Source organism: Hippoglossus hippoglossus, chromosome 7 (genome assembly GCF_009819705.1).
Source record: "Hippoglossus hippoglossus isolate fHipHip1 chromosome 7, fHipHip1.pri, whole genome shotgun sequence".
Classification (NCBI taxonomy): Eukaryota; Metazoa; Chordata; class Actinopteri; order Pleuronectiformes; family Pleuronectidae; genus Hippoglossus; species Hippoglossus hippoglossus.
In genome coordinates this window covers 23,498,187-23,554,542 of record NC_047157.1, presented here as the reverse complement: position 1 = coordinate 23,554,542, position 56,356 = coordinate 23,498,187, and the positions used below count along the sequence as shown (strand labels likewise).

Sequence of the window (56,356 nt, the reverse complement as noted above, 5' to 3'; positions counted from 1 at the left end):
GAATTAATTTAGCATCTTTTGAAAGTAACGGCAAAAAAAAAACACAGGTAAAATCAGGTAAGTACGTTTTAAGAGATGACCGACAGTGATGTGTCTAGTCTGATACGGGGAGAACATACAATCTCCAGCCCAACCAAATCTATTATTCTATTATAATACTATATTTATAAATCCATAGAACGCAATCATCCCTTTGTGTATGTGAGGATTTTATCTCTGGTCCTCAGTAAAGTTGACTGGCAGACATAGTGGGAGAGAAACTACAGGGATCAGCTGTTGGACTCTGTTAAAACAGAATAATGAAGCTTTGATCAGATCATTACGTAATGTACGGTGCATCGGGAGCAGCAGCACATCCCCGTGTGAATAAACATGAATAAACTACAAGCTCAATTAAAGGAGAGATATCGTCACATCTGAGTCATCCATCCATCTGAGTCATCCATCCATCTATCCATCCATTTATCCATTCATCCATTCATCCATCTATCCACTCATCCATATAATCATCCATACATTATATATTTTATATTGTTTATGTTATCATCTCTTTTGTTTTTACATGTTTGGCCTGAAGCTCAGTCACCGTGTGGCACTGAACTGACAGAGATGTAGAACTGAGGGAAACTGTGCAACTATATTTGAGTAAATGTGTTTTTAAAAAGTTCAGTACTGATTCTGATCCTCTCTGGATACCTGTGTTTAGTTGTTATTGTGACATGTGATGTGTAGGTCGGTGTTCACTGGATTTAATTATATTGAATTAACTCACAATCTAATAATTAACCTGTCAATCATAACTTCTGTTTACAACAATGACTAAAGGCAGGAAGGTTTTGTTTGAGTAACACTGACACGCACTCACTCCACAGTTCATCAGATGACTTTCACAGTTGTGCACACACACACGAGCCTCTCGGCTGAGTGAACTGAAGGAGAAAGGTGAGGTAACAGGTGAGTTCACCCCTCCCTCGGTGAGTCAGGTGAGCTGCCTGCTGCTCACACAACACCCCACAGTGACCACAGCTGCAGAGCCGGACCTCTCATGTTACCGCTGTGTGTGTCTGTGTGTCTGTGTGTGTGTGTGTGTGTGTGTGTGTGTGTGTGTGTGTGTGTGTGTGTGTGTGTGTGTGGCACCATGTGATCTAAAAGTTAAACAGGAACCACTTTAGCAGATTACTAGTTCACATGGATACGGTTCACATGGCAGGTGCAGGTATTTTCAGCTCAGCACTGAGTTCACATCACACATCACAGAAATGCTTTACATAGATTCATCCACCAAGCAAAGAACGTGAGATGGAGACTGAAGCAGACTGGGTTTATTAAACTGAATGTTTCATTAAAAAGAGGTAATAAGGAGCCTGAATGTGTTGATGCTGTTAACAATGTAAAGAACTGTTGTAAAAGTTTTTAGGCAGTAAAAATAAAGTGAGGAGGCTTTGAAAAATAAATAGTAGAGATAAAAACAAATCAATCGAATCACCAACTCTTTAGATACAGTTTTACAAGGTGAAGATACTTGGTTCCAAACATCTTAGAGAACTTTGTCTGTCTTAGTGTGGTAATACTTATAATAAAGAGAAAGAATCGGTTATCATCAATAGTTTATAGTAGAAGTTTGGCACAGACCAGGACAAAGAGGCAGATGCAGGAATATTTAATCACTTTTCTTTAACATTGCTGTTATTTGTATTATTTTTGTTGAAGCTGGAGCAGCTCATGACATGTTATGGTTTTGGTTATGAAAAGTAGAACAGCTGCAGTGAGAACCGTTGTTTGGCAGGTGACTCTTTTTTTTTTCTTGTGGTGTTTGAAGTTGGATCCAGAAACATGAATCCTCCCCGTGTGAGTTAATAAGATGCTCTAGTTCTTGTTTGTTCACTTTGGCGCGGAGAGATGGGATTTTGTTTTTTTTCAGTATATAACCGAGAGACACAGTCGGAACAGTGTGATCAGATCTCAAGGTTGTGTTTGTTTGTTTGTTTGTTTGTTTGTTTGCATCAGATCTGTGCAACAGTTGTAGGTAATGAAGATATTTAGATTCTAAACCATCACTCTGCACCATCTGATGGATCTGATATTATTCTGCAGCAGGACAACAGCATCAAGCAGACAGAGAGTTAAAGAAGAGAAGAGGGGGATTTTAGGTCTGAATTCACCTTGAACTTTTTAAAACCTTTTAAGGTTTTACCGAATAAAGATCTGGTCGTCTGTCTATCTATCTATCTATCTATCTATCTATCTATCTATCTATCTATCTATCTATCTATCTATCTATCTATCCATCTATCTATCCATCTATCTATCCTTCTATCCTTCTATCTATCTATCTATCCTTCTATCCTTCTATCTATCTATCTATCCTTCTATCCTTCTATCCTTCTATCTATCTATCTATCTATCTATCTATCCTTCTATCCTTCTATCCTTCTATCTATCCTTCTATCCTTCTATCCTTCAATCCTTCAATCCTTCTATCTATCTATCTATCCTTCTATCTATCCTTCTATCCTTCAATCCTTCTATCCTTCTATCTATCCTTCTATCCTTCTATCCTTCTATCCTTCAATCCTTCTATCTATCTATCTATCTATCTATCTATCTATCTATCTATCTATCTATCTATCTATCCTTCTATCCTTCTATCCTTCAATCCTTCTATCTATCTATCTATCCATCTATCTATCCATCTATCTATCCTTCTATCCTTCTATCTATCTATCTATCCTTCTATCCTTCTATCTATCCTTCTATCCTTCTATCTATCCTTCTATCCTTCTATCCTTCAATCCTTCTATCCTTCTATCTATCCTTCTATCCTTCTATCTATCTATCCTTCTATCCTTCAATCCTTCTATCCTTCTATCTATCTATCCATCTATCTATCCTTCTATCCTTCTATCCTTCAATCTATCCTTCTATCTATCTATCTATCTATATATCTATCTTTCTATCCTTCTATCTATCTATCTATCTATCTATCTATCTATCTATCTATCTATCTATCTATCTATCTATCCTTCTATCTATCTATCTATCTATCTATCTATCCATCATCTTTTAATAAAACCACGTAGAGTTCGATGCTGAATAACAGAATAAAGTAAAGTTCGTACTCTCACCTGTGAGGCTGTGATTGGCTGACCCTGGTCCAATCACCGGCGGCCGTTGTCCGGTCTCTTCCGTACATTCTCAGAGGGATCGAGCTCGCACACACAGCGGAGCACGGTGAGTGTTTCCTCGGGCTTCTCGCTGCACTAAACCCCCTCGGTGTCGGTCACGTCTCCGGCCTGTGCCTCCACCACCTCGGCCTTTAGCTCCGGGACACTTTTGTGCCTCCGACGAGACACTTCCACGGTCCTCCGGCTCCCGGGGGGGGGGGGGGGCTCGCTGAAATATCCTCTCGGGTGAAATAGCTTAGCATCCCGGGCTACATGGGCAGCTAACGCAGGCTAACGACCAACTAACGAAAACTCGGTTTGTGTCTCAAAACGCGTCGATCTCCTGTTTGTGTGTCACTTCTCCGCAGACGTGTTGTTGTTCTCCCGCGTGCGAAAACTACTTTAAACCGAAAGTGTGAAGAATTTAAAAATAACATTTTCAGAGAGTTCCGCCTGGTGCTAACTTGCTAGCTAACGTATTAGCTCCCCTGGTGTTCGCTAAATCACTGACAACAACTTGAAACCCTGAGTTCTGCAGGAATTAAAGTTTACCTGTGAGTTCAGCTGTGTTTTCCTAAATACTTTATATCTGTTAACCTTTTTAAAAACTTGTTTGTGAACAACTCGTTTCTCTGCTGCGTGAACACTGATGGACGCTAGCTAGCATTTACCCCAAAACGTAGCTGCTAGCGGAATGCTAACGGTAGAGTTTAACAACCTACTTTTTATTTTTTTTTTATTTGCGTCCACCTCCACGAACTGAAAGCGGATAAAAGTTTATTGTGGTTCGGTTCGATAGCAGCAGGGGGACTTTGACTCCCTTTTTACCGGGTGAACAGCCGCCGTCTGTCGCATTGGGAAACTAATAACCACACCCTTCCTTTCGAAACCAACTGCGCGTCAAGTTGCCACGAAAATAAGTTGATGTTCATGTCGTGTATCAGGACGAAAAACAAGACGATGGAAGCAGATAAACTCACACGAGACACTTTGACTGACTTTTTACTAAACTTTTAACCTAAATTCAATTGTTGGATTTTAATCTATTCGCTCGTTTTCTCTTCGAAACATTGATTTTTTTTCTGTTTGTTGACTTGAAACTGAAGAGTCGCTCTGAACCTGCACAACAACCATCAACTCGTGTGATTAATAGTTTAAACCAAAGATGTGTTTTTTATCATTGTTTTGTGTGTTGATCAGCAACAGGTCGTTAGTGGAGTAAACAGAGTTGTTTATGTAACACGTGACAACTCACCTCCTGACTCCATAAAGCAGATCCCCGCAGCGCCGCAGCCATATAAAGTCTTTATTAACTCGTCCTGTGGTTGTGCACACATGTTTCTCATGTAACTCTGTAACATGCACTGAACTCATGTATTCCCTTGGTTCGGTTTAGGACCAGTTTCCTGTCTGAACAGTTTGGTTGCAGCCTCGCTCTCTTGGCTTCCCGACCAGCCCCTCTGCACCGGCCCGCTGACATCGGTGTACCCGAGGATCTGCTGGCCCCCTTCCCCTCCCCAGATGTGGAGGGAGTTGACATCTGCAGCAGCCGTGTACACAGTAGGTTGAGCCGCTCTCGTTTCACCGTACAGATTTTTTTTGTGCACTTAAGCGAGAGGGGATTTGTGAACTGGGGCGAGAATTTGTTCATATTTTACTACTCTGTCGTAAATGTGCCATGAAAGTGTTTATACGCTGTTTGCACTGCAGTCACCAGCTGACACACCGGCAGCAGAAAGTAATGAGTGGGTTTAGTGAAGGTTTCAGGTCGAGGGCTTGATACTTGAAGTGTTTGAGTTTGGCCTCGTATCTTATCAGCGGAAGCTTTATCTTATCGAACGTGTTTTGTGACACCCACATAAATTCAAACTTTAAACACAGCACAATTTTCCATTGCATACACTGTGAGTCTTGCAAATGCATGCGGCGCACCGCACGCTGACGTCCCCCCCCCCCCGCAAGGTGAACCCCCGTGCACTGGTAATGATTTCAGCGCAGTGGTCATGCATGCAGCCTCTGATTCCTGTTTGTTTGGTGTGCTCGAGTAGAGGACGGTCATTACAATGGCTCTTTGTCGAGGGCCTCGTGTGCCCGTCGCACACTGTGGGTTTCTGGTGGTGCTTCATACGTCGTAGTTAGAATTGCAAATGCCGGTCGAGTGTGTGACAGAGTGGTTTTTGTATTGTTCGCCTCAGCGTTTGACAAAGGTCCCACAGATGTTGTCTGATTAGTGGATTCAAAGAGATTCTCAAATGAGATCTTACTATGCGTCCACCCCTCTTTGACATTTGTACATCAAATGAAGATGACATTTGCATTTCAGAGTAGCGTTCAAAACATAGTTCATTGAAAAGCACAGCTTTAAAAACTTTTTACAACATGCGCCTTTGTACATATTTCAACGATATTGTCTTGTGGTCATCAGCTGCCTCACTTTAGTGATAAGAAGTCTCAAACTTCACACCTCAATTCAGTCTCTCACTACTTAGCAAATTAGGAAGATCAACTCAAGTTGTATCTGACACAATCTGAAATGTCACATATGAAACCACAACAGACGATTTTAGTTTGAGGTTGTTGCTTCCCGGCAATTATTGCTGCGCACATTTTTAGCATTCACAAGTAAAGGAAATAAAATAAAAATGTACGTGGAAACTTAAATCACAGAAGAAAAGTGTTGTCACTTTATACACACCGGGTAATTCTTGGGTGTTTAGATGATCACATTCTCATTCCTGTGACTGTTCTTTTTACTGCCTGTATTTTCTAGGCCACGTACGCCGTCTAAACTGTGTCAGGCCGATGCAGTGCATGACGGGTCACTCTCCACGGCCTTTCTCCTCCATTTTACAATGAGATTAACTTATTTGTGGCACTGGAACTCGTACCTGCCAGCTGCACTCCCGTTTTCAGGATCTACTGCACTTATACGACTCCACAGTGAATCATAACGTGTTTATTATGGATTCACTTACTTATAAACAACTGATGTGAATTTCTAAACTTCAAGCGTCAGGCTATAGTTTCAGCTCTTGTTTTGTATTTTTTTTTGTTGTTAGGTTTTTGTTGGTGGATTTTTTTTTTTAAGAGGCAACACCCCTATCACCATGACAGATGCAGTCCCATGGTAGTGGGTGGGACAGATAGCTCATTTTTTGGCAGCAACATAACATTTTGATCTGCTGATGTCAGCAGGGATGTTTTCATTGTTGTAGATACTGTAAAACAGGGCGTTCACACTGTCAACAGCTTATTTAATAGCCTCACTATTTCCAGTGTACATTCAGATGGAAGCTGGTTTCAGATTTTAGTTACAGCAGCAGCAGAAAAAGTCCTGTGTTACAAACAGGCCGCTCCAATGAGTTATTGATCGTGACAGAGATTTTACACAAAAAAATTCTTATGAACCAATCGATTCAAATGGGGAAATTGTCATAATGAATTATGGATGGGATATTTTCCTAGGCACAGGGTAATTTAAATTAAAGTTGAGCTAAACAACTTGTTTAAAGGTTTGAACTTAGATGTTTTCTGTTGCTGAAAATGTCCCAGTTACGTTTTGTCCTCATCCTCCTTCCTCTGTACTTTCACAGACTCTTGTGCGGTTCAGTGAAGTTGCCCACCATGCGTGAGTACAAGCTAGTGGTGCTGGGATCCGGAGGTGTGGGAAAATCAGCACTGGTGAGTGACGGCTGCAGCATCAATGCGTTTGTGTGTTTTTAAAGGAGACGTCAGTTATATTCTAAAACAAACATATTCTGACAGTTTGAGTTAGTGCTACAAAAACAATTTGGGCTTTTCAATGCAATGATTTACTTTAGCGCTGAGAATTATTTACACAGGGCATCAAAAGGTCTTAACTATAAATGTATTTACAAAGGTCATTTATATAACTTCAAAACACTGTGATTTAAGAAAATAAATGACTGTAAAACCTTAAATACTATTGTTCCAGACCTTTAATATAATGTAAAATTTATGTGGACCTTCCATTAATGGATTATTTTTGAATTCCTTAAGCCTCCCAACAGTTTATCCAGGTTTAGTTATTATTGATGATTTTATCAGCAGTTATTGTGACGGGTGATAAAATGTCATACACATGTAAATAAATAACCCTAAGCCTATAAACAGCTAAGAGATATCAAGACAGGAATAGTTTAAGGAACACAATGATGCTTATAAAGAAACTCGGTTGAACTGGTCTGATGCTGTATTAATAATTAATAACTGCTGTTACACTAAGCTACAGCACACGGTCATTTACATGTGTCACAGTAATAATGTGTTGTTTCCCTCTGCTTCATTTGTCCACTACAGACAGTCCAGTTTGTGCAGGGCATTTTTGTCGAGAAGTATGACCCCACAATAGAAGACTCCTACAGAAAGGTAAGATCATAAACTCTTACAGCAATAGAAATGAATTTAACATTTTCAAAGCAGTTCAACGATTGACTGTGTGAAATCTTTGTTTTATCTCCAACAGCAAGTTGAGGTGGACGGGCAGCAATGTATGCTCGAAATCTTGGACACGGCTGGAACAGTAAGTCGAGACAGACGCAGTTTTCACAGACGTGATCTCATGAGATTCGGTGCAAACAGACTCCTGATGGTCTGGTCCATCTCTGATTGTTCTGTAGGAGCAGTTCACAGCCATGAGGGACCTGTACATGAAGAACGGCCAAGGCTTTGCTTTGGTTTACTCCATTACAGCGCAGTCGACGTTTAATGACCTACAGGACCTCCGGGAACAGATCCTGCGAGTAAAAGATACTGAGGACGTAAGTGTTGCTCCCTTTTAAAAAGTGTTCTAAGCATTATTTTATAATAATGCATTTATTTTTAGAATTCAGAGGGTTTTTATTTAGCCAAAAATGTGGAAGTACTAATTTTCTCTTCCTGCTACTGATACCGTGACGTATTGGCCAAAACCGAGTATCAATCCGATACCAGTGCATGAAAAACAACGATATAACACATTTTAACACCTGCAGGCTCCTAACCCTATATGGAAGTATGTAAATCTAGGAATACACAAACTATGAACTCAACAAGTTTGTCAGTTATCTTTCTTGCTTTGCGGCTGTCTTTGTTTAGTTTATCGTGTCATCTGAGTGCGTTTTCCAAAGTTTGCTGCTGCAGTTCGTCCTTTTTTCCGTTCGCCTTGAAAAACTCCTGCTCTTTCACGTGATGGTTCTTGACTGCTGAGTTGTTGAGCTCCTCGAACTATAAAATATCTCTGAAAGAAACATCATGATGAGTTTGCTTTCTCAGGGCTTGGGTTCTTAATTCACTTAATTCACCGGTGCCATATAAAGATTATTATTACAATTTGAGATACATAGTTTGATAATGTTTCAGTAGATGACGCTGTATGAATCAGTATTAAATGGCTCCAGTTTTCAGTGTCACTCAGCCCTGCAGTGCTCCAAGACACCGAGGAGAACGTTCTCCTCCCTCAGTAATAACCTTTGGTTTTTCTCTGTATAATCTGCCTGTGTCACCTCAGACTCATCACTCCCTCATTAGAGTCGGCTCTGTGGGAGAGAGGGCAGAGTGAGCGGTGGGGGGGGGGGGGGCAGGAACTTTGTGACATGGTGGAAATGTCAGAGCCGCTGTGAGATGCTCTCTGCCACTTACGCTCTTGGTCTCGGCATGTCTTTTTTTAGAATGGGGATATACAACATGCTGAGTGGGCTTTATTTATTCATAGCAAATTGACGACTGGTCTTCGTGTCTTGGTCGAGGCCTCGCTTTGTTTAAAAGTAAAGCTACAGCCAGCATCATGTGACTGGACGACTGGAAAATCCCTGTACATTTGCAAACTGTCTCTGAAGCATCTACAAAAAGTCCAGAATGTGAATGGACTCAGACAGAAACTGAATTAATTGGTTACATCATGAACATGGGGAGAATCTTCACAGATACTCTTCTCTAAAATCTTTAGCAATGGCCACACTACAGGGTTAAAGAATAAAAGCACCTCACACACTTTGGGATATTATTAAGATTCTTGCTCCAGAGGCAACGACGCACCACCTCACATCTCATGTGACCTCACGGGGGAAGCAGATGTGCACAAAGTGGAGAGCGGCCTGGAGCGACAACTTGCTCTAATGTTAATAAAAAGCAGAAGGATGAACGAGTCTGGATGATGAAAATGTTCGTAGCGACACGGTGAACACAGGTTATCTGTTCTCCAGGTGAGATGTTGTTTGTCAGTTATATCTGTCAACAGTAGCATGCTAGCTGATGTTAGCCGGAGTGTTAACCATCACCTGGCAGCACCGTCAGCTGATAAGGTCTCTGTGTCTCTAATTGGCCGATGTAATCATCCCGATTTAAAATCCTAAATATCAAACATGATTGCTAATTATCGGGGCGACCCAGATGAGGGCCCGTACATTAACCGGGCAGTTTGGGAGGTTTAAGAATGTTCTGTAATAAAAACATTGTATTGTAGTAATAAATTATTTCATTAGTTAAGAATCTTTGTACAAGCTTGAAACTTTTTCACGTTTCTATTCAATCAGGTTCCCATGATCCTGGTGGGGAACAAGTGCGACCTGGAGGATGAGCGTGTGGTCGGCAAGGAGCAGGGTCAGAACTTGGCCCGTCAGTGGAACAACTGTGCCTTTTTAGAGACTTCAGCCAAATCAAAGATCAACGTTAATGAGGTATGTTCCTATTGTACATAAAGACTGTGACATATTTAATTTAATGTTTGTTTATATGGTGTAGGGCAGGAATAGCTTGATTTTACTGAATTGAAATCAAGCTATTACAATTTGCGCTAAAAGTTAACGTGTAATAAAAGTAGATGATTAGCTGTTGTTAGTAACGACCGTGCTACAGTCACTGTTGTGACTCCAGGTGTGAAGCTGCCTCTGGCCGTCACATTGTTAACTAACAAACGATTCTGGACACTGATCTGCAGTTTCTCTCGGCTTGTGTTTGGTAACGAGGTAAATAAGACGACACAGGCAACTGAGCAGAGATTCTACTTTGTCCCTCCCTCACTCCCAAGAGCAGGGACAAACACTAACTCTCTGCAGACACTGGGTTGGTGTTCAGTTCCAGGAGCAGATGAACTATTAGGGATTCCTGCTCATCTGAGCTGCACTTTAATTGTAAAAATATAAGGTTTCACATACATTGTATATCCACGTTATTGAAACGTGACTTCAATAGCTGCAAGTCTTTCTATATATCTCTTAATGTGCTCCACCTCCATTTCAGGAGGAAGTGACTAAAATCGCATCAGTGACTATTCACTGGAGGATGTTCGCTCTGTGCTTCAGTAAAATGTCGTGACCACTGACCTTTCTCTGTCGTAGATTTTCTATGATCTGGTGCGACAGATCAACAGAAAAACGCCGATGGAAAAGAAGAAGACAAAAAAGAAGTCGAGCTGCACGCTGCTCTAAAACGCCCTCCCACTGTCGCTCAAGGCCAGGTGAGTGGGTGTAAACAGCGTTTATTCCAGACATGTGCAGAGCTGCTGCTGCTCCCAGAACATTCAGACAGCTACATTTGCATTTTATTAATTTGGTTCGTGCTTGTCTTTGGTTTGAATGATCATAATTTGGTGGCAAATTGAATATTATCCAAGCTTTTAGTCTTTTTGTGCCAATTAATGGCAGAATCCTTCATTTTGAGATGTGCTAATAAAGGTTGGAGAATATTTTTTGTCAGACTCTGACCCACTGTCCAGTATCATCCAAATTATTCTAACCTGCGTGAGTGAGAATCTATTTTACCGATTCATCTTTTAATCTAATCAAAGTTAGTTTGAATGTTTCATATGAATTTTTGATGTTGGAGCCTTTCGGGAATGCTCCTGCTGCTTCTGAGCCTCGTAGCAGTATTTGTAATTTGAACCTCCGCCGGTGTTGCTGCGTGTTCCGGCTCATTTACTTTAAATAATGTACTGCACTGATGTACTGTACTTTCAACATTAGCAGTCGGTGTTTACCAAAGCGTCCTGTGTTGTGTAGATGTGAGTCGTCTGTTTACATTCTTCTCACTTTGACATGAAAGTCCGCCTCCGGAGACTTGAAGCTTGGTCGAGTATTTAATTCAAGGTTTTTAGCTAAGCTGCAGAGAACTGTAACACTATCATCAAATAGGAGACATAATCATTTTCATTTTTATTAAAAGGGATCTTTTAATGAACACTAAGGGTTATAACACCAAGCACAACCTGTTTTTTAATGTTCCTACATTGCACTTTATACTAATTTATCTATATTAGCTTGTTTTAATCTGCATGGTTTGATGTGTCCAGTGTGCATATTTTCACTTTTATGCACCAAACAGGAGTAACACTTGTTTATTTTTGTACAATACAATGATTATTTCCCTTCTAACAAGCTAATCCCGGCCTTTCTTTCCCGTCTTGTCACTTTCCAACCTGCTCAGTGGGCGTATTATATCCTTATGTCTCGTAAACGCAGTGATGACTGAAGCTCTTGGCAGTTTCCAAGTGACACAGTCAGGACAGAACCACTTTGAGATTAAGACTTCTGCTCTAACAGTTTGTGTCCGACACAATTTATGATGATATGTATTGACTTTTCCCTTTTTTCTTTCCTCCCTTACTTGCAGAAACCGTAATGATTAAGTGTTTCCCAGTGGATGGTGCCAGCATTCCAAGTCCTCTCCAGAACATTTGAAACAGGCTGACAGAGATACACTCGCAAAAATGGCAGGAGACGGCACATACTGTCAAGATCTTGTTCTCTGCTTTTTAATGGCAAAGAAATCTGACTCTTTTTTTTTTTCTTTTTTTTTTTGTATTGTCAGCCTGATGACAACTGTTTTTGCCTTTTCTTTTTTTTGTGTCTTTTCTTCTCCAAGGTGTCTTTCCTTTGGAAATATCAGTTTAAAAGAAGAGACCGTGGGTTTAAAATCCATATATGGGAACTAAAAATGTTTTTATTAAAAGTAACAACAGTCTTTGGCATATTGTGACAATACGTCTGCAGAAGAAATCATGTGAAACGCCTTCTCGTACATTTCTGCACTAACGGTGTCAACAAAGATGCGGCATTGTCCATGAGTTACTCGCTCCTACTCACAGGGATGTGTATTGATGAGATAACATCTTTCCTAAGTGACTTTGTTTTATATTGAGAGCTGTAAGCCTTCCATATTTCCCATAATATATTCTACTTCCATTTTTGCATAATAAAACTAAGGAAATTAGTATTTTATAGACTGATGGGGGGGGGGAAATGGTTTGTTCTGATTTGTGTCTTGAGGCTGAAATTATATTGTACTAAACCAACTCTAATATTGCTTCTTGTGTTACCCTGTCACAGATGATTTTCCAGCTTTTATGAATGATTAAATTTTAGTACATTTTCATTAGTTCTCGTCTTGGTTTTTTTCCTCAACTCATTTAAATTGTTGCTGAATGTTTCAAATGTTCATTTATCTTCCGGTGTTTTATGCAGAGAGATAAATCAACATGTTATCGTGTAGCTCCGTATGTTCCTCTTGTCAGGTTTCATTTTGTTACTGCAGCAGAACCTGTTTTTAAATGAAACTTCACAATTATCTTATCAGGGAGTGAAGTGATGACTTGACATATTCGGGTTTCATGACAGAAATATTACTTCAGGTAACTGATAACAGCGCCTGCAAAACTTGAACTTTCAGGTTTTGTAGGTGCTGTTATCTCCTGATGACTAGTTTATGTTGTGAATCATAATTATGAAATGTACTCTTACATATTTGAAACTTGTGATTTTCTCAAAGTACGAAGGCTGAACTGAAAGATGTTCTTAACACTTCAGTCATCAGTCAGTCAAGTTCTCTCCTCTGCAAACGGTAGCTGAAGCAGATAATGTGCTGCTGAACTTCCTGTTGTTGCAGAGGACACCGATGTGAGAGGATCAATATCTCCTAAAGAGCCTCGACGAGCTAAACCCGTAACTGGAGTGTTTTCCTGTCGGCAGAATCGACAGCCTGAGCCCGAGTCACCAGAGTTTTAGCAGAGGAGATGGATCAGTTGATGTGCGGCGGGGAAAGGGGAAGTGAGACTCCAGACACTCGGCTGCAAAGGAAGTGAAGCGAAGTGAAGGAGAAAAAAGCAGAATAGAAAATGGTCAGGTGGTGGGTTTGGTGAGTGAAGGACGCCAACTCAGCTGCCCCACCTCTGATGATGAGAAAAGGGGCCTCTTTACAGTGTGATAACGTTAACGCGGCAGAAATAACTTTTGTGTGTGTCAATATAAAAGTGTTCTGCTACAAATGTAATATCTATAGATCCTCTATTTTTGCAAACAGTGAAACATCTCCATCTGTTGTTTCTCTGTGATGGTTTCAGGGTTTTCAGGAGGAACCATCAATTTATTTTAAACTTTTTGTTCTACGAGTTTCTAACAAATTTGTGTTTATCAAGCAGACATAAATTACGTGAAGTACATCTGGGGCTTTTGAGGCCTCTCAGCAGTTTCTGGTGATCCAGCCTTAATCTCTAATTGCCTCTGCGGTGAGTCAGACTGGGTTTTCTTCCAAATGTGTCAAGGCTGTGAAAGGGAGCTGGAAGAAACTTCTGTGAATAACAAAAAGTTGATGAATAAATTGTGGAATCCAAACATTCTGGCTTGTGGCCCCTTAACAAAAAGCATCATCTACTTTGGGCCCCTTCTCCTGTTCTTGTTTACAGTTCAAAGGAAATCTAAAAGAAAGAGGCAAGTTGTGAACAAACGAGGTAACATGATTTCTTATCGCCTCAAAAAATCACAACATTGTTTAAATGTCTTCTTTTTGTCCTATGTCGTCTCTTTTTTTGTCTGTTTTTAACATAATGCTGAGTATAAATGAGCTAAAGGTCAACAACATTTCACAGGAAGGTTAAAATGAGAGAAAATTTAAAGAGATTAGTACAAATTAATGCATCAGAACTTTTCCTCTTTAACGACCCCTAAATGTAATCCTGTGACCTTTGAGGGGACACCGGCCCCAAGGTTTGGAACCACTGGACTAAACCACATGAAAAGCTGATGCATGATCTGACACTGTCACATATAGTAGTGAACAGGGGGGGGGGGGGGTTCTGCAGAATGAATGATTTTGCACATTTTGTTCTACTTTTGAATGAAGTTTGATAGTGAATTCAACACTTGTATATTGTTTTTCCTATAATTAAAGGGACTGGGCACATTTCCCACCACAGGCTCCAGGAGTATTTCTGATTTAAATTCACATACGACAGGTTTAAGTGCTGAGGAACCTGTGCAGGAACATGTGGAACCTCGGGCCTGCAGCTGGAACCCCTCAGTTAAAGACGCTCTGCTGCAGATGGGAAATCAAAAAGTTCCCTCTGCAGGTGACGGAGCGGAGCTGCAGGTTTCTCATCACCGCTGTTAACATCTCATTTCTCCACATCATCACCGCTGATTGATGAGCGCTGACTCCCCGGCTCCCTCACCTACCCCCGGCGCTCCTCCCTGCCTCTCACTCCCCTCCCTCTCTCTCCCACACTATGCATCCAGACGGACAGGCTACACGACCCCCCTCCCCCTCTTCCATCATTTTCCCATCTCTTACTCACTCTCTTCCCTACAACAAACATGGCCGCGAAATCTGATGGTGCACCCGTCTCCGAGCGCAACGAAATCCCACCCGAGTGTCCCTCCAGGTCGGACCCGCGGCCGCCCCGGCGCCGCCTCGCCGAGCAGCGCTACTCGCTGCCGGACTGCTGCTGGACGCTGTGCGCCCTTTTGGTCTTCTTCTCGGACGGGGCCTCAGACCTGTGGCTGGCCGCGGACTACTACCTAAGGAGGGACTACTGGTGCTTTGCTCTGACTCTGGTCTTTGTGATAGTCCCGTCCGTGGTGGTTCAGATTCTGAGCTTCCGATGGTTCGCCTACGATTTCTCGGAAACCGTCGACAGCGGCACGGCCGCGGCCGCCGTGGTGGCGGCGTCGGGCGCGGAGGAGCGGGACTTCAGCACCAAGGACAGCGGCGAGCGGGGCGCTGGCTGCACCGGGGCGGAGGCGCTGCCGGGGCCGGGATCCACGGGAGGAGCCCGGGGCTGCTGCAGGGTCCTCGTGTGGATCCTCCAGGCCATCATTCACACCTTTCAGCTGGCACAGGTCTGGAGGTAAGTCTGAACACTCATATCTGAGAGGAGGAGGAGGAGGTGGGGAGGACTACACATTCAGCCTTTGTGTGCACAAGTGTGTGTGTGTGTGTGTGTGTGTGTGTGTGTGTGTGTGTGTGTGTGTGTGTGCACATGCATCCTCCACAGCCCAGCATCCCTCCCTGCATGTGGCTAAACGCTTATGAAACGTAATCATCCAGGGGAGGTCTGTGCCCAAAATGCCACAATGTCTTTTTGTATTGTTTGACATTTCTCTGTGTGGCTTAGAAAAGCAGCATTAGACTCCACCCACCCACTCCCCCAACCCCCTGACGCGCTTTTAGGTCAATCATCTCCAGCAAAATCACCAACTCTCCTCACCAATCGCCTTATACGGGGAAAAAAATCCCTTTGTCTTTTGAGGTTTGGGGCGAGTCTGCAGAATGAACACTCGTGAATGTCAGGGCAGGTTGTGGTGATGTGTGGCCTCACCTCCCCTTCACTGTTTCAGTTTATTTCCAGGATGCTTGAGCCTCCCATGCTCTTGTAAAATCCATGATCCCCAATCTGCTGTCGGTTTAAAGGGTGCTCCTCTCAGCCGAGCCCCTGCGATGTGTTTAATCACCAGGCGAGTTACTTTCACGTGCATGGTAGAAGGTCTGTAGGTCAGCTGCTCAGTCAGTGATGGTGAGGCTCAGACCTGGGAGCTCTGATGGGGTTTGACAGGCCTTGGACTGCTGCCAGCCGGGAGGAGGCATTCACATGAACTGTGGTGGGAGGGGGGGTCACACGGAATCAGATCACGTTCAAGGGTAATTTGTGTTTTATAGACATATTGGGATTTTGCAGAAAGACAAATTACGTGCAATAATGAAATTAGATATAAGTCAATTGATTTATTTGCAGCTCTCTCTGTCTGTCTTTGTGGTCTTTTCTTCCTGCCTCCTTAGACGGCCCTTGGGTAATATATATTGATTCCTTATTTCCTCCTGGAGACTTGGACTTCTCTCTCCCTGTGTGTGTGTGTGTGTGTGTGTGTGTGTGTGTGTGTGTGTGTGTGTGTGTGTGTCCAGGAGTACATTAAAAAAATTGTGGCGGCACAGAATTACCGGTAATGCCATTAAAGCTGTTGTGTGAGCTTCATTTATCGCTGCTGCTCTCAGACCAGTGTGTCTGCACATTAAGAGGATTACCGCTGTGTGTTTTACCCTCAGCTGTTAACTCACGAATGATCTGTCACTGATACACAGTTAGTCAAGTGAACCGGGATCAATTTGGGCCGGTCACCAGAATTAAATGTCAGCACACACGAGATGAGATGTGGGGTTGTGTTACAGACAGTGTGTGTGTGTCTTCCTGTACGGCCCAGCCTTTGACCCTCATTACTGCACATATGCTCTATTTTCTCAGTGTGTTACGTCCCAAGGCACACGTTGTGAAGCACAAACCTAGAATAAAAAAGGGTTACACAAACTCCCTCGTGGTTCAGTGGGCTTGTTGACACAGGGTTCCTCTGACCCTTCTCCCTGAGGCAATTACGGAGACATTTATAGCGTCAGTCCTCTGTAGCAACCAGCGGTCCTTTTCAAACAGCGATGTGTGATGATAGCGACAGTCGTTTGCACGTTGTGTATTTGCAGAGCACAAATAGATTGTCGCATGTCAACACATTTGTGCAGAAATGTGTTTGCACAGTGCGTGTGCGTGTCTGCTACATGATGTGTGTGAGTTGCACAAGGTCATTACGGAAAAGGTTGAGAAAAGGTTGGCACGACATGTCAGGGAAGCTCAGGAGTTCAACGAGGGATTTTCAGCGAGGTTTCCCCCCCCCCTCACCTTCAACCTGACAATGAGATTCAGAGTGTTTGTTTGTACTTCAGCAGACTCGTCATATTTTTCCTTTGCTGCAGCCCCCGAACTTATTTTATTTGAAGAGAGATGGCAGACAAGCTCTGCACCATCCCCACCCTCCAACCCCCAGTGTCTGTACTCAAATTAAAACCACAGAGCTGCTTAGTTCAGTTTCAGTCTAATCTAAATCCCAGAGGAGCAAGCAACCAGCTTTTTTGGCAAGAACTACTGACAGCTCCCCGAGTTTGAAATAATGAGCTATGACTTCTGAGAGTCTGTGTTTGATGTCCAAAAGTTTTTGAAGCAAAGTATTAAAACCTGAAATCCGTTCACCGTTTTTTTTTCAACAAAACTTAAACCTCAGTGTGTGAACCGTGTCTCTGATACACAGGTATGTCCACGCCTTGTATTTGGGCGTGCAGAGCCGCTGGCACGGGGACCCGGAGCGTCGCCACTACTACTGGCGCATGATGTTTGAGAGCGCCGACATCAGCATGCTGCGCCTGCTGGAGTCCTTCCTGAAGAGCGCCCCCCAGCTGGTGCTGCAGCTCAGCATCATGATCCAGGCCACTCAGGTGCTGCCGCTTCAGGGTGAGTGGCCCCAAAAAGACCAATCACCACAGTCATCAGCGCCGTGTCAGAAATAAACCATCAGTCAATCAATGGCTGCAGCCCACGCTGGGCATGATGAGTCACTCAATCGAGCCGCCGCTGAGCAGAATTTATATTCTTGATGTGCTAAACTGCAAAAAACAAGTTCCCCCAGAGCCATTTCCATCCTCTCTAACTTCTCCATCTCTCTCCTCCCGTCTCCTCTTCACTGTCTCCTCAGGGCTTTCAGCTTCTGCCTCACTGATGTCCCTCGCCTGGATGATCTCCTCCTATCAGAAAGTCCTGAGAGACTCCCGGGACGATAAGCTACCCATGACCTACAAGGCCGTCATCGTTCAGATTCTGTGGCACCTGTTCACCATCGGGGCCCGCACTCTGGCCTTCGCCCTGTTCGCCTCCGTGTTCCAGCTCTACTTTGGCATCTTCATCGTGGCCCACTGGTGCATCATGACGTTTTGGATCATTCAAGGCGAGACGGACTTCTGTATGTCCAAGTGGGAGGAGATCATCTATAACATGATGGTGGGCATCGTGTATGTTTTCTGCTGGTTCAGTGTGAGAGAGGGGCGCACTCGCTGCCGGATGCTCATCTACAGTCTGACTGTGTTCGTGGAGAACGTGGCGCTCACCACTGCCTGGTACCTGTTCCGCGGCACTCGTACCTCAGACTTCTACGCCGTCACCATGGTGTGTGTGGTGGCCAGCAGCTACGCTCTGGGCACCTTCTTCATGTTTGTGTATTACTGTCTGCTGCATCCCGACGGCCCAGTCTCAGCTTGGGGCTACGTCGTAGAGAAGGAGGTGCCTGTGGAGGCGCTGGCCTCACCGGCCTCCAGCCTCCCCCCTGACTTGGTGAGCAGCCCCCCCAGGACCCTTCAGAGAACTAAAGGCTCAGACAGAGAGCAGGGGCCTGGGGTGGATGGAGACGTCTTTCAGGTTCGACCACCTCGGGGAGCTCAGGTGCCGGCGCAACACCTCACACCCAGGACAGAGGGGCCTGTCATCCGGATAGACCTTCCCAGGAAGAAGTACCCGGCCTGGGATGCTCACTTCATCGACCGCCGGCTGCGTAAAACCATCCTGGTGCTGGAAAGCGCTGCCCCAGTCACACCGAGGATTCAGTACCGCTGTCTGGGCACACCCAAAGAAGTGATGGAGTTCGAGACCACCGTGTGATGTGCTGAAGGTGCTGTGACTCAGCTCGCTGCCATGTGGACAACCTGCCTTAAATAAAAGTGGCAGGGGCATGACTCTCACTGAGCAGTCTGTTTCAGCTCCACGCCTACTTGATCACTCTCTGTACTGTCAGGAAGTGGAGACAAAGAGAGGGACGGATTGCGGTGGCTTTATTTATTACAAAGGCAGAAACCTGTGATGATGTTGTCTACTGATGGTGCATATTTTAGTTTCTGTATCATTTCTCAGGTCAGGAAGTGGTACAGGAAGAGCTTGGCGGCAGAGCTCGCCGTCCCGTGAACGAAGAGAGGAGCCCGTGCGAGCGGAGAAGTGGAGCTGTGTGACGATCAATCAGAGGCAGCACGTCCTCGTCAGTGGAGGTGTTTCTGCACCTCCTCTCCAGGCGGGGCGTCAACCCCAGAGGCAAGCCTTCAACATGCATGACTACTTATGGCAGCTAGAACCGAAACATCACCCAACACGATGTAGAGCGGAGGCATTTTGAGATGTTTTAAACACAAACCTACAATAAACACAACACAGGCCCTGATCGCCATAATCATTATTTTCCATAGATATTCACTCATGTTGAAGGGGTCTCTGAAAAATGCTGCTTCAAATCTGACGGGCTGTTTAAAGGCAACATCTGAGTTGAATGTAAAAACAGTTAAAAATGTGATATTTGTGACAAGGCTTCAAGCATTTTCATGCTGTTAGTGGGATTTACAACATTCCTGTGGTATTATAATAGATATATCACTTGTTTTTGAGGTAAGCTAGAATAAAAAAAAGAGGTTTGTGTGTGTTTACAAGTGATCTGTTGTTTTTGGGACATGCCGTCACTATTATTCTGACCGGACGCACCTTCATCCAGAATGTGTATGCACCAGATACAATAGCTACAAAAAGATTTCCATTACATTTGCAGGATGTATTCTACAGAGAGGACTCACCACAGTTGTATTTTCATACTGCACACGCTCATTTCCATGTAAATTAAAGTGTACAATGATGTGGACGTTACCGAGGGACAGCACCGTCTGTGGTTGTACTTTGTCGTCAGAAAAAAAAAAGTATAATTAGAATTAGCTACAGACTTCAGACTCCGAACAGAATAGCTCTGATATTATTGATAGAACAGGCATGTGATACTTTTGGTAAGACTTCATTTTACAGGTTTGCTATATTCTCATATTTTCCTCAAAAGTTTCCAAGAAAGAAAAAAGTCATCTGATGTGAGCTTTAGAGAAAACAGAGCAGTTGTTGATTCCAGATTTCCAATATTTCAATTACTGCTCCGCGTAAACCCAAGATAAGTTTTTATTGATTATTGGAAACTTTATTCTTCGCAATTTTTTGCATGTTCAGCTGAAAAAAAGAGTTGAAGTTGCAGTAACTTATTTAATTGAAATTACACATGAAACAATCAGTCAAATAATTGATTAGCTTGTTGACAGAAAAAGAATCTGCAACTGTTTTGATCATCGCTTAATCATTTCAGTCATTTTTCAAACAAAAACAGTGAAACAACTTCCAAATATCTGCAGACGTCAGACTCTCAAAAGAGAAGTTTTGCTGCTTTTCTTTGTCTTATATTTTATAAAAAGAATATTTGAGCATTTGGGGACTGAGATGGAATTGACTATGTGGTATTTTGCCTGTTTAACATTGTCTGTACTCATCTAAAATTACAATTACATAAAAAAGTTCTTTCCAGGAAGCTTTTAAGAAAATAACAAGGAATTTATGGACCCTTAACAAGTTCTTAATTTCATCAGGGTTGCTCTTTTATAGAATAGTCACAAGTGGAACGTTTCTGAACTGCATTTGTGTGTGTGTGTGTTTGTGTGTATGTGTGTGTGAGCTCACATACCAGCATGTGTATGAGTGTATGTGGATGAGGGGGAGGGGCTTTTTGAATTTAATTTAAAAATAGTGTTGCTGAGACGTGACAGTTTTGTTGTAAACACTGTCGGCTCCTCTTTCCCCCCAGATGACACAGAAATAAAGTAACGGCCCACAGAGCACCTTTACCACACCTGTGTCAGGACCAAAGCCTCAGAGGCTTCACAATGATGGTGCTAACTGTTCTGAGGCCATCACGTAACAATCACATTACAGATGAGCTTGTCGTGGCAGGAGCTGAGCTGAGGCTGTACCTCAAACATAAAGCTAGAATCAAAAAGCCTTAAACTGGTCGTACCAGACTGTTGCTGTTCAGAGCAAGAAAAAAACCACAAGTGATCAAGAAGGTGAAGACAATTTCATTATGTTGTTGTTGCTACAATAAAGACCAATGTGTTTATCTGACTCTGACTGAGGGTGGTGTGTTACACAGACATGGATGGATACATAGATACATAGATACATAGATATATAGATACATACATATACATACATATACATAGATACATACATAGATATACAGATAACAGATGCATAAGACAGTTCATTATGTTGTTGTTGCTACAATAAAGACCAATGTGTTTAACTGACTGTAACTAGATACATAGATACATTTATATAAAGATACAAAGATACATAGATGCAGATAGATGGATGGATGGATTGTTCTTAAAAACTCACTCTCGCTTCATGTTTACAAGTCAATGGGGTGTGAAACTAAAATGAAAATCCTCTTCGATCACACCATCACAGTTTCACATGGATTTCTTCACCAGTGCTTTTCTGAGAAGGAAAACCCTGGTGTTGGATTCATCAGAGGTGGAGGTACGAGGGTATAATATACATATAAGAAGTATAAAACAGGTAATGTGCAGAGGACACTAATGTGCAAAATGACATGTCACACATAACAGGCCTTAAGATCCAGGTTCTTTGAGGGACCTGCCCATGTTGGGGACCCAGGTACTTATAGTTCCACTTCTATAACCTCCATTAATTATTTATTAATTATTATTATTATTATTTATTTTTTGAATCACAACATTTGTTATTATAATCAGCAATAAAGAAGCACAAATATTGTGATTAATGTCTCCAAAAGGAACAATATGATGTCTTATTTTCCTCACTCATCAGAATGTAAACATTTATTTTAATTTTAAATTGTAAAAGAATATAATTATTTTTAATAAAAGATTAATTAGGTTTTTAAATATAAAAGTTATATTTATCTGTTATATTTGAGTTAGTGGTGAAACGTTTCCCCCTGTTTCCATTCATCCAATCAAATACGAGCCTCAACAACGTGTCTACTATGTCTCTTACCCAATCACCTGCGAGTATCTACAATTCAGTTTGCATAATCAGCATCTCAGCCAATCAGCGCGCAGAGAGGGCGGGGCCGAGGTGCCGGTATCCTCTTCCTCCATCGGCCACATTTCAAACCAGAATGGCGACCGCGCTGTGCGGAGTCCAGGCCGCCGGCAGCGCCACGAAGCCGGCCAAGACCTACCGCGAGCACCGGAGGAAAGCGAAGGACTCCCGGCGGCGGCAGGCGGCTCTGCTGTTCCTCAACAACATCTCGCTCGACGGGCGGCCACAGGGGGTTCCACCACACGATGGAAGTGCGGAGCAGAAAGCCGCCACGGAGGAGCAGCGGCTCGGGGACAGAGACGGAGCCGCCTCGGTCTCGTCTCCGCCGCCCGCTCCGCCTCCGCCTCCTCCTCCTCAGCCGGATGTCCAAGGAGCGGCCGCCCAGGTGACGGAGCCCTCCGGCAGCGGCTCATCCTCCAGCGTCCCCGGGCTGGATACTCCTCCCCGGCCTTCTTTGGTCATGTCTCCGGGACCTGCCGCCGCCCTCGGGGCCAACGAGGTATTTTTGGATGGCGTGAGTCTGGCGGAGACGCTGACCCCGGACACCCCCGTGTCTCCGGGGCCCGCCGGCCACCTGCCCTGCTCCCGGGCCAAGTCCACGCCCGCCGCCCTGAGCCCGGCCCCGGCCGGAGCATGTCCGGAGTCTCGGCAGAGGTGAGTCAGTGTGTGAATCATCATGGGCCTTTAAATGAGCCCAGCGGTTATCATGAGAGGATCCTACTCTCATTCTCTTACAGTAGTGTATATATATATCTGTAGTTATTTATTTAAGTATAATATATATAATCATTTATCTGTTTCTGGTGAACACTGCTCCCTTTGTGTCTTGTAGTATTATTATTGTCTTGACTTTAAAATAAGACATCTCTGGTGTTAGTTGTCAGATTTATGATGTGTGGTTTTAAGAAACCATCACAAATCTTAAACCTCTTGTCTGAAGGTGGTTTGGATTTGACCTTTGTCCTCGTCCTTACATTACATCCACACATGAGTGACATCACTGACCCATAACATGTGAAAGTCCTTTGATTGGTTGATGTTGAGACGATGAATGAAACGTGTGTCCTTCCCTTGCTCAGGTTGAGAAACGTCTCTGGTTCTCCTGGACCCAAGGTGCCAAAGAAAGTCCACTTCATCAAGAGTATGAGACAGTACGACACCAGAGGATGCAGGTCAGTCTGCAGCTTGTGTTTACACACACACACACACGTACACACAGCTGAGGAACACATGAGGAACTCTGACCTACTACCCACATGTCAGAGAACTTCATAGCAACAAAGGCAGTTTTATGTCAGAGTGTGAAACAGGCCGGTGTCCAGCAGGGTAACACTGCTCCTGCTAGTATTGTAATAAGCGGCTTAACTCTGGCAGAGACTTAGTTTAGGTCTGCGGACGACCAACAGCGCTGCAGCTGCTGGGTTGCGAGTGCTTCCGTGAATTGAATCACCCCTGGGAGTGGAGCAAAAGCTAAAAGAGGTGCAGTGGAATTGAAACAGCCTATTGCACCAACAGTGAAGTAACAGCATAACCAAGACCGGACCAAAATACCCCAGTGCCGGCCGCTTGTCGAGCTGCTCGACCGGCGTCAGACAACAACGTCGTGGATTTGTGATGATTCTGTTTTCGTGCCGAGTCACTGACATACACACGTCATACAGAGGTTTCTTCTTTTTCCAGAGTTTTTCATTCCTCCTCCTCCACATGTCACCGTCTGAGACAAACTTCATGTTCATATCCACCCACATGCTGAGGTGTCACGTGTTTTCTGCGGGTGTGTGCGAAAACAATGATATCTGTAAGTGTTCTGCAGGCGTGTCTCTCTGCTTCTGTGTGAGGCAGGTACACAGTCAAGGTTATAAATCTGAGATAATTAACACCAGTAGAGTCAGTGTTGAGATATTGTTCCCTGTAAGAGATTTGATATCTGTCCCTCAAGGTCGGACCTGGGTGTTTACTGCTGAGTGTCCCCCAGCTGAGACGGCTGACTGTGTTATTGACTGATCGGCGGATTGTGTGGAGCTGAAGGTGTTTTGTGTTTTATGGTCCCACAAAGTGTTGTTGTGTTCACTAGTTGGGCTGAAGTTTAGTAATTTAGTGAGAAATCAGTTTGACTGTTCTAGTGAACAAGTGTAATGTGTTTGCTAGTTTCCCTGGTTTGTGCCTCTGGCAGAGATAAACATCTATAAACAAGTTTTATATTTGCTTCTTTTCCAGGCTCATGTTAGTTAAGTGACTAGGTTTAGTAAAGAAAGTAATCAGCAGATTTATTGAAAACTAGGACGGCTCTCAGTCGGGTGCAGGAAACAAAGTCTCCTTGGCTAATATAACGTGCATATTTATGATTTCTTATAATAGTTTATATTATCGCACAAATTTTAACTTTAATATTTAACTTATTGTTTTAAATGGACAGTTTTGCGATTTCCATCAAACTCGACTTCTGAGATACAAAGATTATTTGATTATCAAGTTAATTATCTGTCGATTTACTAATGATTCAGCTCCACCTACTGTTTCTCTGTGACTTGAATGTTAAAGATTATATTTTGGAGGCACAAACTGGGGCAGGTCCCGTCCTCAGACTTCCCTGCCCCTGCTGTAAACTCCAGATTGTAGTGGACCGTTGTTTAGCTGTGGGAGTGATCGAAATAGAAGTGGCTCTGTGACCGATTTCGCCGTCGCTGCAGCTCCAGCGCTGGTGAAAGTCGGGCGTACAGAAGCTGTAGAAGTCGTTGTTGCTTGTAGACTGACACTCCATCTGTTCTGTCTGCCTGTACTTGCTGTGTCCTGCAGGATCATGCTGATTTGTGCCAAGCGGTCGCTTTACGCTACTTTCTCAGTGCTGCCCTATGGAGAGAGTGCTCACATCAGGTACAATCAGCAGACAGCACCCACCCATCGCTTTTATGTTTTCATCAACCTCCATATCATTCTCAGGAAAGGTCAGTGTGTGTGTGTGTGTGGTGAGAATGACGTAAGTGTGATTCTTTGTGAACAGTGAAACAAAGATGGAGACTCAGAGACAACGGCTGTCGTCTGTGGTGGCTGCAGACCTTCTTCCTTACTTGGAGGGTGTGGAGCTCGGCGACTGCGGAAAGGTAAATGTCTGGTTATACTCAAACTCTAGAAATGTAGCAGGAGATTCTGCCGATTAGATGCGTTCACAGGAAACAGGACAATCTCTGTAACGTTCAGGCTACATGGAGATGACAATACATTGTCAGTGTTTCAGTTCTCGTCACCAAAAGCTCTCGAATCTCGTCGTCCTTACATGTTTATGTAATCTCTGTTTTTCCTTCTTAGATACTGTATTTGTTTTGTCTGTCACATGTTAGAAACGTCGCCCACTTGTTTGCTGTGATCTTCTGCTGTATTCTCACGTGGGCTCACACGGACATTCTCTGGAGTTTTCTACCAGGGGGCCGGCAGGAAGAACTCCAGATAATGTCCGAGTGAGCCCACGTGAGAATCAACTGACTCAGGCATTTTCGTCCGGGATCATTTCAGGAGATTATCCGGAGTTCAGTGCACGTCTGAAAGCAGCTTAAGGGAGTTTTAAAACCCAAATGTCTGGACCAAGGTCCAAACCAAGATTCTACATCCTGTCATCATCACCTACATGTGCTGTCTCTCTATTGATTGGTGTAGAAAGGGGCGTGTGTCTGACTTCAGTGTTTCTTATGACAAAGAAATGTAATTGAGACTTTTTTTAACAGTTTAAACATAAAACTTTATTATAAATGACTATGAAACATAAATGCATTTTTTATCTTCAATGTTTATTCTGCAAAATAAGATTTCATATCAGTAACTGATAAATCTGTGAGGCTCTGAGCCCGACATTGTTTTTCTGATGTCCTTCGTCCGCCTCAAGGTTTGACGTGTAAGACGCTTTTCTGCTCACCACAGTTGTAAAGAATGTTTATCTGTAGCTTTCCTGTCGGCTTCTCTGTCCGCTCTCATCAACGAGAGGTTTCCGTCAGCAGAACTGCGGCTCTCTGGATTATTTCAGTTCTTTGGCTTCGCTCCGAGTAAAAACTCTAGAGACGGTTGAGAATCACGGGAGATCTGCAGTTTCAGAAATATTCAAACAAGTCGTTCTGACGCCAGCAATCATGTCACAGCCAAAGTTAATGAGATCACACGTTTTTCTGAAGCTGGTGACCTGTGTCATGGTTTAATTCATTTCACTGCTGCCACATGATTGGCTGAGCCTGAGTGGGTAATCCTATGAAAAGGCAGGAGTATGGTTGTTCCTAATAAATTGCTTGACGACTGTATAGCGTTGTAGTGAAAGACACAGTGACCCTGACTTTATCTCTGATTCTCTTGTGTTTCCTCCTCAGACTGTGTCGTACGCTCAGTTCCTTTATCCGACCAACGCCTTGGTGAGGCAGAAGAGCGGCGCGGTGCCGGAGAACAGCACAGCGCAGACCCCCCAGTCCCGTTTCCGTGGCAACGGGCAGAGGAACTTCACCCAGGGTCGTCTCAACAACACTGTGACGCAAGAGCCGCGTACGTCTCAAATTAAATCTTAACAGAGACACGCCTGCTTCTTTGGCTTTTTAACTGACCTGACGTGTTTTTATTGGTTGTGTGTTTTAGATGCGGAGGAGGTGGCAGAGTACGACCCCCACCTGCTCAGTGACCCTCAGTGGCCGTGTGGGAGACACAAGAGGGTTCTTATATTCGCATCATACGTGGTGAGTTTGTTTTTTATTCCGTTCATTCACAAGGTTACAGTCATATTCCCTTAAAGGTCAAAAGACTTTCTACCATAACTGTGGTTCAGGATCTTTTTGTACTGATGAGATCAGGAGTGTGACTGAAACTTTTTAACTTTGGGTACATTGAATAGAGTTAACCAGTTAAATGTCACGTAAAAGAAAAATCTAGTTTCCATGATAAGGATAGAGGTTTAGAGAAATCTGGTTTCCTCAGGTTTAGCCTCTAAAAGTAAAGTGCGGATGTTTAATTGTCACCTAATCTATGGGAGTGATGAGTGCTGTCATTGTCGTGCGGCCTCGCTCAGGTTAAACCCTTTGAAAAACATAAGCATACAGAAACATGACTGAAACTTTCAGCTCTGGCTCATGCTGTGCTTCCGGAAATCACTTCTTCTTCTCCGCTCTACAACAGAACTTTCCAGTGACAGTAACAACCAAATCAAATAGATGATCTGTGTAATGACCCGTACCTTTTTAAAACAGCAGCCGTTCTCTGTACACCCGTCTGTCGGTCCGTCCTCTCACTGTTATGACAAAAACACACACACACACAATTCTCAACCAACATTGCTGTCTCTTTTCTCACAGTGAAAGTAAGAGAGCCATGTTTGCAAAACATGTTTGTGGTTAGGGGAGAGATCTGATAACTGACGTGCTGCTTGTAGATATGAAGTTCTCTCTTGACCGGTTTAACCTGCTTTCTCTGTTGAGTCACGTGATTATGCTAATTGTGTCACATGGGCTGTTGTTGGTTGCAGGAAAAACGGACGTGGTCCTTTGACCTGTAAAAGTAAAGCAGTTCTCCACAATCACATGATTCCATTGAGGCTCAGTCACAAGACAGAAACCTCCAGCATGAGAATGTGTGAAAAACACTTTCCAGAGACAGTTTACAAAACAATGTGTGAAGCTTTATTGTTCTGTGATTCCTGCTCACGTGCTGCTCTGCTCTGTTGTCTCTGCAGACGACTGTTATCGAGTACGTGAAGCCGTCTGACCTGAAGAAGAACATGAACGAGACCTTCAAGGAGAAGTTTCCCCACATTAAGCTGACACTGAGCAAGATAAGAAGGTACAGATATCTTCAGTTCCACGTAGATGTTCAAACTTTCCTCCTTTTTGAAGGTTGAACCTCATCACATGATACAGTCTTTCTTAGAAAACTGATCAATAACCGTTCCCCTTCCCCTGCACTAGCCTGAAGAGAGACATGCGGCTCGGGAGCGAGGACTGCGGTCTGCAGCCGGTCACCATAGCGATGGCCTTTGTTTACTTTGAGAAGCTGGTGCTGCAGGGTCGCCTCAACAAGCAAAACAGGAAGCTGGTGGCGGCGGCCTGCGTGCTGCTGGCTGCAAAGATCAGCAGTGATCTGCGGAAGCCAGAAGTCAAACAGCTCATTGATGTGAGTACACACAGACACACACAGACACACACAGACACACACAGATCTCTCTGTCAATGAATACAAACCTCAAACAAAGCAGGAGAATCTTTAACTTGTCAGAAGTGAAGACAAAGTAGAAAACCCTGTAAAACACATTCAACTCAAGTTATTCAACAAACAGTATTTCTTCAACGCTCCACATTATTCAGGAATAGAAACAGGTTCTTGTCAATGTTATGCAAGTAAATAGTGTGAGATTAAAATCTGAATTATTTAGGTTGATTAAGAAGTCTTCATTTGACTGCACCACCGAGAACAACGGCTTCTCTGACTCAGAGGGACCTGGAAATGTAACCACACATTAAAATTTTAATGAATCCATTAAATATTGATCTTATGTTCACTGTATATACGCCGGGCCTACAGGAGGGAACAATTTGACATGGTTTACATACATATCATACAATTTCACTCAGTAGAGCACATACCTCCGCCAAGACCCAACAATCTCCTTGTGAAACCACACTTAAATTCACCAGATCTTGAATTTTATTTGGCTGTGCACTAGGGCCGGGCAATTAACGGAAAAAGTACCAAAACCGACATTTATAACCTATAACCGACCTAATCTTGCTCATGTCGGTTAGTTCGGTTTATTCTTTCCACAATGTGTGCATTCATGAGTTGGCGTGTTTCCGCTACGTTCACCTGGTACCTTGTACCGTGTTGTATCACCCTGTCACATGTCTTCCCTCCTCACTCCCCCACTGACCTGCTCTCACTTTACACGTTAACAATAAACACCGACACTAATCAGAAGTAATTAGGACCTGAACAGTACTGAAGTTTACTACTAGAGTTTATGAGACACGTATTTAAACCCATTGGGGGGAAAAAGTCCAACATTTTGTTCACACGAGACGAGACACACACAGCCAGGACATCAGGGTTAAAGTGACGTTAACGATTAGGATTCATGATCCAACATCATCGATTAATAACTAAATAAATGTGTGAAGGGCGACTGGGACGAACACACACACACACACACACACACACACACACACACACACACACACACACACACACACACACACACACACACACACTGCTGCAGACAGGAGTGAAGTTCTTCCGGCAGATTTCTTTTATTATCCAAACAATAAATCTCTCAAAGGCTTTCATCGAATCCAAGATGTCCCCCGACTCCATTATGGACTTTAAAGACATTAAAATGCAGTAAATGCCACATGAGCAGGAGGTTATGGAGCAGACATTGATAGAGTGGCGTTATAATGTCTGGGTCGTTCACCTGCATGATCTTTTAATGGATGTGACGCATCACAACATGTTCCTCTAAACTCCTCCTGTGTTTCTCTCTCTCTCTCTCTCTCTCTCTCTCCCTGCGGACGAGCAGAAGCTGGAGGAGCGTTTCCGTATAAACGGCCGAGAGTTGATTCCCCTGGAGTTCCCGGTGCTGGTTGCCTTGGAGATGGGACTTTACCTCCCCGAGAGCAAGGTCATGCCGCACTACCGCAGACTGGTGCAGCAGGGTTAGAGTGACGCCCCTGCACTCCGCTGGCATCATCGATAACACCAGCAAGTGTGTGTTTGTGTGTGTGCATGTGGTGGATTGACCAGTTTATAAGCTGTCATGTTTGAAACAAATTCTATTTATTTCCTGTCTGTGAGAAGAACTCGTTTACACTCGATCTGAATGTGTTTTTTGTACGTGTGGCGTTTTGATGGTGATGCAGTCATGAGCTCTATGTTAGAGACGTCCAATCAGCACGTTATTTGTGCTTTTTATTTTCTCATGATTTTTTTCTGATACGTCCTAGTTTTCCTCACCTGTTTTTGAAGTGTACGCTGTGATCTTTGTGGAAAACTCTTCACTGGCACCTTTCCCCCGAACTAAACAGTTCAAGTTTAGTGTTTATTACGAATGACAGAGAACCACTCTGCTGATTTTTGTGAACGCCTTTTACAAACCACTGTGACATTTCTAGCCATTAGACATTCAAACTGTAGATTGTGGTTGTGTAACAAGGTTTTAGTCAGTTTTTCAAGAAGCGACGTTTAAATTTGAAATGTCCGTCCTACAGTGATGCAGCCACATTCATGTATTCATCAAAAAAAACAACCGTGGCAGCTTTGTGTTTAATAATTTGTTGTTGTTGGTGATGAATCTGTGCTGATGTGTAGTGTCTGTGGTGTCACGTGTAAGGAAAGAGGATTTCTGAGCTGTCGTATTTATAGAAATTGTTTTTTTTGTTGGATACACTGGAATATAATTCTAGATGTCATATTTTTTCAGTTCTCAGGAATCTTTGCTTTTTTTGTCCTCATATCTTTGAATAGCTCATGAAGTCAAACCCAAAGAGAGGTGTAAACGTTTTTACTGGAGCTGTTGTCACTGAAATCCCCTGCGCTCCGTTGAGAGCAGGTGGACGGTGACTAGTTTGAGACTGAAGGAGGAATCCAACTGTCGGAACTCCGCAGTATGTGAATGGATGTACGAGTTTCTTGTGCCAACACCGGTGGAACCTGACCGCAGTGCGAAGCGTTCAGGTCTTTGTGCCAAAAGGCGGATGAGTACGAGGGGGAGGAGAAAAAAAGTGCCTGAAACCACAGTGGCAGTGAAATGGTAAATCCATCTCATCGTCAGTGATATTTAATGTTGACATTTCTTCGTCTTGCTGCTGTAGAGAATTTTTAATGTTGAGGTTGTTCTTTTGTCTGCGTGATCACACACACTTTCTGGACACGTGTTACTGGTCGTGGACATGATGGTGATTCAATGTTCTGTGTCTGCGCTGGTGAAAAAAAACGTGACAAAGTCCAAATGGAAATGTGTAACTGCAGAAAATGTATCTTTATGTTTGATGTCAAACTGTGAAATAATCACTGTTTTCATATGTAAAATGAATGTTTTATAAAATATATTTTCAGACACTGATTAGACTTCTGGGTTAGAGTTTGTTTTCAAGTCCAGCCACATTTGTGAACCTGAATCTAGATCGCCCCCTGGTGGCTAACAAACCCTCTCTCCTCCATGTTGGTGGACTACACGTCAAATTATTTTTGAATTAAAGATGTTAAAATTATGTCTGTTAAAGTGATAATTTCCAGTAAATTTTTAGCTCAGACAGTGGCGCCTGTCTCCAAGATATTTTAGCGACATTTTTGTACAACAGGAGGAAATGGAGACGTGTCGTCCATCTTAAATCAGTCTGGTGAAACAGATGCTAAATAAATCTACTGTAGCTCCAGATAGAAAATAAACACAACAGTCAGGTGTGTTTCTCATCACTTTACTCGTTCCCTCGTGTTAGGACAGCTGACATGCAGGAGGGACACATGATCATTCAGTTAAATTAGTATATATGAACTCGACACACTGTTACAGGATGAACACAGCACTATCAGCTAAGTCTCAACTAGGTTAACCACATTCCTTATCCTGGTAATATTAATAAAATGTAAGAAGCAGCTAAATAAATTCAATAAATAATAATGTCAACGTTTTTTTAATCCAAACTCATGTCTTCATCGTCGTCTTTCTTGTCTTTGGAATCTCCGTCCTGATCCGACTTTGTCTCCGTCTCCATGGCTTTAGCAAAAGCCTCCACATCTGCAAAGACAGACAAACGTTCAGAAGTGAAGGCTGCAGATAAAGATTGCATTGGATATCATTTAAATCCATGACTCACTGGAGGAAAAGGTCTAAACAAATCCCAGAAGGAGATCAAAACCAAAGACCATCAGCTTCATTTGTTAATCTGATGAAAAAGCGTTTGAAATGGTGAAATAATTTCCCAACATTTACTTCTGCTTGTGTAACGTTTTCCAACGACCAACTCTTTTAGAAACTTGTAAAAAAAATTCTGATGAAATGTTTTAAGTGTTTAAAATCTTGATCTGCAAAGTAACTATAACAAATAAATGTGAATTAAAAACGATAAAAATATATCTCCCTTCGATACTCATCATTTCACTTCTGCTAAAAAATAGTGTGTGTTTTAGTTTTCTACGGTTCATTTAAATCTCGTGTGCACATAAAGAAAGAAGGAAAAAGGAATAAATGGAAGTGATCACGTGTAGAGAAAGATAGATATCTTATGTAAAGAGGAAGAAGGAAAGAAAGAATTTTCCTCCAGTGTGTGTGTGTGTGTGTGTGTGTGTGTGTGTGTGTGTGTGTGTGTGTGTGTGTGTGTGTGATGTGGGTATAACACTGACCTCCTTTGTTGGCGGCATCCACAGCCTCTACAGGCAAACCGAACTGGTTCATCAGAGGTCCCAACTGCCCGGACGCCAGAGCGCTGCTGAACATGCTCATCGCCTGCAGAGACGATAAATACAGAGAGTCACAACCAGATGCTAAATACCAGATTCTGCTCAGAGGAGAGAACAAAGTGTCGTACTTCACATTTTATCTCTGTGCTCGAGGACAGTCCAATATTTAATGTCAAACTCGCCTGGAAATAAAAAGCCTGGATTGGTTTGTTGGTTTATCAGAAGTAACGACTGGAACTGATTCACGTGTGATAAATACAAAGTCTGTTTTATGGAATGACTCTAAATTTTAACTCAGTATTTCCCCATCTCTTAAATCAATGAATAATAGTAAAGGAGGAAACTTAACAGAAAAATTGTGTTCATACAAAGTTTCCCTGTTTTGAAATGATAACTTTTAAAGAGGGGGGGGGGAACTGGGACCTGACCTGCTGGAACTGGGGCGAGCTGAGTGTGTTCTGCAGCTCATCGGAGCTCTGGGGCAGAGACTCTCCGGAGGGCAGGTACGGCGTCAGCCTCTGCTGCACCTCAGGGTTCGCCAGGATGGGCGCCATGACCTCCGGTGTCAGGACGCTGGCCAGGTCCACTGCAGGAAACAGACAGACACTGGTCAGTATGAATAAAAAGGCAGCTTGATTTTAAAGTACGCAATAAAAAGTATAAAAGTACCACCATTTAAGGAATTCACACATATAATAATGGGTTGCAGCTAAAAACAGATTAATTTATTTGTTTATTAGATTTTTCTCTCTGTCAGTTTAGTTTTTTTTCACGCTTATATTTCAACATTTAATGCACTTTAAATGAGCTCAACTCTTTTCTGAACACATCACTTCTTATTTTATTGCTTTAAAACTTTTTTAAAACTACTTTTAAACATGCAATGACTCGTTTAATATCAGTGTTCATTTCGCTCCACACAATTATCTGAGAAAAATATCTCTTAAGTCTCTAAATGTTCCGCTCGCCTCGTCAACGAGTCATTAAACTGTTTGTCTGTCGGCTCTTAAGTGATGAACTGAGCTCATCAGAGCGTTTTCACAGGAAACTGCTGCGGCTGAAAGCAGCACGATGAGTGAATCAACACAATAAAGCTGAGACATCGAGCTGAAAACTGCAATAAAGATCCACAGAGCGGAACTGAAGACTGAGATGATTCTAGTTTGTCCCCACTCACATACAGGAAGTCATGTGATGGCAGACTAGAGTGTGGATACCGAGTCAAAGCCTGATGGGTCCAGTAAAAGGGCAGGTTCAGTCACGTCGGGCTCTGCCGGTTCGTTTAACGCTGCACACGTCTAATCGGGGGGGAAACCTCAGGCTCAGACAGAAAAACTAAACAGAAAGCCTGTCAGCTCGAGTCGGGCTCAGCTGCAGTAATTCTCTTCAGACGGACGAATGCAGAGCTTCGCCTCATTTGTGCGACGCAGTCAAACCGAATCACACCAGGGACAGATTGTTGTGTTTGCAGTTTCCTGCTTCTGCAACAAACTGGATTTAACATGTTGAAATTACACAGTCACACGGAACCTGTTGTGTTCACACTTGTAATTATTATGCTGCATAATTAGTTGTAATTGTACTAATTAGGTCTAATGATGTATTGTTCCCTCTGGGGGCTGTTTAAGTTTTCTCTCAGCGCTGAGGAGAGCAGCCGCGGGTCTGCCGGTCGGAGTTGTGTTTACCGGGAGTCTCACCTCCCGCGCCGCCGGCAGGGACGTTCATGGTGGCGAGGATGCTCTGCAGGTCCCTCAGCTGGATGGGCTGAGTGGGGTTGGCTGCCCCCGCGGCCACAGTCGACACCGCAGGGGTGGTGGGGGTGGTGGCCGTGGGGGAGGCTGCTGTGGTGGCAGAGGGGGTGATGGGAGTGGTGGGAACCTGGGAGGAGCCGAGACGACTGGTAGCAGAGGTAGAGGTGGGGGTGACGGCTGTGGACGGACTGAGAGGGAAAAACAACATCTTCTCTGTCAGCGAGCAAACTTCAAACGTGTGATATAAATGAACATGTGAGATGAATCTTTATTAATATTTGAAGTTTAGTTTGAGGTTTCTACCTGGTGGAGGAGTTGCTGGCTGCAGGGACGCTGCTGCTGCTGCTGCTGCTGCTGCCCAGGAGGTTGGCCAAGCCCGGACCGGCCAGAGCCCCGAGGCCACCTGGTGATCAGAGAGCGTCAATCAGAATCGAATGAGAGGTTTTAATGAGATGTAACACTGTCAGCTCTGCAGTGTGAGGACCACGTACCAATCCCGCCCAGTCCAGTCGGTCCAATGAGCTGCATGAGCTGGTTGTGGCTCATGTTACCCAGAAGGCTTTGCAGGCCGCCCTCCCCTTCACATGAAAACAAGATGCGACATCATAAGAGTGAAATCGTTTTTTTGATAAGTAAGTAAATAGATAAGTATGAGAATATGTGTTTACCTCCCAGAGCAGACAGGTCGTGACCTCCACTGCTGCCGCTGCCCAGAGCACCGGGCATCGGCGGGTTGTTCAGATACTCGTTCACTTTGCGGCAGTGCTCCTCGTCCTTGTCGGTCTTCGGCTCCTGAGATCAGAACAAAACACTGAGTGAGGCTCCAGTTTAGTCACAAAGATTAAAAAAATATGCTGAAACAAAAGATTAAAAACACTTAGATATTCATGGCACTGTGTCTTTAATCAAGAGGAAACTAAATCCACATGAAGAATGAACTGTGAGTAGCTGACAGCTTCACACCTGCATCCAGAAGAAGAGTCTTTTGGAACCAGCCTTGAACTTCAGCACATAGACCCGTCCCGTGGTGCACTGGCTCACCCGTTTGAACTCACAGTCGTCAGGGAAGATGATCAGGTCCTAAATCAACAAGATAAAAATGGTTAAAATAAATAAAAATCAAACACAGAGCAGCCGGTGCTTCGTGGAGACGGAGTTCCGTACATCATCCACGTTCCCGGTGGTGCGATCCTTCCAGCAGAAGTGGATGAGGGAGTCGTCGGTCTGCTGGATGTAGACCTGACCTTTGCGTTTGTCGGGGGTCACCGTGCTGCCCTTCATGGTCATCTTACCGGCCCGGAACTCCACCAGGTACTTGCTGGAGGAGCCGCGGGACCCGGACACCATGCTGGGGAACAACGCTCCAGACGCCATGATGAGGAGGACACAGTGCTGCAGGGACAGACGGGAGGAGGACACACGGTTTGTTTTTATATTTAATACGACAATACAAACACAGACTAAACTAAAAGCTGCCCCTTGTCCCTTTCTAGAGTTTTACAGTCACCAAGTGCTGCTCTGTGTGTGAACTGTTGGTTCCTCTTAAATATTGTTATGTCTCCACCTCAGTATGTAAAGTGCGATTTGGCTCCATACAATAGAAAACAGGACTCTTACACTGAAGGAGACACGAAATGAAGTTATTTTGCATTTAAACAAACTCCTTCTTAAACACACAGAAGTGACCTAGTTTATCAGAGTGACACACTAACAGTGGACGGATGGTGGACGTATCTGCTAATAGAGATATTAACAGTACAAATATTGTAAGTATAAAGTACTTATACAAGTAACTGAGGCAGAGTATTGAAGTCAAATATAGATACAGATTTAAAAATAAATAACTGAAGCTACACAAAGTTATGTGGTACAGCAGATTTAAGTGTATTTTTTTTTTTTTAATTAAAAAGGTGAAAACAGTACAAGAGTAAAACTTAAAATATAAAACTAGAGATATTAATAAACATAGAATCACATAAAGATGAACTCAGGCAGTAATGGAGCCAGACCTGGTGACTTGGCACAAATTCATCCTGTAGATTTTATTCATGAAGATTAAAAGTGTTGATTTGTAAATTCAAGCTGGACGTTTTAAAACCTTATAATAACATGAATTGAATCGGATCCAGGATCAGATGGAACATGTGAAGCACTGGGAGCTGCAGCAGATGACTGTGCATCCTGCAGACAGAGGCCTGATCCCAGCTCCCTCCTGCCCTACACGCCTCCACACGGTCACACTACACACACACACACTGAACTAACATCTGGATCCGCTCGCACGAACTGGAAACATGTGGAAATAACGTGTTTTACTCACATTTCTCTCTGAATCAGCGAACAGCCGCAAGATGGTCAACAGCTAACCGAGGGTGGTGGTGATTGGCTGACTGGCGCCGGTGCCTCACTGGGATTGGTCGAAACGGGAGTCAATCGTTGGGGCTTTAAAGCGCTGAGCAGGTTCGGTAGAGACGACACAACACAACAACACAACAACACAACACAACACTCCTCGATACACAAATACACAGGAAAATACTTCAATACTTAACATGAAGTAGTAATATCTGATTTATTCTTAACGCTTTGATCAGTGTCCTACTTTATGTTTTTTTATTCTAATATTTTATTAATTTTATTCTTAGCTTTTGTTTAGTTTTAATACTTGAATTATTTAAGTAGATTCTGTCCTGATATTATTAAATCTGCAGGAGACATGAGATCTGCTTGAATTCTACTGAGTGACAATGTCTTTGTGTATATATATATTCTAAGTAAGTACAAAGAAAAACTGCATGTTCTGTGTTTTTATATAGATATGGATCAGAAAGATGTACAAGACATAAATTTAGATTAGATCTTTGACATATACACACACACACACACACACACAGTCATCTTGTGTCGTAATAGATTTGAATCATTGAAGTCGTTCTGTGTCTTATCGGTGAACTCTTTTTCCAAATGTAATGGTTTTGTGTCTTAGTTGTACTTCAATTCCTTATTTTCTGTCTCTGTAGTAGTTTGTTTTCTCTTTTAAACTAATCTGTGTCTGCATTTTTCCCTCTGCTGTCACTTTGTTTGTCTCTTTGATGCAGTCATGTGTCTTAATGGTCATTTTGCGTCTCTGTTGTCTATTATTGTGTTTCTTAGTTCCGTGCATCTTTATGGCAGTCTTTATGGTTGTGTGATGTCTGTGTTGTAGTTGTGTGTGTCTTGTTGTGTGTCTTTATGGACATTTTTGCTATTGGACTTTGTCGGCTTTTTGTTTTTCCCAAACATTTTTTGTGTCTCTGTGGTGATTCTACACGGATCTATGGTCGTATTGTCTTTGTTGTGTAGTTTTGTGTCTCTTAGTTTAGTGTGTCCTTGGTGGCGTTTCTCTTAACTAGTATTTGCCTCTTTTGTTGTTGTTTTTTAAGAAGCTGAAATATATTTTAGATATTTGGTGACTTCACTTTTTTAGCTTGAAAACAATGAATTAATAATCAAGAGTTGTAGATTATTTCTCTGTTGACAGACTATACCATTCTATATATATAAACCATTAATTGTTTCTTGCAAATTAGCACTGGTATAAAAACAAACACTGGACTCATAAGATGCTGTTCAAGTGTGAAACTAATACAACTGAAAGTAAAATCTTCAAACAAGGACATTGTTGGCAGTTTCCATAATTTATTTCTTAAATATGCCTTGTAAGCATATGGTTAGGTGAGGATAAGCGTATGAGGAGGAGGAGAACACACAATGTAAACATTTCAGATTGGCGTCGCACAGAAACACGAGGAGCACAGAGAAGGTTTGATCGGAGGAACCATCCGACTGGAGCTGCACCTCCGAGTGTGCAGGCCTCACGAAGTGCTTTGAATCCAGGAGAACAGACGAGAGCAGCTGGGGGAAGACACCAGGTCAGACATTACACCAAACACGAAGTGCATAGGACGGAGAGCGGGCGACTGTGCAGTTTAATGTGAGGTTAGTGCTCAGAAACCAAAAGGAACATCTCTACGCTGCAGTAGTTTCTAACGTCATCATCATCATCATCAGCACACGACATTCATTAACTGCAAGCTCGGCAGAAATTAAGTGTTTTTTATTTTTCACATTTCAGGAGGGCAGAGTGGATGGGTCAGTTTGCATAGGTTCATGATGTCAACAGTTTCCTGTTATACATGTGTGTGTGGTGATCTGAAGAATGACTGAGGAGCTCAAGCTGGAAACACTCAGAGTTACTTTGTGTCCACGTGTGAAGAGAAAGTCTTTAATGAACAATCAGCAGGACACAGTTTTCTCTTCAAAGCAGAGAAGTGTGAGGTGCAGCTCCTCGATCGGGCAAATATCTGAGATGAATAACATTTTTTTCTGTTTAGATCCAGTGTCCAGAGAATATCACAAATCATTTATTCCACAGTGAATAAAAGTCTGCGTGGAAGATTGAAAAATAATCTGATGTTTAAGGGACCGACAACTGTGAGTGTGTGAAAGTTGGTGCAGCTTGATTGACGTTTGGCAGAGGTGTGCTCTCCTACTTGGAGCTATGATGCCCAGAACTTAGAGAAAGATTGTGCTCCTAATTTCAAGTGAGACAAAGATTAACAACAGGAGTTACAAAATCCGTTAGTATGAACATTTTTCATGTTGTAGGCTAGTATTCATATTTGTTGACAGTCCTAAGGCTCAGGTTATTTTTCCTGGAACACTGATTCTCTCCTCTGTCCATCCACGTACAGGTATTGTGTTTACAACCTGTGACCATCTACACAAACAATTAAAAACAGTCTGGAGCTGGAGTCTGCAGCGTCAGACTTTAACCCCCCCCCCCCCCCCCCTCTTTCAAACCAATCCGCTCTGTATCCCTTTGCTTTAAAGTCTCATGTAAATGCATTTACAGTATTAAACTCAGTGCAGAAAAGGTTTTTTATGGCTTAAACGTGTGTAAATAATCCACCTGGTGACCATGCATGCACCAGGTATTATACACACCATCTATGTTACAGCGGACAACAATATAATGTACCAACAACATCTGTTTACCGTGGCAGTAAACGTGGTTATAAGCAGCTTTTCGATTTTACTGTATGTCTCCAGTCACAGAAAATAATCACACTTGTGATGTTGTACGGATGTTTAGTGCTAACTAAAATAGACATCTAATATTCAAATAGGGTTTATATAAAAGTAGCAGATGTGTATAATATCCCCTGATATCTGAATGCAACTTGACAGAAGTGTGTGGTTTGTCTACAGGTACGATGACGGTGGAGAACCTAAACCTGGAAACACGTCCTATAGGAGTCGGAGCTCTGGGTCCTGCAGCCGCACGGCAGCGATCACACAGAGGCGACTGGTTTAAAACCCTCGTCAGGTGAGTAATGTGGACTATTATTGTACATTTACAGTAAGTAAACTCTAAAATTCTCCATAATATAACATTTCTCCTGTGCACGACGTTCACAGTCGGTTGCAGATCATCTTGTTAATTGTCCTGATAACATTTCGATGTTATCAGCGTTACATTGACTCAGACAGGGACACGGTACCAGTGAGCGTCACAGACACACGGATCTTCGATGCTCAGAGAAACTAAGCAAAGCCAGTCGGGGAGGAGACGTTCACAGTGAGCTCCCTCTGGCATCAATAGATGTTGGGACAGTCAGTGTAGTTCCTGTCAAAGTATCCACCTGTGTAGAGCCAGTCCTCCGCTCCCGTGTGGGGGTTTGTTCCCAGATTGAACCACCTGACGAGAAATAAAAGAAGGAAGACCTGTTTTCAATGACGGCTTGAAAGGCCGTTACACAACAGGAGCAATGTACAAATGTAAGAACATGTTAAAACACATTTTCTGAATTTTGATTTGCGAGTGAGGTTCTTTCTTCTTCTTATTATATATAATTTCTTCACTTTACACACGTTGAACTTGTGTTGTTGGTTTTAACAGTTTGTTCAAATGATGAGCTTCTGTCATTAAGGTGATGTTGTGGTTTCTAAATTCATGATCTTTCTTTTTCAAAACCTTTATGGAAACAGTGATGATTCTTGTGCAATATCTGCCATTTATTTCACCAGAGGGAGAATGTGACACACACACACACACACACACACACACACACACACACACACACACACACACACACACACACACACACACACACTTCACAAATTTAAATGAAATGAATGAAATGCAGTCGTATCTTTAATGTAAGAGACTCCAACTTGAACCCGATGTTAATTGGCCACTGCTAAAGAGATGGATATTTAAAAGTACATCTTGAAAAGAATGAACACACACCTGGTGGACCACTCCTCCTCGTCCTTGGAGCGTTCCCGTCGTGCAGTTCTTTGCTTCTCTTCTAACCGCTCTTTCTCTGTATTTGCTGAGTCTAATAATCACAAAAATATAAATAAAAAAGCCAGAATCATGTCAGTGATGCAGTCATGTGTAAGGAAGGAGCAGTTTTTAGCTTCTCAAATCAAAACCCTCTCGTTCACGTGAGGTCAGCGTTACCCATGTCTCCATTTTCCATGGCTCTGATGTCGGGCCTCAGCCGGCAGTCTGTCGACGCCATTAGCCGCTCCATGCCGGGTTCCAGCTCGTTTAGTGTCATGGCAAAACTGGTGAAGCTATACATCTACACAGGAGGATTCACACAGAGGTTAAAGTACGAGTTAACATCTTTTAAATAATATGGTTTTACTTCTTATGTGACACAAAGTGGTAAAAGAAATGCAGTTCTTCATTTTGTACAGTGAGGGATGTGATTGAACCATCACGTGGCCTGATGCTCATAGTTTCTGTTCTGAAGACAAGCTTGAAACATGTAAACTGTGCCACTGGGTCTGTTTCTCCTCAAATGGGCCTCATTCCTTGTAAGTGGGTGACAGAGTAAATACAGATGATAAAGTTGATGATTTATGAATCTGGTTTAAGACATTTGAAGCTCTGCTAATGTAACTGTCACAGTGACTTTTAAATGTGAAAAGTTAAATAAAGCTTCATAGAAGATTGTTTTTTTTAATCCTCAAACTGTTAAATCCTCAACTCTACACTCCTCGTTGTTCAAGCCCATGAACTGTACAGAGAGAGGGACAATGCATCTCCACTTCCTCCCACTGTCCAGAGACAAAGCCAAAATATCTCAGAGGTCAACGCTGCCATCTTGTGCCAGAGACATCATCAGCACAGCAGCGATCTGGGGATGGCGTCACAGTAGCGAGTTCTGCCGATACACACTCTCAATCAATCTAATTAACTAGATAAAATGTTTTAGTTTGGTCAATGTCCCATCTACAAACATGGAAGAGGTGGGGTTTATGACCTTTACTGAAGCCATCCACCGGGGGGGCAATCTAGGTGGTTTGGCTTAACTTTTAGGGAGCTGGCATTTCGTCCATCTTTATATAGAGTCTACAAGCCTACGTTCATTGTGTAGCACATGTTCTCGTGTGTGTGATCCTGACCTGCGCAGAGTTGGCAGGCGGCGGCGTCATCCTCCACAATAAGGCACTTCCTGGTATCACAGTCACAGTCTCTTGAACTTCCGGCATCTCTTCTGCCTCCTCACCTTCACAGCTATGTTCCTTTACACACACACACACACACACACACACACACACACACACACACACACACACACACACACACACACACACACACACACACACACACACACACACACACACACACACACACACACACACACACACACACACACACACAAAATAACCATCATCAGACAGATCATTTAGAGCCGACATTAAATACAGTACGTGTGCAAACAGGTGACCCACAGAACTACAGTCGCCACAAATCCAACATGTCTCTCAAGCAACAATGCACGTCATTGCAAGACATTATGGGATAGTGCTGGCAATGATCTAACCATACACTGCACTTTGAACACAACTCCAACTAGACAACAGCAGTAGCACACTACAGAATACCAAGTACACGTTTACCTTACCTGCTACTAATGCCACTGCACGTTATTGTGAAAGGAAAAGATACCGTTTGAGAAAAAACATTTCAGAGCGATGAGTAAATCCACAGATTCACTTCACATTGTACGACAGATAAAAATGTGAAAGAACAGACTCTGAGCAGAATTTCATTTCAGTGGAAGTCTTTTCAATCACTCACTTGTCTCAGCTTTTTTGAGTCTCCTCCCGTCTTCTTATACGCTTCATGCACCTTGGGGTCCACGCTGTACATGCACTCTGTCCACTTCCCATAGATCACTCGCCGCTTCTTCTTACTAGTTCCACAGCACAGACATCAAGTTTGTTTCAGAGGAAATGAATCAGGAACTGGTGGTTTACAGTGTTGTTGTGCTCTTACCTCTTGTCTTGGATGTAACCTTCCACTTTGTGCAGCTCTTTCCCAAACATCCCACATGGTTTAAAGTTTAACACACACTTGTCTCCCGTGCTGAGGAATTCAATTGAAACAATATATAAATAAGTTGATCGATAAGCATCGGTCTATATAACGGTTTAAAGTTTGGAACAGTGTTTATCTCTGTACCTGTGATTCACTATCTCCACGGTTCCGTACTGCTCAATCCAGAGTTTTCCTAAAATGATATTATGCACACAGCACATTGGATTTATCCACGTGTACGCTTCTTTATGTCTGTAAAAAAGAAAAACAGCTTTTTAAATTAAAGTTCATATCAGACAGACTTTTATGCAGCAAAACTCAGTTACAGCTGATCCAACTCGTCACAAGATTTTGGATTTAACATATTTCCACATGCCAACATTGAGTTCTAACACCTCATGGAGAAAACTAGATAAACTACACGAACGACTCACTTCAGTAACTCCAGTGTCATCGTGCCTTTGGGCTCAGCCTCCACACTTTTGCCCCAGAACTTGAGCTTCGGGTAGATGGAGCCATGGAACTCGAACTCTTGCTTCAGAGACTGAGCGTGGAAGGCACTGACGGGGGGGTGGTGGCACACCTGCTCCGAGATCAATCTGTAGCCCTCATCCTCTCTTTAAAAAAAAAAAAAACATTTAAAAACCCTCATTAATGACATTTCTAATCATTTTATCACCAAAGCAAAACTGTACGGGGCAATTAAAGTTTCCACTGTCTTCTCTTATACCTAATGAGTTCATAAGTCTCCCCCAGTAAAGGATTAAATGGCTTTCCAGTCCTTTCCCATTGAGATGCTACGGCTGAAACGGCAAAAGCAGCGACAACCTGTCACAGAAACATGAAGTGAATCAGAGCAGAGCTGCAACCATCAGTCCATTAATCAATCAACTGAAAATCAATGATTCATATTGTTTTTTTAAGCAAAAATACTAAACATTCCAATGAGGTAGCTTGTGAGGATTTGTGGCCTTTTTATGTTTTAGGTTTAAGTTAAATATCTTTCAGTTTTAGTCAGATAAATTGGAATATGAAACAAATTTTAAGGACCAAATAATTAATCGACAAAGTCACTGAATTGATACAGAAATGAATAGTGAGTTGCAGCTCGAAATTATACACAAGTGCAGGTGTCCTTACAACGATGATAATACACAGGGAATTTATTCCAAGAGAAATACAAAAACAAAGCAAATCCATTATCTCTACCTGCATGCGGTCTATGGAGTCAGATAAAGTGCAGGCTTTGTGAATAAGCTGAGTGTGTTCCATGTACTCCGAGATTCTCTGGAGAAAGCTCAGTGGCTCGTTAAACTCAACCGGCATTGCTATTTTGGACAGCTCCTGTAAAGCCCCAAAAATAAAAAAAGTAAATCAGAAGAGTGAAGTCAGGAAACAGAAGAAAAAGTAAACAGTTACAAGCAGAGGCACTGTGGTGCAAAAATACTTTACAAAAACAGTTCATGCATATTATATTACTTCTAAACTAGAAAAACAGTAACCAGGAGAATGAGAGAATCATGACTTTTGCATTAACGATGTTCATTCGAGTCACTGCGCTTCTGTCAGACGGCTGCAGAGAAAGTATTTCTCAAACCAATTACAGCCGAGTGAGCAGAGAAGAGGAAAACAAGACTGATCTTGTAGCGTTAAGGAGAAAGACGAAACATATCATTCATTTAATTAGCGTTGTTTAAAAAGCATGTTACACCAAAACATAACCGGAATGCAACTTATCCGCAGCAAAGTTGACGTCGGTAAGATGAGATTAAACTGTCACAGAAGCTGAATAGTTCCCTGTTCTCGTGCACGTGTCGGGGACTCACCATGCCGATGCATTTCTTCAGAATGCTCCACACGCTGAAGTTGTTTCTGGAGATCATCTCCGCAGGCAGCGTTTTCCTGGTACACATTTGGACCAAATAAGATTAAACTGATTGCGTGAAATCAGACGCAGTGTCTCTGTTAACAGCTGCTTCCTTAACGGCTGAAAAGCTTAAGTCAATAATGTGACTGACGACTGCAGCTCCACAGACCTGCTCTGCAGAGGAGGTGCTCACAGACTGACATGTTAAAAATCCGGTCACACAGGCCTCGTCTGCCAACACGTGTGAGTACATGCATGATAAAGACCCCGAACCCACACTCATGAGGAGTCGTCATGTGCTGACATGCTTGCGTTCATACAAACATGCAGGTGTAGGCAGAAGTTTGGCCACAAGTTATACATTAAGTTAAAGAGACAAACAGACACTAAAAATAAGCTTTTCTTCAGTGAATATCATCTCTTCACATCTCTTGAAGTATTTCATGGTGGATTTTGAGATAAGCTTTGGATTATTGTCATGTTGTGGAATCTGGCCTGTTCTCACTTTCAGTATCTCAACTGACTGCAGGACATGAGCAGCCAACATTTGCAGATATCAACTAGAATCCATTCTTCTTTCTATTCAGTACATGTTTTCGGTGCCACAAAACTCTTCCATGAAATCATGTTTGTGTGTGGAACTGTGCTCCCCCGCCTCTGTGTCAGCTTTAACCTTCCTGCAGGTCTTCAGCTGTCATAGGGAGGTTTTGATTTACCTTTCTGACAGATGCACAGTTTGATCTGAGACTTTACTTGATCTGTCAGATGTTTCCCTCTGCTGTTATTTCTATACGACAACTCAAGACAGTTGAAATTTCAAGCTGGAAAAAGCTTTCTTGTCTTTTTATAGCCTCCTCTGCTTTGTAGGCATCAGTTAGCTTCATCTTAAGATCCTCAGCCGGTTGCTTAGATACTGTTTTTGTGATAATTATCGATGTTGACTGATAGAAAGATTTAGTCTTAAAATATAATTTAGGCCATGTAGCCCAGCCCTGAATGAGTTATTGATATTCTGACTGTTTCACAAACATTTACGTCATCAACATTAGAGGAAAGGGTCATTTTTAAATGTCTGTTTGCTGCAGTGGCTGTATTTTAGTCATTATAACACGAAGAATAAAAAACTATAACTAAACATGTTCCCTCGGGGAGAATCAGGTGAAGAAGAAGGAAAAATAATCTTATCACCCAACCTGATCATATTTTGTCTCATGAGTTCACGGTGACGCCTTCAGGCTACGAAACTCAGACAGTAGCCATTTTAAATGACGTCTTTTACGACTCTTCTTTTTACACGAACTCATGTAACTCATTTATTATCTAATTATCGTCTTTTATTGCTACTTATTTTACTTCCTTAAAAGGTCCAGTGTGTAAGATTATTGGCAGAAACTGAATATAAAAATAATCCTAGTGATGTTTTCACTAGTGTTTAATCATCTAAATTATACGAATTGTTGTTTTCTGCACCCTAGAATGGTTCATTTATATTTAAATACTTTATATTTACATCAGGAGCAGGAGTACAATTATAAAGTGAAGAGTAGTGTAGATGAATGTAAAAGGACGGTGAACAGGATAACGGCTGTGAAAACTGATTGTACATAATAACGTAGATAAATACTGTGAATGATTAAAGTGATCCGAGTGCATTGAGGTAAGTAATCAGCTGCATCGTGGAACTTCACCACTAAACTCTACACACTTTTAACCTCTATCTGGGTGACCTTCACTGACCTCTGTTCGTTTGTTGACATGTGCTTTTTGGACACGTGTCAGACTGGATGTTGCCTGTGTGATCGTGAACCTGAAAACATGCATGCACACCACACGGTCCCTCACCTGCGCTCCCACACTCCATTCTCCTGCTTGCGCTCCAACACCAGGGCATCTTTGAAACTGACCTCACAGGAATCATCTGACTCCAGCCCTGCAGAGGATGGAGGAGGAAGAGGAGGAAGAGGAGGAGGAGGAGAGGTCACAGGTCATTCATGTCAGCGAACAGGGAGCGAGCGTGTCCTGCATCATGTCCCCCTGTCTGTCCACCTCACCTGTCTCAGCGTCGTAAAACTCCTCCTCGCTGTTCATCCTGACAAAGTAAACGAGGCGTCACTCAGAAGCCATGTCCCCGCCTCCGGCCTGTCCCGTCCCCGCAGCAGCCCGTCCTCTCCCCGGGCATCACTGACAGCCGCACACACCACCTGCAACCACGGACAGCTGGTTAGCACCGAGCCGAGCAGACCCTAGAACACGTCCTCGTGCGGGAAACCACTGAAACCACATCGGCCGTCAACAGCCCTGCTCCCCGGGGGGTGGGGGCTGCTAGTTAGCTGTGTGGCTAGCTAGCGTTAGCCGTTAGCATCGCCGATTTAACTCGTCTGCGGGTCAGCGGGGCGGCGGAGCTAAGCTAACGTTAGCTACACACACTCGGACACGCACACACACATGGGTGGGGGGGGCGGGGGGTTCGAACGCAGCCCGGTCACACGTACCTGAGAGTCGAGGTCAAACTAACGCGCTAAAGACGTAAACAACCGAAGAGTGGGCAACCGCTGGACCACGGCGGATGTGGGCGGCAAGGACAACGTGATCGACAGGCCGAGCGGGCCAATCAGAGAGAGGGTCCAGCAGCTGCTCTCAACCACAACAACAACACAGATGTGACTTTGAAAAAGAGCAAAGTTTGATTTAATTTAAACTCAGAGGAAGTGACTCATCAAACAAGACACTGATTTAATAATAATATTAAATAATCAATATATACATTCATTCACTAGTGGACTCTGGAGGCTAGAAACACACTTTGAACGATGCACTATATCATAATAATAATAATAAGAAGAACAAGAAGAAGAAGAAGAAGAAGAACAAGAACAAGAAGAAGAAGAAGAAGAAGAAGAAGAATAAGAAGAAGAAGAAGAAGAAGAAGAATAAATTTTATTTATACAGCACTTTTTAATAACGGATTTTACAAAGTACTCAGACAGCAAAGCAAGAAAAGTAAATGTAAGAGAAACAACGATTCGCAGGATGCAATGTGACAAGAAGCCAGACAGCCACGTTTAAGTGGTGAGAAACAAGGTAGTGTTCAAATTAAATGAATAAATATAGAGCTAGATATTTGGATTTCGGTTTAATATGTCGTTTTCCTCATTTAAGTTGAGTTTTTTCTTATAAGGCATCTTTTTATTGATCAGCTGTAACACAAAATAGATATAAAAACAGACTTTAAACTAAATATTTCTCACATTTAAATATATTTGGTTAAGCTTGTTCAACGGTTCAACAAAGTTTCCTTCAAAATACAACTGTACTCTGCACTAAATTAATACTGAATGTTTGTGGAACAAATACAGTTCTAATATCCCATATTAAATCCCCTGGGAACTTTATATGCAAAGAATCCACTCTCTCTGTTTTTATGCTAAACTGATTACATATTTGATGGTTGAAGTTAAGGCCCTAAGGAGCAGAAACACCTTAATAATTACTTGCATCAGAGCATATTCCATATGTTCTTAAATTTATGTAAAATCTTAGCTGTAAAATAACTAAAGCTGTTAGATGAAGGAGTGTGTGTCTAGTAAGAAGAAGAACAATATTTCTCTCTGTGAAATATGTTGTAGACTGAAAATGGCATGAAGAGAAAATACTCATGTTGAACACAAGTACTTTAAACTTATACTTAAGAAAATAAGTTGAGTAAATGTACATATTGCAGCAGATGAAGGGGGTTGAGGAAAACTTCCTCCTGTCTTCTTTGGCCACATTTTAATAAACAATTAGAAAACTGCAACTAAATGCAACACAACAACTAATCCACGAGGTGGCAGCTTTATACCTGAGATCAGTCACCTCAACTCTATAATGAAGTCAAAGTTAGTGAATCACATAAACATAAAAAAGATGTGACATTGTGTGTGAATATTGAATATGTTGTCTTCAGATCTTCAGAGAAAAGTGTTTAATATGGTGAATAAAATATTTTATCAAACTCCTGATTGTATTAATAAATAGTTTAATACTCAGATGGATAAATGTGAGCTACATGTTTAACAGTTTAAAAGTTATTTAGCAGAAAGTTAAAGATGAATTTGGCAGCAACATCGACTGAGCTGCGTCAAATCAACAATAAGAGTCAGAATCAGACCGGAAAACGATGCGAGCTGCAAAGTAAAAGTTTAGAAAATGTCTCTTCTTTCTCATCCATGGAGAAAAAGCGAGGATAACGTTACATGTGGTAAATCTCACTTTGAGATCATCCATCATTATCAGTAATGTACAAATTATACGTTTTTTTTTGGTGAAACTTTCATCAAGGGTGGACGCTTTTATTTTGTAAATGCTGTCCGGAACTCATTATGAAACCACGTCAGTCAGACTCCGGTCACTGTCTGTCCTCTGTCTGTCCGTCTCGTGCGTAATGGCACAGTCCCAGTCTGCAGGATGGGGAGCAGCCAGTCGCATCTCCTCACTCACTGAGCTCTGAGAAGTGGACTAGAGGAGAATTTTAACACATGAAAGCATCATGGTCACCTTGGATTAAAAAGCAGTTTATTTTTTCCACCTGAAAACAGAAAAGAAAGAAGTCGGGATGAACAGAGACGGAGATAAAGGTGCAAAAACTGCGCTCCGGAGCCAAAAACAACCGAGGACGCAGCAGCAGGTTTTGTTGCAGAAGAGGAAGAAAGATGCTCAGATTGTCTCCTGCTCCAATAAGGAGAAACAGTCAGGTCTCTGTGAACCAGGGAAGGAGGTGAAAACTGCGGGAGTTCAGGGAAAGCGTGCGGGGAAAGTGTCATCCAGTGCCGCAGCAGAGTGCCAGAGGAGCCCCGGCGCGCAGAGGAAACTCTCCGACGCCAGCAACGCTTCCGAGGACCTGAGCAAAGACTCCGGCTGCGTCTCCGGGAAACTCTCCTCCTCCGACAGCAGCTCAGAGATATCCGACTGCCCCTCGGAGGGCATCAAGCAGGACTCTCCAAGCAGCGACAACGAATTAAGCTGGATAGACGGGAGAGCTTATGAGAATCCGAACAAATCGTGCGCAAAGGCAGCCAGGGTGTCCTGCGCCCTGCAGCCCGATGCTGCCGGAGGGGGCCTCACTTTGTTCAACTCCCCGGGGACGTTTATGGAGCTGATAATGGGGGAGACAACCGAGGACCTGGTCAGGGAGGTGGAGGATTTACGATCAGAGAACGAGTATCTGAAAGTAGGTTTGGTTTAATTATTCTTTATTCCGTTTCTTTAATACAATTTTTTTGTTTTTTATTTGTTTGCATGATCTCCAGGTGTCATCGGTCTAAATTTCCATTTAGATCCATATTGGTTTTGCTTCTTTATGAAGTCTATGCGAGGCCCAGTGCAGGACCTTCCAGACTCTGAACACCAGAGCCTATTCTCTGTAAAGGCTCCTGTCAGTCTTCATTAGTGTCTGCAGGAGAAGTGAGAGGAAGATCTCATGTAAGAATCAAAAGTCAAGAGTCTGTGCTCACTTAAAAAATCAATGTCCTTCATCGTTTTTCACATCAAAACTGCTAAAGAGATAAATCGGCTCCTTTGTGGCAAAATGTCCAATCGTTCCACCCAGTTTTGTGTAAATCTGTTTGGTAGATTTTGTGTAATCCTGCTGACAAACAACCTAAACAACCAACCAACCGTCTGACCAATCGACCAACTGACTGACCGATGGATGGTCGGTTGGACGGTCGGTCCGACGCTATCTGTTCCCTACACATGCCTGATTTTCATAAAGATCCATGGATTATTATCTGGGAAATTGGTGATTGGTTCCTGGATCTGACCCTTTCTCCAGATCTGTGCCTAAATATAATGGCTCCTCTCTTTGCCCATGTGTCATCCGTCCACCAAGTTTCATGGAAATCTATTCAGTATTTTTTTTTGCGAAATCCTGCTGACAAACAAACAAACCAATTGACAGAGGTAAAAAAAGACAAACATAACCTCCTAGCCTGCAGTTGGCAAACTACAGATGTAAGAACATGAGATTTATCTTTATTTGTTATTTGTGTCCACAACATTCTCTGTTATTCAGGCCGACCTTGAATCTGGGGGCTTGTGTATGAGCTGGATCTCATCTCAGAGACAAGTTGTTTTTGAGACTTTATTCTGCTCACGAAAAACAAAAAGTGATGAGTGATGAGACCCGGAACAGGACACAGGATGAAATCAGGAAACTGTCCTGCAGACTAATTCAATCAGACCGAAGCCTCAGACTCCAGCTTCTACTTATGAGATCAATCAGGCAAATCTCAGCTGATCTCTGTGACGTATAATACATGATGTATGTATAAGTCAATTTTTAGCCATTTTCCTATTTTCTAGTGCATTTTAAAGCACCACATAAGTTCCATTAACTATAATATCTTTACTTTGATAAATATGATTAGGGCCTGAACACCATTTAGAAATTCAGAGATACATTTTATAATTTGCTCTCACATTTTTCAGAGCCTAGGCATCATAAACTTTGCACACAGGTCTTTCCCAGGTATCAGGCAGTCCCATCTACTAACATGGAGGAGGCGCAGCCAGCCAGCAGGGGGCGATTGGGACGATTAGGCTTCATTTTATGGGAGCAGTAATAACAAACATCTTTATATACAGTTTACTCTTCATACGAAGACTAGAAACTGTAAGAGCTGAGCTGCTAAAGCTCACTAATCACCAAGAAGATTATGTTTTCACCAGTGTTTGTTTGCCTGTTTGTTGGTCAACAGGATTACACCAGAGCCGCTGAACCGATTTCCATTAGATTTTGTAGAGAGCTCGGTTAGGACCCAAGGAAGAACCCATTATGGTAACTAGTAAGTAAGTGGAATACACTGCAGCCGTTTCCAAACATGAACTCGGGAGAATGTGCCTTTCACACACAAACAACACAGCAGGAGATTTTCTGCCAAGACGCGTTCACAGCAACACAGAAATCTCCAGAGGGTCACGTGATGGTGGAGCAGCCGGCAGAGGCAACGTATGCATTCTTCTGGGGAGATCACGTGTTTTTGTTGACAGCAGATCAACACCAGCATCGGCTCTTATCACCACAAACTCTCTTGACATCTTCGTCGGTGTCTTCTTCGTGTGTGGCACCACTTTTTTATCCTGAGATATTTGTTTTCTTTTTGTTATTTTGTTTTCAATTTTGTGTTTTTACATGAACTCCTCTGGACTTTCTCCAAAGTTTTTACTAGGAGGCTGGTCGGAGAAACTGTGGACACAGGCTATTACTCGGACATTTGCGTTCTCACATACTACCTCCGGAGAATGTCCGGAGATTATCCGGAGTTCAGTGCATCACTGACAGCAGCTTTTTTTTTAATATGTACAAACCAGCTAAAACTAGATGATGCTATTGATTCAGAAATTCTCGTCTGGTTTCCGTCCAGTCGCTCTGCAAAAGCTGAAGCTTAACTAAATATAACGATTTTCTGCCAACACAAGGGGTTTAAGTTTAAATCTGAGATTTTGGGCCAGTTAATTTTGCCTTTTGGCTCAAATTCTGGATGTGATCCAAATGTTACTTGATACCATGGACACTCAACATAGACATAACCCTGCTGTTGTTTGATTTATGTCAAGTCAAGTCAGGTCAGTGGCTCGGCACCGAGGGTTCTCTGGTGGGCCTTCACCTTAATTAAAACTTTGTAGTTCTTCAAACCCAAAATTATATTTCTTTATTTGTGTCCCAGGATGAGGTGGAGGAGCTTCGCTGTGAGATGCTGGAAATGCGCGACATGTTCCAGGAGGAGGAGGTGTACCAGCTGCAGGAGCTGCGGCTGCAGCTGGAGCAGGCCAACAAGTCGTGTCGCATCCTGCAGTACCGCCTCCGCAAGGCCGAGCGCCGCAGCATCCGGGTGGCTCAGACGGGACAGGTGGACGGGGAGCTGGTCAGGAGCCTGGAGCACGACATCAGGGTGGGGAGCCTACTCCTTCTGTGCGTGCGTGTGTGTGTGTGTGTGTGTGTGTGTGTGTGTGTGTGTGGTGTGTGTGGTCTTGTTAAAACTCACCCACCACCATTAGTGAAAGCTCTTTTTGGGAAATCATTGAATCACTGCCGTTCCAGTTGCCTGAATCACTCTTCATCCCACTGAACTCTTTCACATTTCAGTGCTCGTCTTGCTCACACACACTGACGGACTGTAATCATTTGACAGAAACCCTGACTCACCAGTCTTTGCTGTGCTGTAAACTGCAGCTCCCTGCTGTTTGCTCACACCACAAATATGTCATTAGGTCAAAATGTCTCCATCATGCATCCTGTTTATATTTTTAACACACGATGGTGTAATTATGTGGTGGGCTGTTCTCCATGAGTAAGGAACATTAAGGCCCATTACTCTTCATCAGCATCACGGCAGGTCACTCGCTCCCCCTGTAAAAACGAGACTGTGCAGTGGCAGCCAGACTCTGTATTGTGGTGTTTGATTCCCAGCAGCCTCAGCTTCACCCCCTCATCCACACATGTGGCGAATTCCTGTCGCAAGCATTTCCTTGTGAAGTTTCTCCGCTTCAGGCAAACCACACACTGCAGTCCCAAAATAATGCTCACGAGTACAACCAGGACTAAAAGGTTTTCTCACTGCCTGTTGCAAAGCTCTCGATTATCTCGCGCCCCCCATACATCAGTGCTCACCTGATCCTGTATTCTGCCCCAGGTCACGTAGGTCTTCCTCACAACAACTCCCCTCAATCCCCTTTCTCCTCTAAGAGCTAAAGGGGACGAGCTTTTCTCTGTCGCTGCCCCTAAGCTCTGGAACTCTGGATCTCCTGTCCCACATCCCGCTATCGATAACTTTAAATCTAATTTAAAAACCCAGCTTTTTAATCAGCCTGATTCTGTCTTATGATTCTACTTATGTCTCTCTCGTTATCTCGTTGGACCTCTTTCACTGTTTTTACTTTCCATTTATCCACTTATTTAGTTTTTCCTTTGCCGTGGCTCAACGTGTTATAGAAATCTATAAGTAACAGACTTGATTACTGGGCACAGTGACGCCCAAGAGACACAAAATGATCCATCAAAAAGACAGAAATACTATAAAGAGAAGTAAAATGACCAAAGAGACAAAAAACAACCACATAGAGACATGTTTTCTGCCTCTTTCAATCTTTGGGTCCTGCTCTTCTTTGGGGGGAGGGGGAGCCGGTTTACATATAATGATAATGTCTTTTTTTAATAATACTTCTCAAAACCACAAGTAAAAACACATAAAAATGACATAAAAACACAGCCATAAAAGAATAAAAACACATAACACGTGACAGAAATTTAAGAATGACCACCTATTACAAAAATAAGGTTTAGAATTAGGTAAAATCAGGGAATTAATTACGATAAAACATTTTAAGAGCTTTGATTTAAAGGAAGCTACTGACTTTTTCCTCTTATTTCAAACTCTGCCCCCCCTTAACAGAACATGAGACCATTTTCTCCTAACTGGTCCATGAATGGAGCCACAGTAACCCAATCTTTGCTTTGCCTACAGGTGGCAAAGAGCGTATCCCTGCGCTTGTACAACGAGCTGGAGGCGGTGAAGAAGAACAATTCCCAGTTGGAGTGGGACAATGAGACGCTCCGAGAGAGGACACAGGAGCTGGAAGTGGCCAAGCAGGTTTTACAGGCCGAGGTGGAGAAAACCAGAGAGGTACGACATTTTAAGATTATTAAAACCAGTGGAAATTTTGTTTTTCATGTCGTTAATTCACTTGGACGATTGAGCTTCATTGGAGAAGAAGTTGAACGTTGAAAGCTGTTTTCACATTCATGCACAAATTGGGCAATATGGCAAAAAGTCTTGTCGACCACTTAAAGCTCTTTACAGTACAAACCACATTCCCCCATTCACACAGCACCACTATCCACACACAGCCATATAGGGGGCTATTTGGGGTTTAAGGAATCCAGGGATCAAACCGACAACCCGCTCCATGTCCTGGTCTGAGCAGGATTTTGCAACATCACAATTGTTGGTCCAGGATGTGTTGGTCCAGGATGTGTTGGTCCAGGATGTGTTGGTCCAGGATGCATCAAAGATGAGTGTGAAGTGAAAACCTAGACTGAGAATGAACTTTTCACTGACGTTGCAGAAATCATCTATTGTTGCATATTCATCGATTTTCAGGTTTTTCACAGATGGTTTGAAAAATTAAGTAAAACCATAAAGACCTCAGGCTTAAGAATAAAAACACTGTTTGAAAACAACCTCCTAAAAGCCTGAGGGTTTTCTGAAGAGCTGAGAGAATCACCAACGTTTACAAAAACTTTCATTCTCAGCCTCCGAAGCAGTTAAGAATGGAATGAAAACATTTGGCCTCCATAATAAATCATTGCCATATTTTAATAGTCAATAAAACTCTGCTGTAAGCTGCTTCAATATCGTTCCCGTCGCTTAGTCTGTCCACCATTGTCTGAAACGCTACATTAAAAACTTTTTTGCAGGCTAAGAGTTTTATGTGTGAAAGACAGAAAGTATTGTTCAGGATTTCTAAAGTCCTCACTCAAGTTAAGTCTTAAGTAAGAGACCGTTTTGATACCACACAGAATTCAGCTTTAAGTACAGTTTTAAACATGTCTGGGGGGGGATGGTAAATAAAACCTTTATAGAAACTCAAGCTTCCACCACTTACACGCCCCACAAACCATCATCCCTCTGGTCAGGAATCCTCCTCTTAGTTTCCCCCAACACAGCTGCACCCATCCCAGCCAGTTGTCGCCCCTGATGTCAGGTGACACATGACCCTGGTGCAGATCGGTGATCTGAGCGCGGGGCTCGGCCTGCAGCTGCCCTGTGCCGGGGCGGGGGAGAAGGAGCCTGGTATGCTGAGGCCTGAACTCCAGGCATAGCTGATCTCAGCTGAGAGGACGGAGAAAAGGGAGAGATGCTGCGAGAGATTACAGAAATAGTCTCTCTCTCTCTTTTCTGTCGTCTATCAAGCGAGGCTAAATCTGGATCGCTGTGTCTTATGGCCTTCATATAGACGGGCGTTGGTGCTCCGACATACTGACCTACTACAGTCACAGCTCTGACTTTCATCAGACTGCACTGATTCTCAGTCCACCTTTCATTCCCGCGGTGCCGGCCGTGCACTGAAGTGACACGTATTCGGTTTAATCCTGGATTCTGTGCCTTGGCATGCGCTCAATCTGGTCCACTCATGGGAGACAGCTGCTCGCCCGTGTGATCCCAGCAGGAAAATCCACTTAGATTACCTAATCCAGGAGCACAAAACACAGGGGAGGTAGACGTGAAGGAGGATGAGAGTTTCAGAGACTCACACGGCTGCTGGACTGTCCATGACCCTGCGAGTGATAACACAACACTGTCTGCTCCTCGTTCAGCTCATCACATTTCAGCTCGCAGTTTATCCACAAACAAACCCACTGACCTTGAGTTGAAGAGAGAGTAACCCTCGTGTTGGCTGCTTCCAGCCCGACTATAAGATGACTATTATTAACACTGACTTCCTGTCTAGTGTCTCAGAGTGGGACAATGGCGCCAGGCAGAGGCTGACATTCTTCTCATACTCAGACTTACAAATAAACTTGTGTAGGGAAACCTTGGTGTGTTGGATCCAAACACACCAAGGACACTGGTGCACTGGAGGCAGCGGTGGACAGAGTTTTCAAACCTTTTACGTCAAAGCACAAAGAAATAGACAAAAATGTAGTCAAGTAAAAGTATCACATTCACTTTTCTACTTGAGTAAAAGTAATCGCTTTTAAATATACTTTACATACTATTTAACTATTAAAAG

General features: G+C 43.0%; 6 protein-coding genes across 9 annotated transcripts in view; 4 read left to right on the top strand and 2 right to left on the bottom strand.

Annotated features, from left to right (window-relative positions):
• The first annotated feature begins 3,129 nt into the window (after positions 1–3,129).
• Positions 3,130–12,536, top strand: LOC117764251 (ras-related protein Rap-1A). Of its 2 annotated transcripts, none has more exons than XM_034589881.1 (9): positions 3,130–3,231; positions 4,561–4,724; positions 6,758–6,845; positions 7,485–7,553; positions 7,651–7,707; positions 7,805–7,945; positions 9,698–9,841; positions 10,502–10,620; positions 11,772–12,536. In XM_034589881.1, the coding sequence occupies exons 3-8, from the start codon at positions 6,789–6,791 to the stop codon at positions 10,589–10,591; spliced, it is 558 nt and encodes a 185-aa protein (XP_034445772.1). In that variant the 5' UTR covers positions 3,130–3,231; positions 4,561–4,724; positions 6,758–6,788; the 3' UTR covers positions 10,592–10,620; positions 11,772–12,536. The 2 variants fall into 2 exon arrangements, with proteins under 2 accessions (XP_034445772.1, XP_034445773.1); XM_034589882.1 differs by lacking the exon at positions 3,130–3,231 and adding an exon at positions 3,445–3,480.
• A 2,026-nt stretch (positions 12,537–14,562) lies between these two features.
• zgc:198371 (uncharacterized protein LOC497072 homolog) lies at positions 14,563–21,207 on the top strand. The gene is made up of 3 exons (XM_034589877.1): positions 14,563–15,279; positions 17,501–17,700; positions 17,942–21,207. The coding sequence occupies exons 1-3, from the start codon at positions 14,747–14,749 to the stop codon at positions 18,895–18,897; spliced, it is 1,689 nt and encodes a 562-aa protein (XP_034445768.1). The 5' UTR covers positions 14,563–14,746; the 3' UTR covers positions 18,898–21,207.
• A 1,034-nt stretch (positions 21,208–22,241) lies between these two features.
• LOC117764249 (CDK5 and ABL1 enzyme substrate 2-like) lies at positions 22,242–31,012 on the top strand. Of its 2 annotated transcripts, XM_034589878.1 has the most exons (9): positions 22,242–22,830; positions 23,256–23,348; positions 24,973–25,050; positions 25,178–25,277; positions 26,526–26,694; positions 26,785–26,882; positions 27,872–27,978; positions 28,104–28,308; positions 29,708–31,012. In XM_034589878.1, exons 1-9 carry the CDS (start codon positions 22,253–22,255, stop codon positions 29,846–29,848), a joined length of 1,569 nt encoding a protein of 522 aa, XP_034445769.1. In that variant the 5' UTR covers positions 22,242–22,252; the 3' UTR covers positions 29,849–31,012. The 2 variants fall into 2 exon arrangements, with proteins under 2 accessions (XP_034445769.1, XP_034445770.1); XM_034589879.1 differs by lacking the exon at positions 24,973–25,050.
• Positions 31,013–31,227: 215 nt separating this feature from the next.
• On the bottom strand, positions 31,228–36,790 carry LOC117764250 (proteasomal ubiquitin receptor ADRM1-like). Its single transcript, XM_034589880.1, has 10 exons — positions 36,658–36,790; positions 35,502–35,729; positions 35,301–35,417; positions 35,006–35,129; positions 34,829–34,915; positions 34,641–34,740; positions 34,272–34,525; positions 33,015–33,172; positions 32,530–32,632; positions 31,228–31,924 (listed from the first exon to the last, which is right to left on the bottom strand). Exons 2-10 carry the CDS (start codon positions 35,709–35,711, stop codon positions 31,821–31,823), a joined length of 1,257 nt encoding a protein of 418 aa, XP_034445771.1. The 5' UTR covers positions 35,712–35,729; positions 36,658–36,790; the 3' UTR covers positions 31,228–31,820.
• A 1,213-nt stretch (positions 36,791–38,003) lies between these two features.
• LOC117764956 (oxysterol-binding protein-related protein 2-like) lies at positions 38,004–47,196 on the bottom strand. Its single transcript, XM_034591134.1, has 14 exons — positions 47,077–47,196; positions 46,636–46,785; positions 46,427–46,514; positions 44,544–44,619; positions 43,927–44,061; positions 43,448–43,545; positions 43,152–43,334; positions 42,862–42,969; positions 42,676–42,765; positions 42,478–42,592; positions 41,799–41,918; positions 40,846–40,969; positions 40,630–40,720; positions 38,004–40,077 (listed from the first exon to the last, which is right to left on the bottom strand). Exons 2-14 carry the CDS (start codon positions 46,670–46,672, stop codon positions 39,975–39,977), a joined length of 1,368 nt encoding a protein of 455 aa, XP_034447025.1. The 5' UTR covers positions 46,673–46,785; positions 47,077–47,196; the 3' UTR covers positions 38,004–39,974.
• Positions 47,197–49,005: 1,809 nt separating this feature from the next.
• The window catches only part of LOC117764955, a 13,283-nt gene continuing 5,932 nt past the window's right edge, over positions 49,006–56,356 (top strand). For both annotated transcript variants that reach the window (XM_034591133.1, XM_034591132.1), the window contains exons 1-3: positions 49,006–49,793; positions 52,291–52,515; positions 54,088–54,246. In XM_034591133.1, coding sequence (XP_034447024.1) covers positions 49,179–49,793; positions 52,291–52,515; positions 54,088–54,246 — 999 coding nt within the window. In that variant the 5' untranslated portion in view covers positions 49,006–49,178. The remainder of the gene's footprint in view (positions 49,794–52,290; positions 52,516–54,087; positions 54,247–56,356) is intronic.

Coding starts and splice junctions, on each gene's coding strand:
- LOC117764251 (XM_034589881.1), top strand. CDS start 6,789: ATGCGTGAGTACAAGCTAGTGGTGCTGGGATCCGGAGGTGTGGGAAAA. Junction 6,846..7,484: donor GTGTGGGAAAATCAGCACTG/GTGAGTGACGGC, acceptor TGTCCACTACAG/ACAGTCCAGTTTGTGCAGGG. Junction 7,708..7,804: donor TCTTGGACACGGCTGGAACA/GTAAGTCGAGAC, acceptor ATTGTTCTGTAG/GAGCAGTTCACAGCCATGAG.
- LOC117764250 (XM_034589880.1), bottom strand. CDS start 35,711: ATGGCGTCTGGAGCGTTGTTCCCCAGCATGGTGTCCGGGTCCCGCGGC. Junction 35,418..35,501: donor CCACCGGGAACGTGGATGAT/GTACGGAACTCC, acceptor TTGTTGATTTAG/GACCTGATCATCTTCCCTGA. Junction 31,925..32,529: donor GGATGCCGCCAACAAAGGAG/GTCAGTGTTATA, acceptor CTGTCTTTGCAG/ATGTGGAGGCTTTTGCTAAA.
- LOC117764249 (XM_034589878.1), top strand. CDS start 22,253: ATGGCGACCGCGCTGTGCGGAGTCCAGGCCGCCGGCAGCGCCACGAAG. Junction 26,695..26,784: donor CACTGTGACGCAAGAGCCGC/GTACGTCTCAAA, acceptor TGTGTGTTTTAG/ATGCGGAGGAGGTGGCAGAG. Junction 27,979..28,103: donor ACACTGAGCAAGATAAGAAG/GTACAGATATCT, acceptor CCCCTGCACTAG/CCTGAAGAGAGACATGCGGC.
- LOC117764956 (XM_034591134.1), bottom strand. CDS start 46,672: ATGAACAGCGAGGAGGAGTTTTACGACGCTGAGACAG. Junction 43,546..43,926: donor ACTCCATAGACCGCATGCAG/GTAGAGATAATG, acceptor TTTCTGTGACAG/GTTGTCGCTGCTTTTGCCGT. Junction 42,970..43,151: donor ATGACACTGGAGTTACTGAA/GTGAGTCGTTCG, acceptor TCTTTTTTACAG/ACATAAAGAAGCGTACACGT.
- zgc:198371 (XM_034589877.1), top strand. CDS start 14,747: ATGGCCGCGAAATCTGATGGTGCACCCGTCTCCGAGCGCAACGAAATC. Junction 15,280..17,500: donor CAGCTGGCACAGGTCTGGAG/GTAAGTCTGAAC, acceptor TCTGATACACAG/GTATGTCCACGCCTTGTATT. Junction 17,701..17,941: donor TCAGGTGCTGCCGCTTCAGG/GTGAGTGGCCCC, acceptor CTGTCTCCTCAG/GGCTTTCAGCTTCTGCCTCA.